General features: G+C 34.1%; 3 protein-coding genes across 11 annotated transcripts; 1 reads left to right on the top strand and 2 right to left on the bottom strand.

The window, feature by feature from the left end:
* Nucleotides 1-10176: 10176 nt before the first annotated feature.
* On the bottom strand, nucleotides 10177-15013 carry LOC131593171 (uncharacterized). 9 transcript variants are annotated; one of them, XR_009280769.1, is made up of 5 exons: nucleotides 13448-15013; nucleotides 12994-13179; nucleotides 12428-12907; nucleotides 11676-11762; nucleotides 10177-10809 (listed from the first exon to the last, which is right to left on the bottom strand). XR_009280769.1 is itself a non-coding variant. In XM_058865441.1 (5 exons), exons 2-5 carry the CDS (start codon nucleotides 13029-13031, stop codon nucleotides 11700-11702), a joined length of 387 nt encoding a protein of 128 aa, XP_058721424.1. In that variant the 5' UTR covers nucleotides 13032-13179; nucleotides 13448-15013; the 3' UTR covers nucleotides 11675-11699. The 9 variants fall into 9 exon arrangements, 1 of the variants encoding a protein (XP_058721424.1); XR_009280772.1 differs by having other exon boundaries at nucleotides 10177-10805; XR_009280771.1 differs by having other exon boundaries at nucleotides 11676-12551; nucleotides 12645-12907.
* Nucleotides 15014-28279: 13266 nt separating this feature from the next.
* Nucleotides 28280-44532, top strand: LOC131593173 (putative disease resistance RPP13-like protein 1). Its single transcript, XM_058865442.1, has 5 exons — nucleotides 28280-28451; nucleotides 28544-28597; nucleotides 35101-35154; nucleotides 36124-36177; nucleotides 41122-44532. The coding sequence occupies exon 5, from the start codon at nucleotides 41128-41130 to the stop codon at nucleotides 44134-44136; it is 3009 nt and encodes a 1002-aa protein (XP_058721425.1). The 5' UTR covers nucleotides 28280-28451; nucleotides 28544-28597; nucleotides 35101-35154; nucleotides 36124-36177; nucleotides 41122-41127; the 3' UTR covers nucleotides 44137-44532.
* LOC131659617 (uncharacterized) lies at nucleotides 29280-33413 on the bottom strand. The gene is made up of 4 exons (XM_058928783.1): nucleotides 32367-33413; nucleotides 31254-32273; nucleotides 30310-30476; nucleotides 29280-29967 (listed from the first exon to the last, which is right to left on the bottom strand). Exons 1-4 carry the CDS (start codon nucleotides 33411-33413, stop codon nucleotides 29280-29282), a joined length of 2922 nt encoding a protein of 973 aa, XP_058784766.1.
* Nucleotides 44533-72089: the final 27557 nt, after the last annotated feature.

Here is a 72089-nt window from a genome sequence, read left to right as displayed (position 1 = left end):
AGCATCATCCCACACATCAAAACATACAAGTCATCGTAAATCATTGTCATGCATTAACCATGTCGCTTCACGCCAACATCAAACCATGCATATCATCTGGTACATTCATATACTATAAAGGCCCAATTTTCATTTGCAAATCCAAATCCTTACAAAATCCAGTTCTCGTCCTTGAAAACCATCAAATCCAATTCTCGTTTGGTAGTTAATTCCCGTCTGACTATTACATCAAAATCAAAATCCCATTTCAAATCCTATTCCGATTCCTATTTCGAACTGATTTCCCAACTCCTATTTTTCAAATCCTATTCCAAATCCTATACCAATTCCAAACTAAGTTTCCAGTTCCTATTTCAAATCCTATTTTAAATCCTATTCCAATTCCCATTTCAAATCCCATTTCAATTTCTATTTCAATTTCAAACCAAATCGTTACCTTCGCGTTACGTCTTATCACGTTAGTTTTTAGCGATGATATGGCACCGAGTTCTTTTGTACGTAAGTAACCAAGACTTATTTCAATTTTAATTTCAAACCAAATCGTGACCTTCGCGTTACGTCTTATCACGTTAGTTTTTAGCGATGATATGGCACCGAGTTCCTTGGTACGTAAGTAACCAAGACTCATTTCAATTTCAATTTCAAACCAAATCGTGACCTTCGCGTTACGTCTTATCACGTTAGTTTTTAGCGATGATATGGCACCGAGTTCTTTGGTACGTAAGTAACTAAGACTCATTTCAATTTCAATTTCAATCCAAATTGTGACCTTCGCGTTACGTCTTATCACGTTAGTTTTTAGCGATGATATGGCACCGAGTTCTTTGGTACGTAAGTAACCAAGACTCATTTCAATTTCAATTTCAAACCAAATCGTGACCTTCGCGTTACGTCTTATCACGTTAGTTTTTAGCGATGATATGGCACCAAGTTCTTTGGTACGTAAGTAACTAAGACTCATTTCAATTTCAATTTCAACCCAAATCGTGACCTTCGCGTTACGTCTTATCACGTTAGTTTTTAGCGATGATATGGCATCGAGTTCTTGGTACGTAAGTAACCAAGACTCATTTCAATTTCAAGTTCAACCCAAATCGTGACCTTCGCGTTACGTCTTATCACGTTTGTTTTAGCGATGATATGGCACCGAGTCTTTGATACGCAAGTAACTAAGACTCATTCCAATTTCAATTTTAATTTCAATCCCAACCATGACTTATTGCGTTGGTCCCTGAGCGCAATAAGTTATGTCATATTACGTTAGTCCCTCGGCAGTGATCTTCTTCAAGATTTCAACAATAACAAACAAGGTTCTATTTTTCTTTTCCAAAGTTACTAACTTCAACTAACATAACTAACAATCATGCATCATTCAATTAACATACCTCATTCATACATAATGCATATGCATACATCGCTCTCATTTATTTTGAGAAGCTCACTGCATCATACATCGCATGCATCATAACATTACACAAAATTCAGGTTGCCTTTTTAGGCCGTGTTACAACCAAAACACAGGGGTCCCTTTCAAAAGTATCTGCTTCACATCCAAGAAAAAGAGGGGTATTTACCTCGGATGGCATCTCTAAGCCCATCTCCTGCAGAAAATCCTTCCCGACAAATGCAAATTTTAGGGTATTCTCAGTGTTCAATCATCTTTTACCTTTAGATCACGATAGGCAGATGTGCCTATCTGACTCTTCAGGTTTAAGAAGATTGAACAGGGGCAGCTGTCATACCCCAAAATTTGCCCTCTTATATTCAATAAAAGGTTCCTCTATGCATCTTCAATGGCTCAAGTTTCAAAGGCTTATTCAGGTCACTCTCTCATATATAAAAGTATCTCCATCAAACTTCAACCTCAAGGCTTTCCCATTCAAAGGCTCAGATGATCAATAATCGACTATGTTGACCTAAAAGTCAACTATAGTCAAAATACAGTCAAACTTCAAGATTTTTGGTCAACATCAAGTATGTGAGGTTATATCCATCATTTTATCAAAGGTTGATCATGATCCATCAATAAAAACTCAGAAATGAACAAATGCAAAGGTTCAAATTAGGGTTTTTATAGGAGAAAGTCAACTCAACTGTAACTGGTCATAACTTTCATATGGAGCATCAAAAATTTCCCAACCAAAGCCTATTTTGAAGGAAATTTGATTCTCTACAATTTTGTCTCTCACAAGCCAGGGCCAGAAATGCTTCATTTGGGAGATACAGCGCAAAAGATTATAGGTCCTCCAAAAAGTCAACAAAAGAACACCTTTTGGGTCAAAGCTCATAACTTGAGCATGGAAGCTCCAATTGAGGCGAAACCAAAATGAGGTTTTAAAGCACTCATCAGGCTTTCTAAAAAGTCTTAGAACTCTTCCATACCTTAAAAATTGAGGGAAATATGTCTTGTCAAAGTTAGGGAATTTTGGTTAAAATATGTGAAACAAATAAGGTTTAGAATGGATACTTTCACAAATGGGCCTAGCTTCTTATAATCCAAACTTGATTCCAAGGTTACTAAGGAACTCCAATCTCAAAGGCCATGCCCATTGAATTTTTATTTTATTTTTAGTGAATTATTTATTCATTAAAAATTCAATTTAAATCAAAATAAAAAGGAAATTTGTGAAAGGAATGATTTTGATTTTATTTTTCAAGCAAATCAAATCAATTAAACATCACATACTACATCCAAATTCGTGCAAGACAATATTGATAATATTGGATTGAGCTTGATCAAGTTTAGAAAGATTTCATGGAGATTTTCAAATCAAACACTAATCATGGAAATTACAAAGATTTTCTTCAAATTTCTTAACCTAATCTATTGCATTATAAGTACCTAAGATAATTGTACAGAAAAGGGGGTTGGGGGAAAACAAGGTTTGCAGCCAAGAGCACAAAGATAAAACTCAAGTTTTTCCATGAAAATTAGGATTCGATTTGGACTTCATGGCTATCTTCAGAGGATTTCGCAAGGTCCTTCATACTCCCAGAAGATCCCTGAAGCGATCCAGATGATCACCCAATCGCAGGTGAAGGATGTCGCGAAGAAGATGAAGATATGCAGCTGTTCGCGCTTCTGCAAATTTGAAACAGATCAATTGGTTTTTTATTTAATCCATAACGTGTGCTTCAATATCAGCAATTGAGTCATGGCCTAGTGGCAAAACGCGTCTTGGAGTCTCCTTGGGCAAGGGCAGGGGTTTGATCCCTGCCTCTTGCAACTCTCATATTTTTCCTTGTTAATATTCATGCGTAGATCCAGTGCGCCACATCTCTCAGGGTTCGCCATACGCCCTCACCAATCAGCCGTCAGATCAAGTCGACACGAGATCCAACATACACAGCATTGAAGGAACACCATAGGCACTCATCAATGCACCACATGGGATAACACGCCCAGGTTTTTCTATTTTTTTTTTTATTTTTACTTATTTATTTGCTTGTTTCTATATTATTGGTATAATGGTACAATTAAGTCAATATATTTTTATTACATGTAAGTGATTGTTGAATTAAAATAATTTAATTAAGGTTGTAATTATTTAGGACTATTTTTCCGAGTATTGTCCCGATTCTTCGATTTAATGAATTTTAATTAGTTCTAATCATTATAATCACAAAAAAACCCTAGAAAGGCTATCAAAGTAGTATTAGGGTTCGCTCCAATCCCATTAGTTTTTTAGCCAAAATAATATAATTTAATTTATTATTAGCTTCGATTAAATCAATTGATCGTGGTGGGTAATAATCAATTAATTGTTTAATTAATTAAAATTACATTAATTCAAATAAACTTATTTGGCTAAAGGGTTTCAACCATTTTTATTGGTTGCGATGATTAGCCTATTTTCCTCACCTTTAATCTTTATTATTTTTAATCGAATCAATCGATTACGAGGGGTAATGATACAAATTAAATCACTAAGATTCCTAAAAAAATACTTTTATTCGTTATCAGTGATAATTGAATCCATCAATTAAAATTGGTAACGATACCACTACCAATCTTTTAACTATGGTGATCGAATCTATTGATCATTGCGGTTAATAGTACAAATTAAAATCAGGGTTGTACGCCCAAATCCTAAAATACTTCCCAGATCTAAAACATTCAAAAACACTTCAAATCGAACTACGGATTTTCATCCTTATTCAAAACTACGATAGGCCGTTCAAAAAGCCTCTAAAACCATCTCAAATCAAATTTCAACCCTAAGGGCGTACAACCCTTCCCCGAACTACGTTGACTCTGATTCTCCATAAGGAGATACGTAGGCACTTGGCAACAAGGCGAGTCCCCTTCCCTCTAAATCTCATTTTTTCCCGATTTGTTTTCCCTTAATTATTAACCCTTGGAAGCATGAACCTTACCTTAACACTCTTAGCCATAAAACTGTTAACCTTAGATTCAAAGCCATAGGAAAGGGTTGAGGGTACCTAACACCTTCCCTCGACTTGAATATAGTATCTTACCGTGATCTCTTAACTGCGCGAGGTTTCCTATTCGCCTTGGTAGAATAGGTGGCGACTCTAAAACATTAATTTTTAGGGCAGGTTGCTACACCATGCAACAAGACCCTGCCCTCGTGAAAACTGTTGATAACAACATCCAATTATTCTCAGCAAAATGAAACCACCAGCCAAACATCACAGACATAAACTCCCAAACCTCATCATCTTCAAATGGCCTCAACCCTAAACCAGCAAAATTCAAAACCGAAAAATCCAACACCAACACTAGCAAACCTAGCCACAATAAATTGAGTCTGAACAAAACCACCCCTTACCATCATGTTGTGACCTTAAACCAGATACCCTTTACTGAGCTGCAGAGTGACCAAAATGAAAAGGAAGATGACCCGGTGGATAAAAAGAGAAAAAGAGAGGATATTGTTAATGGAGTCAACAAAGATAATAAAACGGAGCAGCATTTTTTATCGGCACGTCCTGGCAGCCAGGACTGCCGGGAGTCATGAAAATCCTCAGTTGGAATTGCCGGGGATTGAGCAACCCGAGAGCAGTTCCGAATTTACGCAAACTTGCTCAAAAACACCAGCCAGACTTTTTTTTTCTCTCTGAAACGCTTACTAAAACTCATAAGTTGGAAGCTATTCGGTTATCGTTGAGGTTCTCGGCTTGTTTGGGGATTGACGTTGAAGGAAGGAGCGGTGGCTTGGCGGTGTTCTGGAAGGATACTGATCGCTGTAGTGTGCAGAATTTTACTAGAAACTTTATTAATCTGACTATTAAAGATGAGGAGAAAGGGGATTGAAGATTGACGTGTTACTATGGTTATCCTGAGAGGAGTAGAAGAAGACTCGCTTGGACGACGTTGCGAGATATTCACGCTATGTCGGATCTTCCATGGTGCATAATAGGAGATTTCAATAATTTGTTATCTCAGCAAGATAAGAATGGCAGACATCCCCACCCTAATTGGTTATGTAATGGCTTTAGAGAAGCGGTGACGGATTGCGACCTGGTGGACATTCCTCTACAGCGCCACCAATTTACTTGGTTCAAGAGTAAAGGTACAGATCAGTTTGTCGAAGAGAGGTTGGATAGAGCATTAGCGACACCACAATGGCTGCATATGTTTCCTAACGCGATGCTGTCTAACCTCATTGCTTCTCATTCGGATCATAGTCCGATTTTGCTTTCTTGTGAACCGGTTCAATGGAGAAGAAAGAGGTATGCGTTCAGGTTCGAAAACTCTTGGTTAACAGATGAGGGGATTCTTGAGATTGTGACTAATGGGTGGCGTAGCGAAGATAATGTTGAAATGGAGTACCGAATTGAGAGATGTGCAAGGGAATTGTGTAGATGGAGTAATAAGGAGAAGAAGAAGAGAAAGGAGGAATTAGATAAATACCACTCAGTTATGGAGGCTTACCGAGATAGTTATGACCAAATCTCAACAAACCGTTATTTCGAGGCAAAGGCTGAATTTAATAAACTGCTGCTTCAGGAAGAAGAGTATTGGAAACAGAGAGCGAAGGTGCAATGGATGAACGAAGGAGACCGTAACACTCGTTTTTTTCACCAAACGGCGACGACTCATGAGGGGTTGTGCGCCGAAGCTAAAAAATACTTTGAAGATTTGTTCACAGCGACGCACAGTAATTATGAACCGGTTCTTTCACTTATTCAACCGGTGGTGACTCCTGAAGACAAAAGCAGATTAATGAGGAATATTTCAAAGGAGGAGCTCCATGTGGCCTTGTGTGAAATGCATCCCAACAAATCGCCAGGTCCCGACGGTTTCAATCCTGCATTCTACCAGCATTTTTGGGAGATATGCGGTGACGATATATGGAGAGCAGCCTCGGAATGGTTAAGAAGAGGCTATTTCCCGCCAACCATTACTGACACAAACATATGTTTGATTCCTAAAGGGAATAAGCCTCAAAGTATGAAGGAATATAGACCCATTTCTCTTTGCAATGTGGTATACAAGATTGTCTCGAAAGCCCTTGCGAATAGAATGAAGTTTTTGTTGGATAAATGTGTGGCGGAAGAACAGTCAGCTTTTGTCGAAAATCGATCAATTATTGATAATTCTATGATAGCCTTGGAAGTAATTCATGCATTGAAAAGAAAAACTAGAGGAACTACAGCTAGTTTGGCATTGAAAATTGACATCAGTAAGGCATATGACAAAGTAGATTGGAGTTTTTTAAGAGGTGTGTTATCTAGGTTGGGTTTCGCGAATGATTGGATACACTGGATTATGATGTGTGTTACTTCGGTACACTATACCATTCTTGTTAACTTGGACAATGTGGGACCAATTGAACCAGGAAGAGGGCTCAGGCAAGGAGACCCACTGTCTCCTTACCTTTTTATTCTCATTACGGAAGGACTATCCAAGCTTGTAAAGCATGCAACTGCTGGTGGAGAACTCCATGGGATCCAAATCTGTAGAGGGGCACCTCAGGTGTCCCATCTACTTTTTGCTGACAATTGTTTTTTATTTTGCAGGGCAAATTTATCTGAAGTCCAAGAGCTCATGAAGGTGATCAATATATATGGACAAGCATCAGGACAAGAAATCAATCTGGCAAAGTCAGAGGTTTTTTTCAGTAGCAATTTGTCTAAACCAGCCCAAGAGGATTTGTCGCGTCTTATGGGTGTTCGCCATGTTTTAGGAACTAGAAAGTATCTGGGTTTACCATCTATGATAGGCAGAAGTAAAAAGGCTACTTTTTCTTACATTAAGGATCGGATTTGGAACAGAATTAACTCCTGGAAAGGTAGGAGTTTTTCAAGAGCAGGTAAGGAAATTATGATCAAATCGGTTCTTCAGGCTATTCCATCCTATGTGATGAGCATTTTCATTCTTCCGGATACTTTTATTAAGGAGATTGAAATAATGCTAAACTCTTTTTGGTGGGGTGGAAGGAATACGAGGGGAGGTATTCGGTGGATGGCGTGGGTGAGACTTACAGCTTCTAAAAAGGAGGGAGGACTGGGTTTCTGGGATTTCACGGCATTTAATATGGCTATGGTGGCAAAGCAAGGATGGAATCTCCTTTCTAAACCACATGCTCTTGCCTCCCGAGTTATCAAAGCAAGGTATTTTCCTAATACTTCTTTTTTTCGAAGCAGAAATTGGGTATAATCCTAGTTTAGTGAGGCGAAGTATTTGGAAGTCCCGGGAGGTATTGAACTTGGGGTGTAGGTGTATGGTGGGTGATGGTCGTAGTATTGCGGTTATGACTGATTCATGGTGTCGGGGGAGCAATAATTCTAGATTGAGGGGACCTCAAAAACAAGAAGCGTATTCTACTACAGTTAATGATCTTATATTGCCTAATGAGAAACAGTGGAATTATGACGCTGTTAGTACTCTTTTTGATGAGGTAGATACTGCTTTGATTTTACAGGTGCCACTTTTAGAAGATGTTACGGAGGATAAGATAATTTGGAATGAGGAACAGGATGGGAGGTATAGTGTGAGATCTGGCTATCGGCTTTGGTACAATGCTTTTCGTCGACATGGTAATGGGAATAGTATGGAGGATTGGAATAGTATTTGTAACATTGTAGCACCACCGAAAGTGAAACATCTTTTATGGAGGATTTGTTCAGGGTGTCTCCCCACACGGTCTCGGCTTCGACAACGTTTTGTTGCGTGTCCTTTAGGATGCGCTTTGTGTGCTCATCATACGGAGGACGAGAGGCATCTTTTTTTGGGTTGCGATGCTACTAATCCTTGTTGGAGAACCTCAGGTTTGTCCAACCTTCTTGATTCTCGTCTTCACTTATTTAATGATTTTACGGCTTTTATCTTCGATATTTGTAAGAAAGAGGATAAAAAGTTAGCGGGAATGTTTGCGGTTATGATTGAATTATTGTGGAAGAACATGAATGATTTTATTTGGCACCAAGAACGTGAAGAAGTGTCTAAATTGGGTTTGTATGCGTTTCATAGGTGGAATGATTGGTTTCATGCTCAAGAGGGTAATGGTAATATTACTCAAGCAGATAATGAGTTGGAGTGGAGGCCCCCGCCAACGGGTCGAATCAAATGCAATGTTGACGCAGTCTTTTAACAAGATTAATGGTACTACTAATAGAGGTTGGTGTATGCGTGATCATTTTGGAAATTTCATTAGTGCGGGAACTACTTGGGATCCAGGGACACTTAGCGTTATTGAAGCGGAAGCCTTAGCACTTAAAGAAGCTATCTTTGGAGCTATCTCGATGAACCTGACTTTGGTTATTTTTGAAAGTGATTGCCAAAGAGTTACACAAGCCTTATACTCTAGTAATAAGGGTGCTTCTGAATTCAGCATTATTATTCACTCTATTTCTACTCTCCTTCAGTCTTTTCCCAACTTTGAGGTAAAGTTTGTAAAACGTCAAACGAATATGGTTGCTCATTCACTTGCAAGGGCGGCCAATTCTTGGACTAGACGTAGTGTGTTTAATTCGATTCCTCTTTGTATTGAACATATTTTATTAAATGAATTTCATTGAGTTGTTTGTGATAAAAAAAATATTTCAGTATTAATTATTACAGACTGTTTTCTTTGTCATGTTTAAATTGAGTTTTTTTTTATAGGATTAGTGTAAAAAAATATACAATATAAAAAACTATGAACATAATTTTATCACTTTTTCAGAATAACTATTGAAAATATTAAATATATCTTAAAATTATATATTAAAAAATCAATTCTAAAAAAAAATTATCTTAGAAATTATATATATTTAATTTTACAATAAATTTTTTATTTTTATATATTTTAACACTGGACTTAATAGTTGGATTTGGATCCTTTTGAAAAAAATTAAAGTGCAATGAACAAGATAGGAAATTATTGTGTAGAATGTAAGCAAGTCTTACACGTTGCTTGCTTTAGTCAAAATTATTGTGCAATTAACTTTAATAATTGCAATTAACTTTAATAATTACTACTTCAATAAGATTGGACACAATTAACTTGCATCGTGATTTGATTTCTATTAGTACATTTCTTTGAGCTTTCTTGGAATTACTATTACTGTACCCGACTAGTGAATGACAGATGCAATTAACGTTAATAATTTCAGTTAACTTTAATATCTAGTAATAAACCCGTGCGTTTGCACGGGTTCTGGTATGAGACGCGCATTTGTTTTAGATGTATTTTTTTTTAATAAAAAGATGCATGATTGTCCATAAAAAAATAATAATTGAATGTATAATTAATAAAAAAAATATTTTGATCAGTAACTACATGTCCCGTTAATAATTAATATTTTGATCAATAATTTCATGTTCTCATGTACAAATATTAGTTTGATCAATAACTTGATGTCTCCGTATACCTTAAAATATATTTTGATCAGTTACTTCATGTCCCGTTAATAATCAATATTTTGATCAATAACTACATGTCCCGTTAATAATCAATATTTTGATCAATAATTTCATGTTCTCATGTACAAATATTAGTTTGATCAATAACTTGATGTCTTCGTATACCTTAAAATATATTTTGATCAGTTACTTCATGTCCCGTTAATAATCAATATTTTGATCAATAACTACATGTCCCGTTAATAATCAATATTTTGATCAATAATTTCATGTTCTCATGTACAAATATTAGTTTGATCAATAACTTGATGTCTTCGTATACCTTAAAATATATTTTGATCAGTTACTTCATGTCCCGTTAATAATCAATATTTTGATCAATAACTACATGTCCCGTTAATAATCAATATTTTGATCAATGTTCCCGTGACTAAAGATAATTAAAAATATTAGTAAATGTATGACCAATTCATGTGACTAAAGATAATTAAAAATATTAGAGAATATATGATCAATTACAGATGCTACTCCCATTGAGACCGACCACCCAACCAAATACAAACTACATTGTTGTAGATCAAGTCTTTTGTGAAATAGATTGAGAATGGAGAACCACCAAACCATAAAAACAAATGTCACAATACTTAAATAATGAAAAAAAGAGAATGAAAGGAGACAGTTGGAGCCCAATATGGTCTACTGCTAAATATTTTGAGACAAAAAGAATTACAAATTTGAATGAGTGTGAGATATAGTAAAAAAAACACAGTAAGTAAACTATTGTGCACTCTCTTGTACTTTCAAACTTTGTGCTTCGCTACATATAGCTCCCATTTATAACAAAAACCAACACAAAACCCTCTTGCCTTTATCAAAACATGCACTACACACGCCTAACTCTTAATGTTGTCTGGACATAAATTTCTTAAATAACCGATTAGCATGTGGTCTTTAATCGGCGACGTCAATGTAATCCTTCAACTCCTCCTAACTGGCTATTTGTACACGGAAAACATGAAGTTATTGAATATATTTATATCATAATAATATTTTAGTACTAATCATATATACAATCATACATATTAATTACACTATAAATATTATTCAATATAGATACCTATTTAAGATTTAACAAATATTTAATTGATAATAAATAAATTTTTTTAATAAAAATAATATTAAAATGGCCAAAAAAAATAAGAATGAATTTAACACAATAATAAAATTTTTGAAATTCTGTCACTTGATTCAATCAAATTCTCACTTTTTTGTATTGTCCAATCCATAGCTTTCAAACACCATTTACTCCACAACAAAATCTAGTTTCACCACACCACCAAGATACGTTTATAAGTGGTTTACTGTTTTTTTTTCCTAATGAAAGAACAAAGAGTTATTTCATAAAATATTTGTACCATTTCCTAGAATTTAAACACAAGATGGTGCCAATGAAAATTATAATTCCAGCTCTCCTGGAGATGTTTTAGGCCTTGGAAATTACGGACAATGACCAGATCCATAGAAAATATGATGCTAAATCAAACAAAAATATGACGCTAAATCAGAAAAGTTCCAACCTCGATTTATATTTCTGATGCATGTCAATGTGAATTTGGATTAGACAGAAGTTAACTATGTCAATGATATAAAGGATTCATTTGCAAGACATTTAGAGTTCATTTGCAAGACATTTGTAATTGACATACAGTTATACACTAAGACAAATATATATATACCGAACTCTTCGAAAATTTAAAAGAGACGCATAAACAACACTTTTAGATATGAATGATTATAAGTTAGAATTAAAGAGACTAAGGAAAACAAAAACAGATAAATAACAGTAAGTATATTTTCAAACCTTCCAACTTCACTATTACATTCTTCATTGTAGGGTGGAGAAATTGATGATCTTGCACACACCACAACCCCGCCTTGATTGAATCACCTTAATCATGAAAAGATAGATAAACCATTTAACAAAATACACATAAAGGATGGCATAGGAAAATAGGCAATGTATATCCCAGTTACATAAGTGTTTGATAATTATGAGACATGAAATTATCAACATAAGTTAGCCCTCAAAGAGGTTTGCCAATACAAAAAATAAAAATTCCAGAACCACAGATGGAAGGCATTTTAGTCATGTTAGTGAAAGTTGATAGGCAGTTAGGGTAATCAACAGAAACTATTAAACCCCCTCCCAAAAAAATTGATATTGATTTGATCCTGAAAATCTATTGGTCCAAATTTACATGTACATGCATGTGATTGGGATAGAGGGTGTGATTTTTATTTTCAAGACTGGTGTGATGGTTGTATTAGCTTCTTACAGGCATGAGCATAACAACAATAATCTAGCAGGCTCTAAAGAATTATATCCCAAAAGAAAAATATTGGTAACAATGTTACCCAAGTTAGAGGAGTCCAACCATGAAAAAAGCCATGACGTATCATAGTTTCCCCATCTGGAGATTTCAAGATACTGGTAAGCAAGCATATACTTCCAACAATAGACATTTCTACAGTCATCAGGTATGATGAGTGTTTCTTAACATGTGACAGAAGAAATCAATTGGATAAATAAAAATATTAATCAATTCAGAAAACCTTTGTCCCCCAGTGATACCCCAACACAGCAGCCTTCCTGACAACCCCGCCTATAAGCATTCGCAAACCAATCTCGTTCGAATATGGCATAGGACGCACATACACTCCATAAGCAGCTAAAGAACTAAACAAAAAGAAAATCAGTTACAAACAACATGTCAAGCAAGGGTCCCAAATCCACTGCAATTTACAACAAAACATACACATATCCAATTACCTATTACATTACACAAACCACATTCAGTTTGAAAACCATTTTCGGGAAGAGAATTACCGCACCTCATTCAGTTTGAAAACCATTTATGGAAAGAGAATTACCGCATTGGCACCGAAAGCGGTATTGCGAACGATGTATGAACGATTTTGACTTTTGGGAAGCATCCTAAAGAGGGATTATCAAGAAAGTTTCGGTGATGATAGCTTGACTTCCAACCACAGCTTGAAGTATGGCTATGGCAAGAACAGGCCATGTAAGTTTTACTAAAAAAATGAGAAAAAGAAAAGTTAAGCTATATATCTAGATAAGCACTAATCATTCTTTGAAAAGTTAAAAGTCTCAATCTTACCTGAAGAAGGTCAACATAAGATTTCCCCTCGTGCTCATCTGACAGACTCCTCGACCAAATTTCAACTATTTTATCAATATTTCCAGCACATATGTAACAGAGAGCTGCAGCTAATGTATTGCCAGCCCCCGTGAGTTTTGAAGCAAGTGTGTCGCAAAGCATAGTCCATTCATCTCTATGAGAAAACTGTTAATATGTGATGACAAGAATTATACCAATGTACTATAAAATTATTTGATCATCAAAATTGATGTCCCATTGAGGCGTTCATAGCTTATGCTACAACAAATTCTAGTTTCGGAACTTTATCCAATCAAAATCAAAAACAGAAGATAAATCATCCACATAAAGCATCCATTTTAATCATTATAACAATTATATGAATATTAATAATGTCAGCAGACTTCTCACGGAATGAAAGTAGAATAATTATGGGAAAAGAAAAGGTAAATACCCGTCGCGATCTTTGTCAAGCTGAGAAAACATAAATTCAGCATAAGCATTCTTCGAAAAGAACAACTCCAAAAGAATATACATCTATTTTGCAATAAAAGTGACGTCGAACATACCACTATGCGTAAGACCGTCTGAACCAACTAATCCAGCCTTGTCCATTGCAAATCTTACAGGCAGCTTCTGTAAATCCACATCATGTAGCACCTGTGGTATAATTGAACATGCTTCTCAAAGAAAAATGATGGACTAATTGTTCAAAATTCAAATTGAAAGTGCAGATTAAATTTCAGATCAATGGATTTCCTAAAATTAAAATCACATCATGAGAACAAAGATTTCATATTTCACGCACTTCACTTAGGAAGTGAATTTGGACAGAAGTAACTTATATGAAGCATAGACTCAACACAGTTGCTGCTGTTATTAACAATGAAACAACAATAGTGTTTAGTCACAGGAATTATAAAATGTTTCTACACACATTCATGAGGCATACAATGTTCTCAACTTACAGTCGCTGCTGTGTAAATAATGCGACTTATCTTTGTCTTCGTGTTTTTAGCTGGTTGTTATTTCCCGGTGATCTGTCGAGGCATACTACATCTCTAGAAAGTTGGGTACATTGATTAGGAGTCTTGATAGCGAGGTTGTTGTGTTCACTTTGGCTATTAAGAGAACTTATTTGTTTAGGAACTTCTATTGGCCAATGTATCATAGTTTGCTCCATGTTGAAAATCAGATCCAATTGATTGTAGATATGGACTCAAAGGGAGGAGCTTCAGCAGGAAAACTTGCAAAAAATCCACCAGTATCTAAATTTGAATCCCCAAAGTTAAATATTTCTTTGAACTCACATTCACCATTACTCAAACCAACCAACAAAGTCAAAATGAACAACGACATCATATTCTTCAATGTCTATGAACTCATTTTTCCTTTGGAATGCTATAACAATAATAATTAGTTCAGATCTTGCACTTTCTACAATAAAATGAGTTAATAATGAAACATAAGTTGAAAATGTCATAGATAAACCTTTTTTATTTCGGCCACCACCACACTCGTCGGCGGAAACCCGTTTCCACCACCACCACCACACTAATCGCCGGTAACATGTTGTTGCCACCACAGATCTGAATGTTAAAAGCAACTGGTGAAAACATTATTCATATTTTTGATAGAAATATGAAAAGAACAACCTACCTCCATTTGGCCAATAGCAGCATCAAAACCCTAACCAAAAAATCATGATATCAACCACAATCACAAAAACCCTAACCACAAAATCATCATATAAACCATAAAAACACTAACCACAATATCTAAACAGTCACTTTAAACAGAAATCCAAAAAAACCTGATAACCGTGTCGATTTCGTTTTGGGAAATGAAGAAGATGATGAAGAAAAGGGGAAATGAAGAGGAAGAAAGCAGAAAGTAGAAGATGTCGCTCTGAGAGAGAAAGAAGACTCGGTGAGAGAAAGAAGAAGAAAGAGACAAAGAGGGGAAGAGGGGAAGGTTGAGGGAGAAGAAGAAGACACAGAGCGAGAGAGAGAAAATGAAAGAGATGTCACTCGTAGCATAGGAAGTAGTAAAGGAAAGGAAAAAGAAGTAATTAAAGGCAAGCAAATAAGGCAGCCACGTGGCTCATTAAGAAAACAAAGGGGCAGTTCGGTCTTTTCCAGAGCATTGAACTTTCTTATATTGTAGATTACTACTTCAATTAGTTGTTGATAAAGTAACAATGTAGAAAAGTTTTCAAAACTCATAAATGTGTCGGTCGGTGCTCTATTTCTTTGAGCTTTTTTTATATACGAACTTATTAATAAATAATCAGTACTTCATTCTTTTAGGAAATTTCTTTATTGACCCATATCTTCTTGGTCACCTGTGACGAAAAATCTAAAATGTCTCTTTATTTTGGAAATTCATTTTCGAAGTCACTATTTTATGAGAAAAAATGTGGTTTCGAAAATGCACTTCCGAAAACATGTTTTTTTTTTATGAAAAAAACCGATTTCGGAAATGTATATTCGAAATAATATTTTCTTCCAAAAAATAGGTGAATTCGGAAGTGTATCTCCGAATTCACCCACCCCCCTTGGAAGAATTCGGAAATGTACTTCCGAAATAAGGTTTGATACAGAAGAAAAATAAGAAACAACAACGATTTGATTTATTTAAAGGATGAAGATTACAAAGATCACATTACATAAAATTAAAGTTACATATTGTTAAACACGGGTAGGTGAGGATGAGTCAACATTTTGATAACGTCGGACCCTTCGAAGAAAATCGGTCGAAAGTTGTTCACAAAACCGCTAAATCTTCGTCGTTCTTGACTTCAAATGGGGTGAATTTGAACGTCTCCCTCGTCGTTTAGCGATGACGAGCAGTACTCAAGCTTGACAACCTTTCAATTTTCTGGATATTGGAACGGCATAGGGTAACCACTGGTGAAGTAGACGAATGCTAGGTGGGGGTAGGTTTGTGTCATTGGTGTTTTGTGGTGTGATGAGGATGAAAAAGATTGTGTTGTATTTATAGACTTATTGGAGTAATAATGGCCCAACAAACCTTATCTTACATTTAGTGGATGTTTCGGAAATGAACTTCCGAAATAAGTATAACACATGTATATTTTGGAAATGAATTTCCGAATTATGCAGAAACAGAGATGAAAAATCATATTTTGTGCATTGCATTCTGTTTTGATATAACAATAACAAATACGTACAAAATAGGCACAACATAAACAATGACAACATTAAACATACTTATATTATATATGTATTGAATCAGTTTGATTTACATGGTAAACGACAATACATACAAAAAATGACACACACCGGTCATTAATACAAAAACGGTCCGGTTAAAACAAAAACGGTTGGAAATGTGTTGAACAATTTGATACTTTCGGGATGAGTCAAAAAAATGTCTCGCACTGTAACTTTGTCCTCGCACGTTCGGAAGCTTGACACGTATTGGTTATCACCTAATAGTTTCAAAAGTTATTACATTAATTAATTAACATATAATTATACAAACAATTATACACATAATTTAAACTTAAAGAGAAAAATATTCTAAATATGTGCAAAATTAGCTTATAATATATAAACTTAATTTAATAAAAAGAAAATATTTTTTTCTGTTTTTTGATAGGTTAGAAATAATTAAAAGATAAATATAACAATATTATCTAATTAATTAAACAAAATATTTTAATTATGAAGAAAAATAAAATATTTTTGTGTCAAAAAATAATATATTATTTTATCAACCTGAAAATATTTTTATTATATTTTTCTGATTTTTAAAACTATTTTTGAATAATTTTGCAAAGAAAATAAAATAGAATAGAAAAGAAATTAAAGATATGATCTGGTGTGGTTGGCTGGAAGGTCTATGGTAAGGATGAGTATTCAGGCGCGTTGGATCTTGAATTAATGAGATCTGATAGATGTAATCATAAGGCACATGATATGATAGTGGAACACAAAGCATGTGATTGGTCTGAAACTTAAAACACACGCGCGCGCAAACCGGCCAACCAGAAGACGCCACGTCTTCGTCTTCTTCATTTCAAATACCTGCAACCGTAGGTAAAGGCTTTACCAACGGTTTTTTCCGTCACTAAAGCTCCTGCAAATTCAAAAATCTTATACAAGCATGATAAATCAAATATGAGACCATGGTTGAACTCGTATGGACCTCACAAACTCACTAGAACCATTAGTTTCCTGAAATTTTGCCTAAAACGAAGATCCCTCTTTTTGAACTCAAAAACCCTAAAATGGTATATGCTTCGTTTTGCACTCAAACTTTAATTAAACTACCCAGAAAGCATCTATGCTTCATCATAAACACAAATACAAGGTTAAACTCAATTGAATAAGCATGTAAGTATGTGTTAGAACTTGGTTTAGTTCTTGACAAACCGTGGCTTGTATGGCTCGATTTATGAGGCTTTGAGACTTGAAATTGAGTTGGATAGGTTCAGTGATACTTGAGGAAGATGTTTGAATGTTTAGTTTGGATTGAAATTAGCTTAAACTAAAAATTCGAAATTCAAACTTCTTTGAAAATTTCAAGTTGATTCAAGAGTGATACGAGCATATGTTGGGTTCTGAATTTGTGTCTCTTCTCTTACTGAAGTATTCTAAGCTATTTATGAGCAATAAGAGTGCTTCAATCTTAAGCTAACAATTATTGATGGCTTTTGAACTTTTGAATTTTTTAATATATAAAGCTTTGAATTCTTTGGCCATGGCTTCATTTTTCTTTAACCTCTTGCTCTAGGCCTGCTGTACAATCTCTATGTTGCAGAAGTTAAGCCATCTTGGTGACTCAAGCTAAAGACAAAAGCTTTGGATAATTGTCTTGAACCATTTCTTTTTTAATTTAATTTTAAATGTAATAAAATCAAATTAAAAAAGAAACAAAAATGTCATGGTCCTAATGTTGGTCATGGGAGCCCTTTAACATAATTAGAAACATGTTTGGATCATGAATGCTTGGCCTCTTTTGGAAAAAAAACATTTTTGATCAATGTTGGTTTCATGCATTTTCCCAAAAAATAGCCAACTTCAACAAGGCATAACTCCCTCAATTTTGATCATATGAAGGAGTTCTTGTACTTTTTAGAAACCTCAAGATGTCTCTACAAGCTACTTTGGAAACTTTTTTGCATTTGGAGAAGTTATCTTGATGTTATGGGCTTTCACAAAAAACCACTTTTTGTTGACTTTGCAAATGACCTGTAATGTCTGAGCTCATATTTTTCAAATGGTAAATCCAATGACCATGGGATCAATTTCATTTGAAAGATAATTGAATTTCCTTCAAAACATTGGAGAGAGTTATGGCCGGTCAAAGTTTAGTTGACTTTTTAGGAGAAAACCCTAATTTTGAAACTTAGGGTTTTGTTGATTTCTGGACTTTTCTTGATGAATTATGAACAACCATTGATCAAATGATGAATCTTTTGACAAAATTTCGATGTTGACAAAAAATTTCATTTTTAACTGTCTGTTGACTTTTCGGTCAAACTGGTCGTCTGTTGATTGTTTGAGTTGCTGACTGTGCGTCTGAGCGAATTGAAGTTTGAAAATTTGTCTGGTGGTACTTTGAGACATATGGAGGTCCATGAAATCCATTTGAGGTCTCAAAAAACTTGTTCTTCTGAAAAAAGCAAAAACCCTAATTAGGGATTGTTTGTGTAGGATACAGTTAAGCGTACCTGATTTTTGTGCAGTGTTGAGTCTCTGCTGATCATGTGATTATCATAAGACTTCTAGAACAAAAATCTTGGAATTTTGAAATGCAAAAGATTGATTTGAATGGTGATACAAAACACGGAGAATCCTGCTTTCAGCGGGTTTGACTGTTAACTGGCTGTCCGGGAATTAACATAACAGTTAAAGTGAAAACTTAACAGTTAAGGTTAATTTTTTTCTTTTTGTTTTTTTTGTTGTGTTAATGGTGAAAATTTATTTACCTGAGTTCTTAGAAAAACACAAAACATAATAAATAAATAAAATATACCGTATGCGAATGAAATTACCGATAATAATCTTGAAAGATATTTAATGCACAGAAAAATAAATATTTAACTAGCAGAAAACACACATAATATTATCTTGATAATTAAACTACAGTACGACAGATAGTACAACATTTAATAATGACAGTACAAATATTACACAATATAACGAACAGTACGACAAATATAATGAACGGTACATTATTTGAAAGCGAAAGATACGACAAACTTTAAAAATGAAGATTAAAAATCCATGCTATAAATAAAAACATATAGATGCATGGGAGTGTAAGCATTCCAGGTCCGCATTTTTCAGGACTATGCAGACAGAAAAAAGACATGATCACCACCAAAACAGTGATGACCATAAGAAAAACGTATCCATCCACTTAGCCATTTTTGCCGGGGAAGAAGAGAAAATAATTATGAGATAGAAATTTGGGAAATGAGTGAAATTTGATGTGAGAATTTATGGAAAAAATGAGGGGTATTTATAGAGTGAAAAGAAGGATGGAGACGTTGGGGAATGAAGTGATACCGTACAAAAAAGGAAAATTTGAGTGGTAGTAGGATTTGAAAGAAAGTGTATGGTAGGGTTTGAAAAGAGAGATGTATGGAATAACGTTAGGATTTGATTTGAAAGAAAGAGATTTGAAAACAATAGTATAGTACAAAATTAGTGGGAAACAAAAAATAATAATAATTTAATTGTTACCAGTACAGTCTGAACTCGCGGACTCTGCGCCTGCAAAAATTTAATTCTGTACCAATTACGTCAGTACTATTTATCTGCAAATAAATCTCAAATAAACAGCGTGTGTGAAGTGATAAACAGTACTTGGCGTTTGTGTAAGAATAAATTCAACAGCGAACCAAAATACCGTATAAGAAATATTCTAAAAACTGAGTATTCATAAAATCAGGATATTTATGAAATAAAATCCAAGATTATATGAAACTCCCAATTTTTAGACAGAAATTTGTTGCCTTCTTTCTGAAAAAGATGCGGGCAAATTTTGGGGTATAACAGGGTGCCCACCCTTCCTACAGGGAGCCCCCGCCCCATAAGGGCCACGTCACCAGCTAGAAAAAAAGAGACGTTCGTCCCTTGTGCTTGTGGCCCCCGCCACAAGCGTAATTATTTACATGCTTTGCAATTTTAATTTTATATCTGAGAATATGTCTGAAATTTTGTCTGCTATTTATCGCTTTGAATCTGTTATAAATACCATGTCTGGCTAAATATATTAACTCCGGTATGTAACATTAAATCGAAGGGATTCGGTAACAAATTGGCACAATTTATTATATATTCAAATCTCTTTTCTGGTTCGATTCTTATTATTAATATTGAAATTATTTTATTACGAGAGTAAATGACAGTATAGAGGTTTAAATTAATATGAACGAGAGTTTCAGATTTTAACTGGACAGTAAGAATGAAACGTTAATTTTGAATACAGCGAAAGCGCTTTAAGATTAATTGAACTCTATTTGTTTTCAAAAAGTATTTTTGGATATTTAAATGACACAACGAGAGCGATCATCTAGGTCCAAATATATAGTCGGAATCAATAAACACGAGAGTGTGAGACAAAGATTTTTAAACTAATAGTTTTCACTGAAAGAAGTTTTGTGACATTTGAAACAATGCCAATAAATTACCTAACTCCTGAAGTTAGATAAATTAAATACCGGCATTTGCTTATAATTAATTTTAGACTCTTTTTAATTACTTCGCCCCTGTTTATTCGTCAACTGAATATTATTAGCCTTAGATTTACACCGTAACATTAGATAACGGTAGATTGATTTTTGGTCCTTTGGGTTCGATAATCTTTAAATCTACACGATACGACTGTGCACTTGCAGTCACAAATCTATAGACATACTAAATCGTGATCAATAATAAACACAAAAGTCAATAAAACATCAAAAACACTTAATAAAGGTTGAAAATAATAAAAAGGTAATGGAAGCTCTCGTCTCGCTTTCTTAAGGGAGTCACTTGAGTGGAAGTTCCCAACCCTAAAAAAACACCAACCAAGAGTCGCTCGAGTCTCACTTGCTTAAGGGAGTCACTTGAAATGCTCGACATACTTGTCTTTCGCTTTTAAGAGCATATTACTTCCACTTCATTCCAAGCTTAAGTCTCCAAAGGTCGAGCAGTGGAGTGTGATGTAACTGTTCACTAAAAAATACACAACAAATAATAAAAAACAGAGAAAATATTGAGCAGAACTAGGGCGCTCTGATTCTTCATAAGAGGATACATAGGCATAAAGGCAACTCTAGAGAGCACAATAATTATTAAAAAAAATTCTAAATTAATCATGCATTGCATTCCCTTTTAGTAGAAAATAAGTAGTAATAGACACCCTTTATATAGAAATAAACATAGGTGGATACCGTCGAGTACGACGGATGTGAGGGGTGCTAACACCTCCCCCTTGCATAACTAACTCCCGTACCCCGTTCTTTGGTCGTAAGACCTTGTTCTTGGTCTTGTTAGGTTTTCTAATATTCCTTTCCCTCGATGGGATAAATATATTAGTGGCAACTCTAGTTCATTTTTCGCGGTAGCGACAATCGTCACTCAAGAAAAATCAAAACAAGATATGTGAAATTCTGGTATCAGATATGTGATGTTGAAGGAGATGTCATGACACAATTATCTGAGAACTGAACATTATAAAAATAGTAAACAACGTAACAGAAAATAAAGGACACCAAAAAGTGTTAATCTAGTTCGGTGTGCAACAACCCCTACTATAGGGGCTACCAAGCCAGGGATAAGTCCACTAAATAGTATCAATTCATAGACCCTCATCAAACAACCAATTTACGATCTAATCACTTAATCACTATCCGTGATAAACTTCTACCTAATACTCACCTAGGTATGAGGCCCTCCTCAAATCCCTTTCAATCACAACCAGTGATAAATGACAGAAATAATCAAATATAGAAGACACTCTTCAAAGACACATAACCATCTTTTGCTTAAAAGCTTATAGATGATTAACAAATTACAATTCACCTAAAATACTCCAACTCTAATATTAAAACAATATAAGAGAGAATTACAATTAACAACAGACTCAAGACTAAACACGATAAACACACAGTCTTCAAAACTTGAGTTACGCAGTCTTTATAAAGTAGCTGCAGCGGCAAACTTGGGCTTTGGCCAAGAGCAAATTAGGTTTTAAGGTTTCCCATAATCCAATATTATTGGTACAGCTCGTGACAAGAGTCCTCCTGAGTTTGCGCAGAAATTTCCTCCAAACGAACACCTGATAAAAAAATAACCTAAAACACAAACTACTAAAACACAGACTGTAACACAATAAAATTTTAACTTACAATATTAAGACATCTGCTTTGACATCTTTTAAAATCTGCTATGATATTTTTGTCACACGTCACAACCTTCTTCATAACATTTCTTGATCAGAATGTTTTACCAAAATTGCTGCCAACACAGAAATAACATGTTTTCAACATGTAAGAATAAAATGGATCAAATGAACTTGAGAATTCATGTATGTCAAAAATTGAGCAAAATTAATTTTATTTTTAATTATATATATATATATATATATATATATATATATATATATATATATATATATATATATATATATAAACTTTTTTATTTTATTAAATAAATTATTTAATAGATGAATTGAATAAATAATGAGTTAATGGATACAATTGTCACTGTTCGAAAATAATGAAATTTAAAATATTACTATAAAAAGATAGTTTTTTAAAGAATTAGGTGTAAAAAATAAATATTATATAAAAAACTATGAACATAATTTAATCACTTTTTGCATAGTAACTAAAGAAAATAGTGTAGAAAGTAGGGATGGCAAACAGACCCGAACCCAACGGGTGTGGGTGTGGGTGTTATTTTGTCACCCGAATAACTTTTGGATTTGGGTTCGGGTTCGGGTGGTAATTTCGGGTGCGGGTTTGGGTAGTATAAAACCCGCACCCGCGGGCACCCGTTGCCATCCCTAGTAGAAAGTAGCAAGTCTTACAAGTTGCTTGCTTAAGTCAAAAGACAATACTATTTTATGGCACATGCAATTAACTTTAATAATTGCAATTAACTTTAATAATTACTACTTCAATAGGACTTGCATTATGATTTGATTTCTATTACATTTCTTTGAGCTATCTTGGAATTACTATTATTGTACCCGACTAGTGAATGACAGATGCAATTACTTGTTCATAAAGTAACAACTTATATGTGTCGGTTAGTGCATTTCGTCTCTAAGGGTAATTTTTTGGAAATTTTTTTACCCACCTCCCTCTTTTCTTGGCCACCTCTGTGAAAAACCTAAAATACCCCCACTTCAGAAATGCATTTCTGAAACGCTTATTTTTTTTCAAAATTTGTCTTATTTCGGAAATGCACTTCCGAAAATACGAAAAAAATGTATTTTCGGAGATGCATTTCCGAAAACACCCCCTTTTTTGGGTTTTTGGAAATGCATTTCCCAAAACACTTTTTTTTTGGGAGGGGGTGTATTCGCATATACACTTCCGAAATATTCCAAGACCAAATTGGTCTTGGAATATTTCGGATATACACTTCCGAAAGAATTCAATAATTATTAAAAAAAATTAAAATCAAGGTGAATCAATACAATTAATAGGTATACAATCAAGGTGAATCAATAAAATGAAGGTGAATCAATAAAATCAAGGTGAATCAAAATTTCCTAAACAATTTTAAAGTTAAAAATTATTTTACTAACTTATATAAATCAAAAACATCTTAATTTCATAAGTAAATTTTGAATTATTTAAAATTAAATATAATATAATATATAAATATAATATATATATATATTATAAATTAAAACACCTATTGTTTAAATTTTTATAATTATTATATAAATGTATAAATATATTTATAATTAATATATAATAATTATTATATAAATATGTAATAATTTTTATAAATATATATTAATTATTATAATTATTATATAAATATATAAATTAAAACACTCATTTTTTTAATTATTTTTGTAAATATATAAATATATAATAATTATTATAAATATATAAATATATAAATAAAAAATTATAACTCATTTTGTAAGTGAAATTATTTTAATTTTTTTAATTAAAATTATTTTAAATTTTAAAATATGAATCGAAATAGAAATATATAATATTTATTATTCATAACTCATAAATTATATCAAAATATATAATTATTATTATTCATTACTCATAAATTATATCAAATTTATGATATGTGAATTAATTAATATCCTAAAATTAATTTTTGGGATTTTTTTAGATTTTTTTTGTTGTTTCGGAGATGCATCTCCGAATTAGTCAAAATCCCAATTTTTGGGATTTTTTCGGAAATGCACTTCCGAAGTCTGGAAAAATTTAGAAAAAAAAATATTTCGGAAATGCATTTCCGAAGCAGGGTAAAATGGGATTTTCGCTGGGGTGACCCCATAGGGAGGTGGGTAAAGAAAAATCAATTTTTTTTTGTAATAGTGAATAATTGTTTAGAGTGCATTTATTAAAAGAATTTAAAAAATATAAAATTTTAATAACTCTTTTTTTTCTCTTCAAAAAGAGATAGATTTTTTTAAAAAAATTTGGTATAAATTTTTTATATTAATTTAAATTAATTGTATTTTTAATTATATATATATATATATATATATATATATATATATATATATATATATATAATTTTATTAAATAAATTATTTAATAGATGAATTGAGTAGATAATGAGTTAGGGGATAAAATTGTGACTAGAGTTTTGAATATACTGAAATTTTAAAGACTATTTTAAAAATATATTTTTTATAGGATTAGTGTAAAAAATAAATAGAATATAAAAATCTATGAACATAATTTGGAATTTTTTTTTAATAACTAAGTTTTAAAAAAAATACATATCTAACCCATATATTAAGAAAATTACCCCAATAATTATGTTTGGGGTGTTTCACACGTATGCGCCATTTTATATGATGCCTCTTATTTTTTTTAAATCTTTTCAATTACTTGCGGATTTAGTGTTACCTACGGAAATATACCTGCAGAATATTTATATATTTGGTCTGCATATAAATCCGCAGGTAAATACGCATGTAAATCCGTAGGTAAAACCGCAGGTAACTAAAAAAATTTGAAAAAAAATAGGAGGCGCCATATAGAATGGCGCTTACGTGGAAAACACCCCCAAACATGTCTATTGGGTTAATTATCTTGAAATATGGATTAGTTATGTATATATTTTTTAAAACTTGATTATTAAAAAAAATAGCTTATAGTAGATCATAAGTCAGACTTAGACTTTGTTAGTTTATCATAGGTTAGACACAGACCTTTTAAAGTCTAGTCTAGCCTAGTCTATTTCCACCCCTAATTTTGAGAAAATAAAATGCAATGAACAAGGTAGGAAGTTATTGAGTAACTATCCTCTCCATTTCTCAAAAGAAATGAAAGTGTCAATTACTACTCCCTTTGTTTTTTATTATAAGTCGTTTTAGACTATTCACACAGGTTAAGAAAAATAATAATTGTTGTATGAAAATAAGAAATTATGAAGGTTTTTACAAAATTATCCTTAATTAATGACATGTGGAAGATAAATTTATATAATTTAAAGGAGAGAGAATAATAAATATTTAAGGATATAATAGGAAAAATAGCATTAATTATTCATTGGAATTATAAAACGACTTATATTTAAATACAAATTTTTTTCTAAAACGACTTATATTTAAATACAATTTTTTTTTTCTAAAACGACTTATGATAAAAAACAGAGGGAGTATAGTTTTGATTTATAAATGTATAATTAATGTCACTATTTTTTGAAATGTGTGCAAATATATCATTTATTTACATCAAAACTATAGTAATGAAGAACTCTATTTCTTTTGAGGTGAAGGTTAACATGGTGAACTGAATTTTTTGGTTCATCTTGGTAAACTATTAAAATACATACTATAATATATTAACAAGTTTTCTAACAAATTATACAATTAATCAATGGATTCTTTAATTACATTTGTATTTTTTATAATTTACATAAAAAAGTTTATAAAATTTGTCCATTATAAAATTAATAATTTTTTAAGATAAATAATAAATTATTAAAATATAAAAGTAAAAATGCTAGAAATCACTATCATTTCTCACTTGAAAAAAATATATTATCACTATGAAACCATCTTAACCCATCTATAGAACAATAAAGATGCATTTAATTTCAGTTGAGAATCAACGAACAATCACTCATCAGTAAATTTTTTTAGTTCATTTGCAACAAATTACTTCGGTGAAATAAACTTGTTGATTTATTAATAATAATGAATGTGACCATATAGATTATAAAAACAACAATAAAGGTGGTCATATGAATTATGACAACAACGTGAAGATGTCAAACATTTTTTAATCTTGTTTGCTAAAACAAACTTATATTTTTAACACTACTTATTTTACTCCTATATCTAAAATACAGTCCGCTTTAAATGATAATGTGTAAGAAAATTATAATATTTAAAATTATTAATTAAATATTCAATATATAAATTATGGTTAATTATTATAAAAAAAGTTTAAGAAAATTATTATTTTTAATTTTTCATTCAACTTTATACTTTAATTGATGTTCATACATTTAATATAAATAACTTTTTAACTTTTACAAATATTAAATTTATAATAAAATTATAGTTATAATTTATAATAAATATTGGGGTCAAGTTAAAAATATCTATTAGGGTAAAAGTATAAATACTTGGTTTTATATAAATTACCTTATTAGTAGGTCATCCACCATCAATCATAACTATTAAATTTATTTATTATTAAATCAATAGTTATTATAGTAATTTACTATGGTGGGGATATAATTTACCATGCTATAAAGAGGATTCTTACTCGAAATTATTGTGTGGAAAGTAAGCGAAGGCTTACACGTTGTTTGCTTTAGTCAAAAGATTATACTACTTTATGGCAAATGCAATTAACTTTAATAATTACAATTAACTTTAATAATTACTACTTCAATAGGACTTGCATCGTGATTTGATTTCTATTACATTTCCTTGAGCTTTCTTGGAATAATGGAATTATACTATTGTTCATGACAGATGCAACTATTTGTTTATGGGTGGGGTTGTTGATAAAGTAACAACCTAGAAAAGATGTTCATAACTCATAAATGCATCGGTTAGTGCTCTATTTCTTTGAGTTCTTTTTTAAACAATACTTCCTCCTCCGTTTTATAATAAGTGTTTCATTTATACTTTTTTATGTCTCAAAATAAATGTTTCTTTAGAATATTAATATAATATTTATTAATTTTTTTCATTATCATAACCCTATTTATTAACTTTCACGTTTTTCAAACACTCCACTTCTTATAATAAATAGAGATATTTTAGTAAATTATAGGGTTAAATAAGTTTTTAGCCCCTATAAATATTGCACTTTTCACTTTTAGTCCTTACAAAAATTTCGTTGAATTTTGATCCTCATAAAATTACATTCATAACTCATAAATGTATCGGATAGTGCTATGTTTCTTCGAGTTCTTTTTTAAATGGCACTAGTTAATAATTATATATACGAACTTATTAATAAATAAAATTACTAACTTCGTTATTTTATATAAGTGACAATTCATCTTTTTAGATTTATTGAATAATTAATATATCTGATATATATTGATTAAATACATTATTCCCTTCGTCTCACAATAAGTGTCATTTTTTCAATTTTTATTTGTCTCAAATTATTTGTCCATTTAGAATATCAATGTAATATTTATTATTTCTTTCCACTAACTTATCTTTATTTATTGTATTTTAATTCATTTAAGTACTCCACTACTTATTAATACTTTAATAAATGAGACTCATTTTATCATTGAAATCAATATAATTAATTATTTTCTTATAAAGTATGAAAATCTCATAGGACACCTGTTATGAAATGGAGAGAATAATTATTGAGTTTAAAGATAGTGCACTGTCAGTGTAAATCAGTTTTACACATACAACCAATCAAAATGCTTTAATTTGCCATGTAATTATAGTTTTTTAAAATTAAAAATGGGCTTTATTCTGATGCATGTCTCTCATTGGTTGACAGTGTAAAAATACTTTACACTATCAGTGCATTTCCTTTTTTCCCATAATTATTTAATATATCTAATATATAATACAATAGTTATTCTTTTAAAATATTAAAGTTCATGGGTGGGTTGTTATTCTAGTATATAGAACGTACCTCCCTTGCCACGACATATTTACATTTTCATTTGCATTCCTTTCTCAAATAACAAACAGAAGTTATAACTCCTTCTCCGTTCCTAACAGAAAAACCAACACCGTCCTCTTCTTCTCTCACTGCGGGAAGGCGTTTTCCGGTCACCTCATATGTATGTTTGTAAACTCTAATTTTTATTGGCAAATTTTGTGTTGCCTCTAATTTTATGAATTTAATTACATGTTTATATATTCATTCTCATAGGTTCTTTTTCATTGGAAGATTCTAGTCTCAGCTAGTTTATTCACACACTTTCAGGTAATAAATATATTTCTCTCCCTGTAAATATATTTTTATTTCTTATAGCAATTTATTTTTGTATTTATTTCTGCAGTTAAATTTGAATATAAGTTAATTTATTCTAATTGCTTTATTTTTTACTTCTTTAATTTTCCTGGGCATAATTTTTTTTGGGAATAATTTTGTATTCCCTTGTAACAAAACTACTTCTATTTTCAACCTTAAGTTCTCATAAATATATTTTGTATATTCTCTTTCAATTTACACACTTAAATATTTCATTTAATACTTTACAGCAATATTTATTGAATTTTACAAAAAATATTTTTCTTAAATAATTTTTTTAACACATGGTCTTAGGAGTTAGGTAGATAGTGATATTGTAAAGACAAAAATTAATTTAAAATTTAAAATTATTTTAAAATAAAAGGATATAACAAATAAATAAAAAATACACATATCAACTTTATTGTTAGTCTTGGCCAAATTTATTTTACTCTCTTCTTATTTCCTTTCAAGTGGTGGGAAACTTTCTCTTTTCATCCATTCTTAAATATTACTCTATTTTTATATTTAACTTCAATTTTTTTCATCAATCTAAGTTACAAAATTAGAGTAAGATTATTTTTTTTTATATAAAGTTAAATCTCATTAAAGAAAAAAGAATTACAAAAAGAGGGGACTAAACCAAATCCTCACTCTAGACAAAAGAAATTCTAAAGTTAGGCCGTCCTAACTTGTTGGAAATTACGCTAGATAATATACTTTGCGGAATAGAAATAAAGGACTGGTAATCATCTACCGAAAGTCCTTCATTTGCCAACAAGTTGGCACATGGATTGGCCTCTCTATACACATGTGTAACCAAAAAAAGAATCTGTCTAGTATACGCCTGGCAGTTATGCCATCTATTCCTAAGATACCAAGGAATAGATGCTTGGTTTTTGAAAGCCTTTACCACAAGAGAAGAGTCTGTTTCTAACCATAAATGTTGCCATTGGTGTTGTTGCGCCACTTCAATAGCTCGCATAGCTCCAAAAATTTCAGCGTAAAACGTATTATGAGGTCCTAAGTTTTCAGAGAAGTCGACGATGAAATCACCTGTACTATTACGAAAGATACCACCGCAAGCTGAAGTGACGTTATTGGCCGCTCCATCAGTATTAGCCTTCACCCAATTTTCGAGCGGAGGCACCCAAAAAATTTCTTTGGTCACAAGAGGACGAGGAGGGTGAACCGGGATATCAAACAATTTCAGAATCCGGAAATTCTCCAAAGAATTCCGGAAAGTATGAGTAGTCCAAGTGCCGGCGAGCGTCACATGAGCTTTGATGTAGGTTATCTCATTTCTCCAAGATGTTGACATATTCTGAAATCTTAGCAGGTTTCTACAGTTCCAAATTGAATGAATGATATTGATAATGAGTGCCTGAACCACTATCCTGCATCGCGGACTCCAATTTTGATCGCATAGCTTCCAAATATCTGTTGGCTGAGAGATAACAATTCTGCGATCGAGAACTTCAGATAACCACGTCCAAATATTGACTGCAAAAGAACATTAAAAAAATAGATGGAAAGTATTCTCTTCCTTGAGACTGCACAGACTGCATATCGGTGGCATGGCGCAACCTCGCAACTTAAGATTTTCATCTGTGGGAAGTTTATTGTGCATAAATCTCCAGGATAAAAAAGATCTAGCAGGAGGAATATCCTTGCACCACACAAACCTGGGCCAGTGAAGCTGAATGTTAGTCTTGCACTTGAAGTCGTAGGCTTGCTTTAATGACATATCTCCCGTATCAGACAGCTTCCACACCAGACAGTCCTCTCTGTTCTCAGTCGGGAGCACTACTTTATTTACAATAGATAGTATATTTGGACAGTAATCTATCACCTGTTGGGGAATGTTCCAATAGTGATTATGGATGAAATTAGAAACTGTGTGTTTTAAGAGATCATGCCAAGCTGCAGGTATATGGAAAGTGTCAGCCAGAGTAGCATTCCCGCACCAAAGGTCGAACCAGAAACTAGTCTTGCGACCGTTACCAATCAAAATAGTGGAGTTCTCTTTGATAACCTGAAATTCAGCCTTGATTCCGCTCCATAAAGTTGAAGAAATGTGATGATTAATACATCTATTTCCTCGTAAAACCCGAGCTCTGAGAATTGTCGCCCAAGATTCGTTTGAAGTCATCATCTCCCAACAGATTTTCAAGTTTGACACTTCATTTAAAGTTGTTAATGAGCTGATGTTTAACTTGCCTTCAAGTATCGGTCTGCAAATTTTGTGCCATGCTACCGTAACTAATTTCCTTTTGTTAATGTCTCCCGACCACAAAAAATTCCTGAAACAACTTTCCAATTCCCTGATTAGCAAATAAGGCCAACAATAAGTGGTGATGGAATAGACCATCATACTCTGGATAACCGATCTAATTAGTTGTGCTCTTCCTGCCTTCGACAGTAAAACCGCTTTCCAAGAGGCCAATCTGCTATTGATCTTATAAACCAAATATTGAAAATGAAACCTCCTAGGTTTTCCCTTAAAAATCGGGATGCCTAGATATGTAAAAGGCATCGTACCTGATGAAAATCCAATATATTGTGCAAGGCTGATTTTTCTGGACTGAGTCATCGCGCTGCAAAAAATTGTTGATTAATTAGGACTAACAGATTGCCCTGGACAATTAGCATAACGGGAAAAGAGATTCCGGAGCCACTGAAGATTACTTTTCTTGCCCGTGCAGTATATCATTATGTCGTCTGCGTATAAACAATGTGACGAAATTGTTACTCCTCTAGAGGCCTGTATTAATTTTAATTTCTTCTCTTCCACCAATTTAGATATATGTCTACTAAGTACGTCTTCCGCGAGACAGAACAACAAGGGTGATAGAGGATCACCTTGTCGAACCCCACGCGAACACTTGAAATATCCATGTAAGGAACCGTTAACAGATATAGACAAAGTTGCAGACCCAAGAATAGCCTCAATCCAATGACAGAATTTTTGACAAAAACCATAAGCTTTAAGCACCTTGAGAAGAAAAGGCCATTCCAAAGTATCAAATCCATTTGCCACATTAATCTTCAAAGCAATATTCCCACCAAACGTCCTTATGTGCAGAGAGTTTGCCGCCTCTGAAGCCATACAAATACAGTCCTTAATTTGCCTTCCATGTATAAATCCCCGCTGCTCCGAAGAAATTAATTCAGGCATCATAGCAGCTAACCTATCTGCCAATATTTTTGTAATCACCTTGAATTTAAAATTTGCCATAGCTATTGGCCTGAATTTCCCCAAGGAATTAGCACCATTTACTTTAGGCAAAAGGGCCAAGATATTGGCGTTGAAATTGGGCAACAACCAGCCTGTTTTGAAAAATTCTAAAGTTGCTAGTTCCACATCTTTATGAATAATATCCCAAAAAGTTTGATAGAAAAATGCTCCATAACCGTCAGGCCCCCGCGCTCCATCTTTGTTCAAAGCAAATACCGCATTTTTTATCTCCAAAGATGAAGGTAGCATAGTCAAAATGACATTGGATCCTTCATCAACCAAATTTGGAATTACATCATCTACAAATTCTTGATCCTGTACAATTCCGCTGTTGGAGGTAAACAAATTTTTGAAATAATTCGTAATGTATTCCGTGATTTCTTTGTTGTCAGTAAGCAAAAAGTCTCTCACCTGTAAAGATGAAATAGCCTTGGAAGCATGTCTAATTTTAGCCATTTTGTGGAAATATGCTGTATTCCGGTCTCCATCTTTATGCTAATTTACCTTTGCCTTCTCTTGCCAAAACCAATTTTGCCTAAGAAGAGCCTCATCCAAATTAATTTGAGATTTTCTCTCTAAGTTTCTCAATTGGTCATTAAATCCAGTATCATGTATCTCTTCTTGGATTTCCTGCAGCCTTTTTTCAGCAACCACAACTTGTTCATGTACATTGCCAAAGATTTCCTTGTTCCAAATTTTGAGCTTTTCTTTGAGCCGTTTTAATTTAGTAGATAAAATGAACATGGGACATCCTATAACCTCTTCTTTCCAAGAATTAGCTACTACTTCTTTGCAAGATGAGTTCAAAGACCACATTTTAAGGAACTTAAAATTAGCTCTATGCATAGCTTCATTCATGTCAAAATCCATCAAGAGAGGATGATGATCAGATCTGTTCCTAATGAGACTAGTAAGTGCAAGCTTGCTGCAAACCTCTAACCATTTCTGATTACACACTGCCCTATCAAGTCTCTTTTCAGTATGAGCCTTCCCCTGCCTACCATTATTCCAGGTGAACCATGGACCATTAGTGGGAATACGGAGCATATTATAAGAGTCAGTCCATATTTGAAATTCTGCCATGAGACCTTTGGCAGGAAAGAAATTTCCTTTATGTTCATGACACCCCAAGATGACATTAAAGTCTCCAATGAAGCACCAAGGGGTGTCCCCAACCATAAGAGAAGCCAAACTACACCATAGTTGCCTTCTATTAACATGACAGGTTGATGCATATACAGCTGCAATTCCAAAAGTATGATTCAAATAGTTGATTGTAAAAGCGACATGTTGACTATCACAATTGAGAACTAACGGATTTATATCCTTCTTGCAGATACACCACAAGTTGGGATTAAGTTGATTTCTATTATTAAATACAAACAACTTCATATCCAGTCTGTCCAACCAGGAAGCTGGAAATTTGTCATACTGCATCCATGGTTCAACTAATAGAATAATATCAGGCTTTAGAGTTTGAATAACTCTTTTCAAAGCCAGCCTAGAGGGGGTGTTAGCCACACCCCTAATATTCCAGAAAAAGCATTTCATTGAACCTCTTGGCAGGACCAACCTTAGATCTGGTTATATATGGAGTTTTCTTTTTACCTGTTTTCGGAGTGACAAACTTGAATTCAGAAGGGCCTTTACCTTTAGTTGTAGCATCTAAAAGCCTCTATTCCACATCTTCATCCTCGGCCATGTTTGCCCAAGATTCCCTGAGGAATTGCATGTTCTTCTGCGTCTGCACCTGATTTACAATGCTGTTTGTATCCCTATCACCAGGTTGAATCTGCGCCTGATTTACAATGTTGTTTGTATCCCTATCTTCAAGATGAAACTGAGTTGCATCTACGAACTCAGAACCTTGAGAGCTAGAATCACTATGGTTTCCTTCCACATCTTCATTCTCATTTGCATTTAGTGCATCAAACATATTATCCGTTCTTACTTGGAGAGCCTGATCCTCAATTGTACCATTGTTACTTAAGCTTTGACCGCATGAATGATGTTCCTGAGTTTCTGGAGTGTCTTGTGTTGGAGAATTATCCACCATAGTCTGCTTATCTAAACTCAGCCTCTTTTCTTTATTTGTTTCAGTATCCTTTGAAGTCTGGTCCTTTGGTTGTTGTTCTTGTTGTTTTGAACTATCCTGTGTTGGGGATTTGTCTACTCTATTTTCATTGTCATTGTTCAGCATGTCATCCTGCCTTGTATGTGATGTTTCAACATCATTTCTCCCATGTCTAACCTGAACAAAGGTTGCATTTGTTGTGTGGTTGAAATTTCTCTTTTCCTTGACATTTTCCCCTTTATCCTCCTTTCCCAAATTGCTACTTTGAAGCTGCCGACATTTAGTAGCATGATGGCCTATAATGTTGCAGTGATTACAAAAGTCTGGAAGATTATCATAACTGACTTCCACAAAGAAGGCATACGCCTACCTTTCAACCAAAATCTTATGCCTTAATGATTGAGTTAAGTCCATATCCACCAAAACTCGAACGTAATGTCCAAATATTCTATCAAACATCGGCTTGGTTGCAATAGCATCAGTACATATAGGAATTCCAATACTACTAGCAATAGCAAACAAAATTTTGGACATTACATTAGAGTAAGATTTAAAAAATTAGAGACAACACAAAATCTAAGTTGAATATAAAAATTAGAGGCAACACAAAATATAAAATATAATATTAAAAGTTGTATTGATTAAGGTCTTTCAATAATATTTATCTCCCTTTATAAATGTATATTTCACTTTCGTTTTTGTGAAAAATTCTCAATTTTTATTTGGATCCATATATAAATTTAATTTTAAATTAATTGATTTTTATTATTTTATTTTTTTGGCTTTGTTAAATTTGACATGATTTATGTTCTCTAAATTTTTAAATACAATCATTTAAAAACCTTTTTTTGTTAATGGTATTTAAAATATTCAATAATATTTTTTTAGACTTTGTAAAAAAAAAAAATAGTTTTTGGACATGCACCTATTTTTAATGTTATTACTAATATCTCCTCTGTATGTTTGTAAACTCTATCTTGCATTTTTTTTTATTGGCAAATTTTGTGTTACCGCTAATTTTATGAATTTTACATGTATATATATTCACTCCCATAGGTTCTAATTTTATGAATATATATTCACTCTCATATATTCACTCTCATAACTTCGTATCTTGTATTACCTCTAATTTTTTAAATTGTACTCATATATTCAATCTTACAGGTTCTTTTTTATTGGAAGATTCTAGTCTCAGCTTGTTTTCTCACACACTTTCAGGTAATATATTTCTCTCTTTGTAAATGTATTTTTCTTTTTGCAATTTTTTTGTACTTATGTAGATTTACAATCAAATTTGATTTTAAACTAAGTGAGTTTTATTGCTTTATTTTTGGTCTCATTAGACACAATATTTCAAATTCTTACTCTAATTTTTATATTCACTCACGAGTAAAGAGAGATTTTTAAAAGATTTTATTATTATAAATTTTTAAAAAATAATTTTATAATTAGATTAATAAATTTTTATTGTTATAGTGATTCATTAAATTTATATTAATCATTAGACTTTTAAAATATATTAGATTATCCATAATTATATTTTTAGGTAATGAATTGAATCAAATAAAAAAACTAATTTATTATGTTAAAATGTATTAATTAATTTCTTTATAATAAATGAATTATTTTATGGCTTAAATGACCACCAACATAATGTTGCTACTTTTTTACATAATAACTAAAGAAAATATTAACAATGTTAAAAAATGTAGGTTAAAATTCATGTCCAAAAATATTATCTCAACACAATTTAAAAAAAAATTAATTTACAATACATTGTAATTAGATATTATGTCAACACAATTTAAAGAAAATTAATTTAAAAATCATGTCCAAAAATTAAGACTTAGTTATTAGATATTGATATTTTAAAGACAAAAATTTATTTAAATTTTAAAATAAAATAATATAACAATTAATTGATAAATAACCGTGGCTAATGAGCAGATTTTCGGTAGTGTGGCCGAAATTATTTTCTCCATTTTTTTAAATTTTTTTCTTTTCCATTTTAAACTTCATTTTTGCAATACATTGTGGTGTCTCTGACCCTGATTTTATTTCGATTTCTTTGTTTCAAGTAATCTATTTTTTATTGAAAAATCTCAATATCAATTTTTAATGTTGTACTTTATATATGTGTTGCCTCTAATATTTTAAATCTTACTCTAATTTTTATATTCAACTTAGATTCTCTTTCATTAGAAGATCAAAAGTTCAGTTTGCTTGTCCACACATTTTCAGGTAATATTTGTCTTCCTTTTCTTTTGTAAATGTATCTTTGAGAAAAAGTTTTCAATTATTTGAATCTATAATTAAATTTAATTTCTTTTATTATTTTATTTTTGACTTCTTAAACTTATGGAAACAACACAAGTTTAGAAAATAAAGGAAATATATTCAAAATACAATTTAATTCTTGCACCCCCACAAGACCAAGGTAGTTTAAACCTACATTGATCTTGTCCTTCAATGCAAGAAATCTAGTTGTAGGGTAGGGTCTTGGTGAAAACATCAATTTTTTGTCGATCACCATGAATATGAGCAACTCCAAGCTGCTTGCTCATGACCTTTTCTCTAACAAAGAAGAGATCAATATTCATATTTTTAGCGTGCCCGTGGATGACGAGATTATGTGCCATTACAATTGTGTTTTGGTTATCATTGTAGATAATTGGTGAATGAAAAGAAACTTTTATCTTAGCTAGTTAGTAAGGTTTGAAGCCACAAAAGTATAGAGTTTATTAGAGCAAGATTTGATACTCAGCCTCATCACTTAAACAAGCAACTATTGTTTGTTTCTCGGACCACCATGTGTGAAGATTGGGACCTAAGTAGACAGCTTCCCCAGAGGTGGACATACGATCATCAACATTAGCTTCCCAATTAACATCGCAAAAGTCATGTAGAGGGAGAAGTTTGAGGCCACAAGCTAGGTAGAGATGCAAACTCAAATGTACAATACCAACAAGATATCTTAAGATGCACTTAACTGCTTGTCAATGCATATCAAGGGGATGAGCCTTGAATTGGTACACCTTATTGACTGAGTAACTTAATTATGGTTTAGTTATGGTTGCATGCTAAAGTGCTCCCACCATTGCCCTATGGAGTGTAGAATTGTGAAAGCTAGCGGAGCTACTTTTGGTAAGTTTTGTAGTGAACATAATAAGTGTAAAAATTGGTGTTGCTTTTATCATATCAATTTAATGAAGTAGGTCACAAATGTATTTGTATTGACACAACAATAAAGAACCACTAGTAGAAGGTTTGACTTTAATCCCCTCAAAAAATCAAACATATCAATTGTTTCAAAGCAAAAACATTATGCAGTTTAGAGGTGATAGATGCAAGGAGAGATGTGGAATTACCAGTGATGGTTATATCATTAACATATACAAGAACTACACCACACAACCATTAAGATTGTAGGTGAATAGAGAGAAGTCACACTTGTTGAGCACAAAGCTATAATCAATCAGAGTTCCTTTTAGCCATTTAAACTATTGCATATGAGCGTGTTTTAGGTCATAGAAAGCCTTATGAAGATGAGATGCCATAGTGATATCACCTTTTGAGAAGCTAGTGGGCCGCTCCATGAACACTTACTTGTCTATAAATCCATTTAGAAAGGAATTGTATATATCCAGTTATTGGATTGACAACTTATTGGTAAGAGCAATGGTGAAAATAAGCCTTATAATGACTAGTTTAATATAATTAGGGAGAAAGATTCATGAAAGTCAAATCCATGGAATACCCTCTTAAAACCAATAAATTTATTGTCAGATTGTAGTGGTACAAGAGACCAAGTCTTATTTCTCTCAAGAGCATAATACTGTTCCTTCATGGAAGCCAAACACATAAGATTTTTCAAAGATTGTTTCACAATTTTAGGTTAATAATGGACAAGAAAAATGGCAGAAGAAAGTTTATGAAGAGGAATACCACTTTTAATTTAGGATTTCATTAGATGGGTGTTGAATGGATTGGTTTCTAAGATAGGGACAATAGGGATAACATTAATATGTGATACATGGTTAAGTGGAGGATGTGCTGGTGGAAGAATTGTTATTGGAAGAGTTAGGTGAGGTTATTTATGTATTAGGATTTCATTTGATATGCACATGTTAAGGATTTATTTCCTTATGTGTACTATCTTGTGATTGTTGGAGTTGCACTTTTTGAAATTAGGACCAAATTAGAGTGGTTGAGATTTAATTTATTTCCTTATATGTTAGGTTGGAAATCGAATTAAATCACAATTTGAATATGCATTTTTGGGAGTTTTCTTCAGCTACAAGTTTTCCAAATCCTATTCATGAGGTGCAACAGCTTGTCTCACTATTTAAGAAGTTCCATTCTATATCAGAAGACTTAGAGCTTTAGAGAAAATATTTACTCTTTAGGAGAGTTTAGTTGAAGTCTTGTTTTTGTAGGTTGTAATACTCTTTTCCTAGATATTAATTCTATAAGTTTGAGAACAAAGTATTTGTGTGTGTGTGTGTCATTTTTCTATCTTTCAATCATTCTTTAACTCAATAAACACTTGGGAGAGTGCTCGAGAGAAAGTGAGAGGTGTCTTTGATTCAGGAGGGGGGCTGATAGAATTTTCACGGGTATTATTAGGACGGCGGCACTGAACAAAGAGAGTTCAAATAAGACCACATGTACTTCTAACTATTTGGAGTGGAGCTCTTTCTATAGGGAGTTATGAATAGAATTTCACAAGTAGTATTAGGAAAGCGGCATTGAACCATGATGGTTCAGCTACCCAATTGTACTTCTTACTATTAAGAGTAAATTTTCTACCATTGGGTCAACGCCCTCCAAACATAAGTGATTTTGCACCGAACTGGGTTACTAATTCTTGTGTTATTTATTTTTGTTTTCATTTTGTATGCTGCGTAAGTATATTGTCATACACATTGTGGCAAGCAATATGTTTGACATCTTTCCGCCCGAAGAATAGAATTACAAAAAGTATTATATAGAAGTCATTAGAGCTAATAGTAGGTATATCGAAGGATGGGGAAGGATTAATAAGATTAGTGTTAATTGGTTTAGGTGATAAGGCGGAATGAGGTAAATGAGATGGGGCTGGTGGTGCGAGTGAAGAGTTGGTTTGATTGGGAATGATAGTGAAATTTGTAGAGTGTAGGTTGACCAAAGGTATAGATCCAACAGACATGGACTTAGGAACATTTTGGGATGAGGAAAGATTATGACCAAACAATTAAGCATAAAGAAAACTAGATTCATTAAATATGACATCTTTAGAAATATAAAGTTTGTCAGTTAGGGACAAACATTTCTATCATTTATGGGAGGTGGAATAAACCAAGAAAAGACACTCATGAGAGTGAAATGACATTTGTGTGTGTTAAAAGTTCTTAATAGAGGAAATCATGCACAACCAAACACTTTGAGAAACTAGTAATAAGGAGTTTTATGGAAAAGTGACATAAGAGATATAATTATTTATAGAGATAGAGGGTAATATGTTAATGAGATACACAACAGTGAGAAAAGGACACATTAATCTTTTAACTATACCTGACTCGTTGAGAAAAGAGGTTAAAGATCTAAATTATTCTCCCGAGTTAGTTTGAACGGGTTTAACTTTTAAGACCTAATTGATGTTCTATCATAGTTTTGAACTGATTAAAAATGGCTATGGCATCAGATTTGTTTATCAACTAATAAATAGAGGTATACCTGGTGTGGGATGTGCATGACCTTGTGGAGTGTAATATGTGAGTTTTGCCCATACAACAAAAGAGATGCAATATTTGAATTGTTTTGTAGACATATTAGGTGAGGGTCCCCAAAGGTCAGTAAATATCAGTTCAAAGAGGAGTAGTGCAGGATGTGCATGAGGCTATGGAGTGTAATATGTGGGATTTTCCCATACCACAAGCAATACAAAAAGTTGTATTGTATTTATGAGTAAAAGGCATATTACATTATTTTGACAGAATTTGCATATAATGTGGGGGATAAGGGTGTCCTAACCTATAAGATGATGCCGGTAAAACTTAGCATTGTTAAGATTAAGACTTATTACATTGGGGTAACTAGTATCACAAGCTTAAGACTAGAATCAACAACTCTAAATTGACTAACTAGACAAGAGGCGGGAAAGAGATGGTTGGAACTTAAGTATTGTGGTTGGAACTTGAGACTAGGAAACACATAGAGTTCATTAATATCAACACTTCCATGTAAAAGCACTTGGTTAGTAATTTGAGATTTCACAACACAATAGTCAAAGTGAAACTCAAAGAAAATAGTTATCTCTAGCAACCTTAATAACACTTATGAGATTCTTAGTGATTGAAGGAACATGAAGTAAATTATGTAAAACAAGACACTTATTGAAGACAAAAAAATTATGAAGAAATATATATAGGAGATGATTTGCAGACTTTGGTTATTTCGTATAAAGATTTGATCAGGACCTTCATAAGGGACACGTTGTTGGATATTCCGAGAGTTGTTTGTGACATGATAACTAGCTCAAGAGTCAAGAAATTAAGTGGAATTGTATTAGGGAAGGTATCGGCGGTGTTGATTACCATTGCATTAGGTTGCATAGCGAGAAAGGTCTGAATGAAGGTAATGTTTGAGGACGATTCCATGGTACTTGGAAACCGTAAGATGTAGTACCAGATTTAGAGAAATTGTTTTAGTTATAATTTAAATTTAAATTCTCTAAAGTTGTTCGTATTTAACTAAATTTTATTTGCGTGTATATTTGAGTCCAATCTTATGACGTTGAGTTATTATTATATTAGATACTGTGAAATAAAAGTACTCCCTCCGTCCCAAATTATAAGAGAAAAAAGTATTTAGGGACGGAGGGAGTATATAACATATTAGCAAAAAAGTATTAAATGTAATAAATTTTTATGATTAAAAAATTCTAATATTATATGAAGCTGAATTGGTTGGTCTAATGAAACCTGAGAAATCACTCATACTCCATAGAGTAAAAATATTGATTTCTAAAAATAGAAGTGATGAAGAAATATAAAAGCCACAAATGATTTTGTTGTTTGCAATGAAGATAGTCTTCATATATATAGTTGTTATCGTAGCAGCATGATGTGCCATTAATGAAACAATCCATCATTTTTAATTTATGTTTCAACAATGTGCAGAAGCTAACATATTACCAATTTACAGGTAGCCATGGCAGGACTGATGGTTGCAGGAGCATTTCTTACACCTGTCATTCAAGTCATTGTTGAAAGAGTTGCCAAAAGAGATTACAAAAGCCTCTTCAATAAACGGTTGGTGAATAAACTTCAAATTAAATTGAATTCAATACAGAAAGTGTTGGATGATGCAGAGACAAAGCAGTACCATGACGACAGGGTGAGGTTTTGGCTTGATAATCTAAAGCATGTGGTATATGAAGTAGAACAACTGTTGGATGAGATTGCTACAAGTGCACAAAGGAATTCCAAGGTTCACCACTTTCGTTTAGTTGGCCGATTTAAATCTAAGATCAAGGTTTCTTTCTTTCTTTTAGCTGGTCGATTTCGATCTAGGATCAACGATTTGCTAGACAAACTAAAAGATCTTTTAGACGAAAAGGATTTGCTGAATTTGAATGAAGGAATATTTGCTCGTAATGAACTTTCAGAAACAGTGCCAACGACGTCTTTGGTGGATGAATCTAGCAAATATGGTAGACAGGGTGAAACGGAGGAAATTATCAGTTTCATACTTTCAGACAATGGTAGTAGTAGCAGCAACCAAGCACCAATAATCAGCATAGTTGGTCTTGGTGGGATGGGTAAGACCACCCTTGCTCAACTTGTCTACAAAGACCACAGGGTGCATAAGAACTTTGATCTTAAAGCTTGGGTCTATGTTTCAGAATCATTTGATATTATTAGACTCACTAAAGCAATTCTCGAGTCATTTGGTTCTTCACCAAACACTGAAAACCTAGATCTACTCCAATGTCAACTGCATGAAAAGATATCAGGAAAGAAATGTTTGCTTGTTCTAGATGATATTTGGAAAGTAGACTGGGAAAGTTGTGAGAGGTTACTAAGTTTCTTTAATGAAGGATCTTCTGGAAGTAAGATTATTGTGACAACACGAAATAAGAAGAACACATCAGCCATGGAATCTAAGTTTTTTGAATTATTTCAATTGGGAGAGATTGATTCTTGGAGTTTATTTGAGAGGCATGCTTTTTCAAACAAAAAAGGGAGTGAATATCCAGATCTTGAACCAATTGGAAAGAGGATTGTACGCAAGTGTGGAGGGTTGCCATTAGCCGTGATAACAATGGGGAAACTCTTGAGAGCAAAATTCTCTCAAAGTGAATGGATTGAAATATTGGAGAATGATATGTGGCGTGTATCAGAGAAAGACACTGGCATAAATCCAGTATTGAGATTGGGTTACCATAACCTTCCTTCCAATTTGAAGCCTTGTTTTGCATACTGTTCCATATTTCCCAAGGGTTATGAGTTTGACAAGAACACGTTAATCAAAATGTGGATGGCAAATGGTTTGTTGAATTCCTACAAAAGTGACAAAAGTAAAGAAGAGTGGGGTAATGAATTATTCAATGTTCTTGAGTCAATTTCATTTTTTCAAAGATCACTAGATTTTGATGGTGGTTTTATCATGCATGATCTTGTCAATGACTTGGCAAAATCAGTGTCTCGAGAGTTTTGCTTACAATTAGATGACGATAAGAAGGTAAATCACATATCTAAATGGACACGTCACATTTGGTTCTCTTTTGATTCGGAAGATGTGAATAGAATATTAAAGCACATTTATAGAAGTAAGGGATTACACAGCTTGTTGGTAGAACCCGAAAGATTCAATTGGACTAAGATAAGCAACAGTGTCCAATGTGATATATTTTCAAAACTAAAATATTTGCGGATGTTGTCATTTCCTGGTAGTCGGTTGTATTCACTCAAAAAGCTAGAGCTAGCAGATGAGATAGCCAATTTAAAGTTTTTGCGCTATCTAGACGTGTCTTGGACAACGATTGAAAGGTTGCCTAATTCTATTTGTAAGCTTTACAATTTAGAGACACTGATATTGGAAGGGTGTTCTAATTTGACTGAATTTCCTTTAGATTTTTTCAAACTTGACCGTTTAAGCCATCTTAATCTGGAAGGAACTGCAATAAAGAAGATTCCAAAGAACATGAGAAAACTAAATCATCTACAAACTTTGAATAACTTTGTTGTGGGGGAGCCTAGTGGGTCTGATATTGAGGAGTTAGAAAGTCTCAATCTTCTTCAAGGAAAACTTTGTCTTTCAGGATTGAACAATGTCACTGATGCAACACATGCCGTAAAGAGCCGTTTGCAAGATAAGAAGTTTTTAGAAGAAATACATATGATATTTGATGGTTCAGTAGTGGAAAGCAATGTGTCTGTCTTGGATGCCCTTCAACCAAATAACAATCTGAAGAGGCTCACCATTAAGAACTACAATGGCAATTTGTGTCCAAATTGGCTAAGTGGTTGTGATTTACCCAACTTAATATCTCTTAAATTGCAGAACTGTAAAGGAATAAAGATCTTTGGCAACAACTCAACAAATGTTCGGTTCAAGCTCCTTGAAGTTTTGAAATTTGACTGTATGTTTGAATGGGAGGAATGGTTATGTAACGAAGGATTTCCTATGCTTAAAGAGCTTTATATAAGAGATTGTCCTAATCTGAAAAGGGCACTTCCTTCACACCTTCCTTCATTACAGAAATTGGTGATTAAGGGTTGCAAAATGCTGGAGGTATCAATTCCCAATTGTGATAATATCATAGAGTTAGATATATGGAGATGTGATCGAATTTTGATAAATAAGTTGTCATCCAGCTTGAAAAGGTTTGTCCTTTGTGAAAATCAGTATGTTGAGTTCTCCATGGATCATTTAATCAACAATCCTAGTCTGAAAGAGTTGGAGTTGGATTTCAAGGACTTTGTAGAATGTCCCTCTTTGAATTTGTGTTGTTATAATTCTCTTAATCGTCTTTCAATAAGAGGATGGAGGTCCTCCTCCTTGCCTATTCCACTATACTTGTTCAGCAAACTTGATTCTCTCATATTGTTAGATTGTCCAAGGCTGGAGTCTTTTCCTATGGGAGGTTTGCCTTCCTACTTGAACAACCTTGAAATACACAATTGCCGAAAATTAATTGCTTCCAGAGAGGAGTGAGGTTTATGCCAACTCAATTTTCTAATAGAATTTACAGTTAGTGATGATTTTGAAAACGTGGAGTCGTTCCCCGAGCAGAATCTACTGCCCCCAACTCTGGAGTCTCTTAAATTGGATAAATGTTCAAAGCTAAGAATATTGAACTACAATGGATTTCTCCACCTCAAATATCTTGGTTGTATTTGGATTGACAACTGCCCTATTCTTGAGAGCTTGCCAGAGGAGGGTCTACCAAACTCTCTTGTTGCTTTGATCATTCATAATTGTCCGTTACTGAAGGAGAAGTACAAGAAGGAGGGAGGAGAGCGTTGGCATACAATTCGTCACATGTCTGTGGTGATGATTGACGATATTGGGCAGCAATAGTTTGAGCGGTAGAAATGAGGTGTTTGTCACAGGCAAGTACAATCCACGTGTTCATTTTTTCTGAACTTTTTATTTGGCACAATAATAACAATCTGTGTTTCATTTTGAACAGTGGCAAGTGGCAAGTCTACCTGAAGCTCAAAGATCTTACCGACCAAGACACGCCATTGCGATCAACATGAAGGGGCAATTCAAAAGTATGTGTAAATAAATAAAAATATGGATTTCAACTGTTTTCGATTATTGTGTGGTTAATAAGAGTTTGTATTTAACTTTGTTAATTGTCTAGTTTCCCTTTTCTGTAGTGTATATTGTGTCTATCTACAAAACATTAAGACTGGTTATTGTAATATTCTTATTTTGCTATGGATCATAATCACAAGTTCTGCAAAACCTATTTATATACAAAGTCTCTGTCTACAATTCATTCGCAGTGCTGCAGTTTTAGGAACTCTTTATGTTTAGCAAGTTTAAACTATAACAACATGCTGCTACATCTGATATGTGTGATTAAATAGAAAAAGATCGTCATAGCATGCGATTTATGTGAACATTCATAAAGAGACACAATAAATATAAGTATTTATGAATGAGGATGTCTTCTGAAAACACTGATTTTTTTGAGGAATTTAGAGCTACATGTACAAAGTAGGACAGTAAACTAGCAACAAAAATACTATAAATTTGTATGAATTTTAAAAGCTACAAGAAAATAGTAATAGTGTCATTTTTTTCAACAGCAATTATATAATAGAGTTTTAATTTTATTATAATATAGTCCTGATAGTTCATGGCAATAGAGCTTGGCGGATAGACTTGTACTGGCAGCTGCTGCAGGGCATGTGCAGAATGTATTTTCTGAGTGTTTCTGAACTGAGTACTAATACAGAAGCTGGTTTTTGGTTAGGCTATGTGTGGTCTCATTTTAAACAGGTTACCATACAATTCATACACGGTATCGGTAATTTTAGGTTGCACGATCTTTGTAAAAATTTGAAGGCTTCAATTCCAAAGGTGAAAACAATAACATTTTTGAGAAATAATATAAGAGAGTAAAAGCTATTTTCATGTAATAGCATTTGTCATTGTTCATAGGTGAAAACAATAACGATTTTGAGAAATTGAGAGCTTTATGGGAAAAGGTAATAGGCAACATAAAATACTCACAGTACCATATTTGATTTTACAGAATACTTTGTGTTTAACAAGTTAAGCTATAACAACATGCTAGCTGCTACATCTGATATGTATGTTTAAATAAAAAAAGATCTTAACAGCATGCTGCTATTATCACATTTTTACATTCCAATGATTCAACAAGATTTTTTATCTCTTGTTATGAGTAAAAAGTTTAAAAGCAAGATTAATCTATTTATAATGTGTCACCTTGGGATTTAAACTTTTTACTATTCTTTTTCTAGATTATTGGTTAGCATAATGTAGGTTGTTTTTCATTTTTTGAAATTGTATCTAGTTACCGCGTGCACTTCCTCGTGCATGCAACACACTGGCTTATAAGGCCAACACACATAATATAGGAGAACTGTGAAATTTACTAAGTAACTTTTGCACTATCTCTTCTTCTGATGGTATCACTAATCTAATCTTCCAATAAAGCAATCCTTCCCTAACAGGGTATTGAGTTGGTTCAGTGGCTTGTGTGTATGTATCAATTAATTACTTGTAATGCAGATCAATAACTAAATTAGCAGTTAATTCTTCTAGAAACAAGGAGTGCAGCTCAGACCATGCACATATAAAAATTCATGATATGCATCCGCAACTTTTATTATCCTTTCCAGGCGTGTATTCAATTTGAAAGCCATACCCCAAAAAACTTATGTAGCCACTTGTTGTGCGGGTGTTTGAAGGGATTGATCCATCAGGTTTTTCAAACTTCGATGGTCAGTTCAGATGATAGACTGGTTGCCTAACAAATAGTGCCTGAATTTGGCCAACGCTTCGGTAATAGCCAATAATTCCCTTGTGTAGGAGGATTGCTTTTGCTTACGAGGTGACACTTTCTTGGAGAAGTAGGCAATAAGAGGGCCTTTTTGTCCCAGTACAACTCCCACCCCTATGCCCGAGGCTTTAGTTTCTATAATAAATAGATGTGAGAAGTCCGGTAAACCTAACACTGGTGCTTCCGTCATGGCTGTTTTTAGTTTTCGTAAGGCTATGTCTGCATCAGGGGTCCATCTGAAGCTGCCCTTCTTCAAAAGATCCATTAATGGAGCAGAAATGTTGGCATAGGCTTTGATAAACCTTCAACAGTTTGATATTGCTTGGTGTGAGCCATTCCAAAACTACTTGCACTTTGCTCATTTCTATCGGAACTCCTCTACCTGAAACCTTGTGCCGTAAGTAATCCACTTCAGTAGTGCCAAAAGAGAATTTGGAAAGCCTGGCATATAGCTGATGTTGTTACAATGTTTGTAAGACTGATTCTAAGTGCCATAAATGATCCCTCCATGATGCACTGTATATCGGTATATCATCAAAAAAACGAGAACAAACTTTTGGAGTGTACTTTGAAATATTTTATTCATTAAGCATTGGAATATTGCTGGTGCATTTGTAAGGGCCTCATTGGAAGGTAACTCTCTTCTGGGATATCTTGTGGTATTATTTGTATTGCAAAACACTCATCAATTGCCTTTGTGTTATGCAACCTCTTGAAGTGATTCAATTGAGCTTGTGTTTCTTCCCTATTGTCTTCATCTTGCAGTGTGATAAACTGATTCTTCAGGAAGAATTTTAATGTCAGCGGCGCTGCATAATCCGCTACATGAGGTCCTAGAGTGGCTAGCCAAGTGGAGTCTAAAATCACATCTGCACCCGAAATTTGCTGCTATAACCACATTTTCACATTCCAATGATTCAACAAGATTTGTTCCAGGTTACCATTTAAAGAAAGGTAGTTATTTTCTACAACATATTAGAAATGTAACTTTTGGTTAAAAGTTAAATTATGAAAATTTTGGAAGGCATGCAGGTCAGAGATAGCCATGTGTCACTATTCTATCTTTCTTTGTAGTCAAGTTTTATGTACAAAATGTCACATGAAAGACTATTGTCAGTGATTTATGTATATATCTAACCTCTTATTCCTTTTAAAGGTAATTTGGTCTTCAAACTGCATGCCATCATAACCTGCTCATAATCTGTTGATCATGCAATCATGTATTTAGCAGCATTGCCTCTTGAAGTACCTGCTGCCATCGAATAACATTGTTCTCTGCCACCATGAGTTCTCTCACAAGTATTCAATCATAAAATGTTTGTCTTGAAGTAATCCATTCGTTTTCACTCATGAGATGGTGTTTCTTTACATATCTGCTGTAGTGTTGTAGGGGTGGCTGAGACATAAGGATAATGTGATGCTTATTTTTTTGGTTTCAAGTTATCCACTTTATGGTTTCAATTGCAAATATGTTGCTTAATTGAATAGTGATGAAAAAAGAACAAATTGAATATATTCTTGTTGAAAAAGAAGTTCTCAAAATGCTCATAAAAGTTCTTCCACTTTTGCTTTTGTTTTCTACTTTTCGGTGTATGTTGGTTCTCTAATTTAGTACATGTTCTCATGGATATGTCATGATTCTGTATGTAAGCAAATATAGCAGAAACAATGATGAACAATTCCACCGACGATTGGACCCGGCGAGACATATTATTAATCAGGCAAGAGAGTATGCTTCATTTTTCTTCAACCTCTATTTTTGCTGAATAAGTTGTCATCCAGCTTGGAAAAGTTAGTCCTTTATAAAAATCAGTACGTCGAGTTTTCTATTTAATAAAAAATCGAGTTTTCCATTTAATAAAAAATCCTATTCTGGAAGTGTTAGAGTTGGAATTTAAGGACTTTGTAGAATGTCCCTCATTGAATTTCAACTATTTTCGATTATTGTGTAGTTAATAAGAGTCTGTATGTATTTCCCTTTTATGCAGTGTGTCTTGTCTTTATCTACAAAACTTAACATGGTTTTATCAAATTCCTTGTGGTTCATGCTTGATAACATTCTGCATAGTTCTCCCTAATGACAATAAATTGTGTCTTCCTGAAAAATATATCATCATCATCATCATCATCATCATCATCATCATCATCATCATCATCATCATCATCATCATCATCAATTTTGCATAGAAGCAATTTTTACAATCTCTAATTTCAGTGTTACATTAACACAAATTATTCAAAACCATTTCATGTCATTCTTCATTTTCAATTTGGAATCAATCTACACTAAGTTTCATGGATAATCATGTCATTGTCTCATAGTTCATAGGTGAATTAGTTCATATAAATGCATCTAGCATTGATGGCACTTTTTTAATTCTTAATTTAATTATCAATTTATTTAAAGAATTTAATGTTAGTAATTTAAAATTTACCGTCTGACTTGACGGATACATGATTGTCATTGATTGATAGTATAAAAATAAGAGAATTTCTTAGTCCACTTCATACATCTCTCATGCACCACCGAATTAGCAAAAATGCCCTCCAACTTCCGTCGATGCATCTCAGGAAACACCTTTTTTTTTGTTTAATGTTGATTTGTTATGTAGATGCATATACGGAAGTTTTCGTCGATGCATCTACGGGAGCATTTGACGTTATAACTCGCGCCATACCCTTTCCCTCTCTCATTCTTCACATTTCAAACACTCAAACACTCAAACTCTCTTAACCCCAAATATCAAACTTCCCCGATAGTGCATTTTTTTCTCCCGAGTTCGGCCGATATTGTCAACATCAAGTATCAACACATTCCATCAGGTTCAAAACTCTACTTAATCAGTAAGTTTTCGACTTTTTGAATTATTTTAGAGCATTTGTAAAATCAAGTTAGATTTTGATATTTAGGTGCGGAAATGATTGAATAGGTTTAGAAATATAGTTTAGAGACAATGTAAGTGCTGTTTGATGTTTAAAACGTATGATCAAGCCACAAAAATCAAATTTTTGAGTGATTAAACAGTGGACTTCCGCCATTGTTGAGTTTCTAAGTTTCAGAACATTTCGTAGATGCATCTACAGAAGAGATGAACGTCAGGACATTTCGTAGATGCATCTACGGAAGCACCACCATTTTTTGAAACTAAGGAACTTTCTAGATGCATCTACGGAAGAGTAATTTTTTGTTTTTCTTTTCTTGTTTATTTATAAATACACAGTATCTAACTCGAGGTTATTTGTATTACAATGCAGACATTATGGCCCACAGTCCGGATAGGGATATACATGGGAGGACTAAACAGCACACATCTGTGCGGCGTGAACGAGTGTGTGTAGTATCTCAGGTAACTAATGGAGCTGTTGTTGCAGCAGATGCAGCTCCAGTCGGACCTTCTCCATCTGATACACCCGCTCCAGCCGGTCCTTGTCCATCCGTTAGACCCGCTCCAACCAGACCTTCTCCATCCGTTACACCCGCTCCAGTCGGGCCTTCTCCATCCGTTCCACTTGATTTTCCTTTCCCATCTACTACTACACCATAGAGGCCCGAGATGATGTTGATGCTGAGGGTTCCTCACAGATGCTACCTCCCCCGTAGACATCGTCGGAGCAATTCTTCTACTTCTACTTCTATGCCACCTCTGGAGCTGCACGAGGACCGCCCGATGTCGAAGCCTGTTTGGTACCCGAGGGGCCCTGTAGACGCATCCCTCTTGAGTATGTATAAAGATCGTGCAACTAGAGTATCTGGGAGGGAGATGTAATTTTTCTTTGTTAATTACTTATTCATTTATTTTCTTCTATTTGTGACTTTGCTTATTAATAACCATTTTTACTTTTTAAAAACTTCAAGAGAGGGATCCCTAGAGGATTTACAACCACGCCCAGAAGATTGTCAGTCTCGAGTAGCTTGACCGGCCGTGGTTCCAGGATGTACTATCAGCTTCTGGCCCGAGGGTACTCTGTCAAGTCGGCTACATGACGATACATAACAGGATGTTGATGGAATTTGCGAAGAGATGGCATCCGGAGAATTCCTCACTTCATCTTCCTCACGGTGGGATTACCATCTGTTACCCTGGAATTTCGACTTAATATTTAAAGAATAATGTTGAAAGCATGCTGATCCAAACAAGGGAGTTTAGATAACTTTTAAGTCGAAAAGCACTCGACCTCAGATGGGATATACGGTCGAAAGTAAGGTTGTACTAGTATTATGCTTAGAAGATGGGACTTAGGAATGTTCACATATTTTCCCGCCAAAAAGGGTAGTCGAAGTCGTAATGAAATTGATAAGATCAATAAGTCGTTATGGGACATGTGGAAGTTTCATAGACAAAGGCTGCATGGTCGAGACACGTGTTGGCAGATGCTTAGTCGACCGTTAGGATAGTTATTATTTCAGAAATCTATATAAGTAGTGTTGTTGTTAGGTTTTAGGGTCCACATTTTTATGTTAGAAAAGAATACTCTAAATCTCTGCGCTAAAATGAGAAACGAGTGTTACTTTCTGGAAATGTATGTTTGCGTACCATTTTAATTCTCATGCAATGGATTCCTTTTATTTTCACAAATCCATATTGCTTTTGGTAATTTTATTTTGCGTCATTTCTCTTTTGACTTTTCTCTCTTATCATTTCCTTAAATTTTGTATGTTGTTATTTTCAATATTTCCTTTTTTATGCATTAAACACAAGTCAAACAATATTAGAAACATATAGCACAATGAAGATATGGGATTTACTAGTTGATCCTGCAAAGTAAACTTTAATAAGAAACTAACGGTTGTTTCCCAAAATTATAGGTAAACACCATCACAATTGATGATGTGGCATTCCTCTTGAGTCTACCTATCAGGGGAAACCTCCTTGATCACAGTAGGCCAACGAAGGAGGAAGCGGTGGAGATGCTGATTGTGGAGCTGGGGGATGATCCTGCTGAAGCGCTTGATGAGGGGGAGAGGAGCCGTAGGGAGCACATGAGGTTTTCCTTCTTGAAGCGGACGTATGATGAGGCGTTGAGTGCGGAACATGAGGATTCTAGTGATGAGGTAGAGGCGAATATACACAGAGAGCAGGCGCTGAGATGATACTTCCTATATTTGATAGGCACCAAGCTCTTTGTGGACATGAGCTCGACGTACACAAACATCGTCTACCACTGGTACATATCGGATAAAACACGTATCCGAGAGTATAATTGGGGAGCGGATGTACTGGCGTAAATCTACTACAGACTCGAAGAGGAAGCTTGTGGAAGGCAAGGACAATGGCAGACAGCCATGGGAGGATCCACGTATACTAGAACGGGGGCTCAAGCCCCAACAAAAAGTTTTCAATTTCATTTAAAGTATTATATAATTAAGTCATATTATAGCTCTTTAATTAAAATCTCCGCAGATTTATACTCCTTAATTTGTAGGCATTTTCTCCTTTAACTTTCAATTAGTTGTTTTACTTTAACCTATAAAATTTTGATTTTTAATGCTAAAATTATATATTTTTTCTTTTATTGCTTTAATTATTTTATTTTAATACATTTAAGTTTACCCTTTTATTTCTGCTACAAAAGTAAGTTTGGAAGAATTATTAATTTTTTTATAAGTTTTATTCAAAATGATTTATGTTTGTAGCATGTGTTATTGTTGAAAAGAAATTATTCATTAGATATTTTGTGAAAAATAGAATGCACAACCGTATGAAAGATGAATTGTTAAATGATTATTGAGTTACTAGTTATATATATATATATATATATATATATATATATATATATATATATATATATATATATATATAAACTAATATATTTGATAGTATTGTTGGCGATGAAAGCAAGTCATAAAAGATTGTTAGAATATGAAAACTAGTATATTTGATGGTGTTGTGTTAATAATGAAAAAAAATTATATGATTTTTTTTGTATTTTAAAAAATTATAAAAATTCTTTAATCAAATATATAAGGGTTAAATATGTTTTTAGTCCCTATAAAATTACCTAAAATAGCTTTTAGTCCCTATAAAAAAAAATTGACTTTTAGTCCCTATAAAATTACTTTTGCACTCAGTTTTAGTCCATGTAGAGAGACCAAAAGTGAGTGCAAAAGTAATTTTATAGAGAGTAAAAGTCAATATATTTTTTATAAGGACTAAAAGCCAAAATTGAGATTTTTATAGGGACCAAAAACATATTTAACCCAATATATAAAATATTTTTTTGCTCCCACTAAAGAAAATTTCTAAATCCGCCACTGAGGCAGCTGTACCCTTTTGGTGGTAACAATCTTATACCCTTCTACTTATTATATATTTGTGATAATACATTAAAATAACCATGTTTTTTTCAGGCTTGGATACTACAACACTTCCAAGATATTATTGGCTGAGGAGAGGTGCCTACCTACATTGAGCTCATGCCGCGTGCCAATGCATTCAGCCCCCTCAGAGGAAACCAAGTGTTGGATCCTTACAAGCGCGGACTTGTTCGCATGTCTGCCGAGGACGTCAAATATGACTGTTATGTTGACCACCGTGAGACGGTTCCGTTTAATGAGATAGCACTATACTCTTGATGATTTGCCGCCAACTCGACCATTATTGTATGTTATCCTCCGGAGTGCTCATGCATTAGTTTGGCTACACATAGACGATACCTCGCGAACCTATTGTCTTCGCTCCTATTGCCATGATCCGTTGGCAGTTAGTTGAGGTCTTTGTGATGATAACAGAGCACGACTGGAGCTTTGTTGAGGGGTACATCACCTGGTACTACAGAGTGTCACACTTGTACATGCTTCCCACTTCACCTGGAGATCCCCTAAAACCAGCCCACGAGGAGATTCTGCGGTCTCATCAGGCCGAGTTAGACCACACTCAGGATCTTCTTCCGCGGTGTCGTCAGATAGCTGACACGGGCCTGGGAGCCATTGTAGATGATTTATTTCCTAAGGGGTCTAACTAGAGGTGTAACACCCCGAAAATTATTTCTTATTTAATTTAAATAGGATAATTATTTTATTAGAATAATTGATGTTATGAGAATTATTGAGAAATATTAGAAATATAGCTATTGGGCTCGTGTGGTGGTTAATGAAAAGGGAGGTGTTAACTTATTAAGCCCATTAACCAAAGTTATTCTATTTTTAATAAAATAGAAGGAAGTTGTGGAATAGAGAAGGTTACAACATTTGGGAAAAGAGAAAACACGTGAAAGACTTGAATGAAGGATAGAAAAACACTTAGAAAGGGGGGGGGGATTGAATAAGTGTGACTTAAAAACTTGAGTGATAAAAATAAAATGCACAATTATTTTTATCCTGGTTCGCTGTTAACGAAGCTACTCCAGTCCACCCCCGCAGAGATGATTTACCTCAACTGAGGATTTAATCCACTAATCGCACGGATTACAATGGTTTTCCACTTAGCCGCAACTAAGTCTTCCAGAGTCTTCTGATCACAACCTGATCACTCCAGGAACAACTGCTTAGTTTACTCCTAAGACTTTTCTAGAGTCTACTGATCAACACGATCACTCTAGGCTTAGTTCACTCCTAAGACTTTCTGCTCAGCCAACTGCCAAGACTTCCTGCTCAGCCAACTGCCAAGACTTCCTGCTCAGCTAACTGCCAAGACTTCCTGCTCAGCCAACAGCTAAGACTTCCTAGAGTATACTGATCAACTGATCACTCTAGTTCCTTACAACTTAATGTAATCTATTCAAGAGTTTACAAATGCTTCTTAAAAGCGATAATCACAACTGTGATATTTCTCTTACAATTTAAGCTTAATCTCACTAAGATATTACAACAGCAATGTAGTGAGCTTTGATGAAGATGAAGATTCTGAGTTTAGATTTGAACAGAGTTTCAGCAAGTTAATTTGAATTGTATTGGTGCGAAATCGTTAACCTTGCTTCTCATCAGAACTTCATATTTATAGGCGTTGAGAAGATGACCGTTGAATGCATTTAATGCTTTGCGTGTTCCGTACAGCTTTGCATTTAATGTTATACGCTTTTGTCAACTACCTCGAGCCTTGTTCACGCTGTGTCTACTGACGTAGCCTTTAGTAGCTTTAACGTTCCTTTTGTCAGTCAGCGTAGTCTGCCACGTGTACTTCCTTCTGATCTGATGTTTGTGAATATGACGTTTGAATATCATCAGAGTCAAACAGCTTGGTGCACAGCATCTTCTGATCTTCTGACCTTGAAGTGCTTCTGAGCGTGATACCATCTTCTGATCTTCAGTGCTTCTGATCTCATGTTCTTCTGATGCTTTCATAGACCCATGTTCTGATTCTGCTTCGACCATCTTCTGATGTCTTGCCAGACCATGTTCTGATGTTGCATGCTGAACCATTTGAGATACATCTTCTGAGCGCTGAATTATGCGTACTCTTTATATATTTCCTGAAAGGGAAATTGCATTGGATTAGAGTACCATATTATCTTAAGCAAAATTCATATTATTGTTATCATCAAAACTAAGATAATTGATAAGAACAAATCTTGTTCTAACAATCTCCCCCTTTTTGATGATGACAAAAACATATATAAATGATATGAATTTGCGATCAGAAAGAGTAGACGGCAAAAGACAAATTACACAGCTATAGCATAAGCATATGAATATGTCTCCCCCTGAGATTAACAATCTCCCCCTGAGATAAATAATCTCCCCCTGAAATAAATACTCGAAGAACTTTGATAAAAGACTTCCCTGATTATTTCGGTAGAGACGATCATATGAGCTTCTGCCTTCAGAGAATTCATAGCTTCTGACTTCTGCTTCCATTGGACAGCTTCAGAACTTGAATTTCTTTGATCTTCAGAACATTCACAGCTTCTGACTTCTGCTTCCATTCAGGACAGCTTCAGAACTTGAATTTCTTTGATCTTCAGAACATTCACAGCTTCTGACTTCTGCTTCCATTCAGGATAGCTTCAGAACTTGAATTACTGGATCTTTTAGAACATTCACATCTTCTGATTTCTGCTTCCCTCGGATAGCTTCAGAACTTTGAATGTCTACCAACATCACTTCATGCTAGATTTGTATCAGAACATTGTTGAATGTACCAGAGCATCATCTGAGCATCTCTACATCCTGAAAATGTTACAGAACAAAAACTAAACAACAAAAGTCAGCATGAACGAGTTAGAACATAAAATGTATATTCAAATACATGATATGTATCAGAGCCAAATGTATCAGAGCATTTTAGGCTAAAAACATGTATCAGAGCAAATAATGTATCAGAGCCATGACATTATATGTATCAGGGCAAATAGAATTTTGTCATAACAGGATAGACAATGATATTCAAATTCTATTATCAGTGCTTCTGATTCATTCTTCTTTCTTGCTTCTGATCTCTGAAGCTTGATAGCACTCAGCTTGCTTCAGTTTCCATGGTTTTGCTTCTAGTGTTTGCTTCTGAAGATTCACTTCACTTCTTTGTACCTGCAAAACACTTAAACCATATAGAACTTGCAGTTCTTGTTAGTGAATGTGTGGGAGCCTTTACCCAGCAACTGATAGATTTAATCAAATCATTTATCATTTATCTTTCTCCCCCTTTTTGTCATAACATCAAAAAGAATATTTAAAAAGATTCAGATGTAAAAAAAAAACGACAAAAGAAAATCATTTACTGGAATGTAAAACACAAAGAAACTTTTTCATTGATCATCAAAAGATATTACAAAAAGTTGTGCAACAAAGAAAAAGAAGACTACTAAGACCAAAACCTAGGACCCTAGCTAAGACCACGTCTGTGCCAGCATGCCATGAAGGAATGAGACGCCTCATTGACTGCTTCTAGGGCTTTCAGGCGAGGGATCAGGGAGACTTGGTCCTGCAGCAGATCTTCCACCACCTTTACCAGAGACAACATCCTCAGCGGGTGAAGATGAAGAGATGTCTTTAGAAGAGATTAAAGGAGAGGAAAAATCAGAGGAAGCTGAGTCTTGAAGGTCGAGAGATGAAGAAGGAGATGGAGATGATGGAGGGCTTTCACCAGGAGGATGAAACACACGTCTAGAATAATTTCCAGACAGCATTGCTTCGAAAGGATTCACCTTGAGAGGATCATAGGTGATTTTGATCTTTTTGGGTTTGGAAGGAGATGTTTCAACAGCTTTTCGTTTATTGTTTTTATCACTATCATTATTTCCTGGGGTTGATGAAGAGTTCATGATGAGTTTGCAAAAAAAAATGAACAGGTAGGGTTTGATAAGGAAGAGAGGGAGAGACAAACTTTAGGAGGGAAACAAGGAGATAGGAAACCGAAAACCATTTTGAAGAGTATTTAAAGGAAAATAAAATGAAACGAATGATGAAAAGCATTTAATGTTACGTGACGTGAGGAGAGATAATAAAGACGAATGAGGTGACTAGCACAGTTACCTATGGTCGGCGTCCCTTCAACTGCACGCGCGCTTATCCATGAATAGTAACGACAGGTTTACCATCCCGAGATAAAGCGTAACAGCTGTTTTGCTTTAAAAGAGGTTCTGAATCAACTTAGACAATGAAACGTTAGTAATAACTGAATCATAATTTCTAAACGAATTCAATCAGAACTTCTGATTAAAAAAATGTTCCACATTCATTTCAGAAGATACTCATATATGAGAAATTCTCATCTTCTCATTCTGGGCATAAATCCATACTGATGTTCTTCAGAATGAACTTAAACCTATCTTCAGCCAGGGGTTTTGTAAAGATATCAGCCCATTGATGGTCTGTATCAACAAAGTTTAAAGATATAACACCCTTCTGAACATAGTCCCTTATGAAATGATGTTTTATCTCAATATGTTTAGCTTTTGAATGAAGAATAGGATTCTTAGATAAACATATAGCAGAAGTATTATCACAGAATATAGGAATGTTACTCTCAAATATCTGATAATCTTCTAACTGACTTTTCATCCAGAGCATCTGTGTGCTACAACCAGCAGCTGCGACATATTCTGCTTCTGTGGTTGATAGAGCAATGGTTGCTTGCTTCTTGCTGTACCAGGAGATTAAGTGACTTCCAAGAAATTGGCAACTTCCTGAAGTACTTTTTCTTTCAATTCTGTCTCCAGCATAATCAGCATCGCAGAATCCTACTAAGTTGTATTCTTTAGATTTTCTGTAAACTAAACCAACATTAGTAGTACCTTTCAGATACCTTAGAATCCTCTTAACAGCAGTTAAGTGAGATTCTCTAGGATCCGATTGGAATCTAGCACACAAACAAACACTGAACAGAATGTCAGGTCTAGAAGCAGTCAGATATAGAAGAGATCCAATCATACCTCTGTATAGCTTCTGATCTACCTTCTTACTTACCTCATCCTTACCTAGGATGCATGTTGGATGCATAGGAGTTTTGGCTTCTTTGCAGTCTAGAAGATTAAACTTCTTCAGAAGTTCCTTCACATACTTGGTTTGGTGAACATACGTTCCTTCTGATGTTTGATTTATTTGTATTCCAAGGAAATACTTGAGTTCTCCCATCATGCTCATTTCAAACTCAGCCTGCATAGACTTAGCAAACTCCTTTCCAAGTGTAGCATTAGATGTTCCAAAAATAATATCATCTACATATATTTGACAAATTAAAATATCCTTTTCAAAGGTTTTACAAAAGAGAGTAGTGTCCACTTTTCCTCTAGTGAAACCATTATCTAGAAGGAAAGAACTTAAGCGTTCATACCAAGCTCTGGGAGCCTGTTTCAATCCATACAATGATTTCTTAAGTTTAAAAACATGATTAGGAGACATAGAGTCTTCAAAACCAGGAGGTTGATGGACATAAACTTCTTCATCTATATAACCATTTAAGAAGGCACTCTTAACATCCATCTGATAGAGAGTGATGTTATGTTGAGTGGCAAAAGAAATTAATAGACGAATAGACTCTAACCTGGCCACTGGTGCAAAGGTTTCTGTGTAGTCAATCCCTTCTTGCTGACTATAACCCTGAGCCACCAGTCTGGCTTTGTTCCTTACCACTTCACCTTTCTCACTAAGCTTGTTTCTGAAGACCCATTTTGTACCAATTATATTGAATCCATCTGGTCTAGGAACAAGATCCCAAACATCATTCCTTGTGAACTGATTTAGTTCTTCTTGCATAGCAATTATCCAGTCTGGATCTTCTAGAGCATGATCAACATAAGTTGGCTCGATCAAAGATACAAGACCTAATTGACAGTCTGCATTGTTCCTAAGGAATGCTCTTGTTCTGATTGGATCATCCTTCTTTCCAAGAATGACATCTTCTGAATGACCAGAGATGAGTCTGGATGATCTTCTGACAGATGGTTCTTCAGAAATACTTAGATCCTCCAGAGAAGCTGATACTTGATCTTCAGATTCTTTGCTTCTGAGAAGCTCTGCTTCTGATGCGTTGCTTCTTGGCTCAACAACTTCTGATATGTCAATATCACAACCTGCAAAATTATCAACTTGCTTTGGTTTTTCAGAACCAAGCTTATCATCAAACTTGATATTGATTGATTCTTCTACAACCAATGTTTCAGTATTGTATACTCTGTAGCCTTTTGAGCGTTCAGAATATCCAAGAAGGAAACATCTTTGTGCTTTGGAATCAAACTTACCAAGATGATCTTTAGTGTTCAGAATAAAGCATACACATCCAAAAGGATGGAAATATGAAATGTTGGGCTTTTTATTCTTCCACAATTCATAGGGAGTCTTATTAAGAATAGGTCTGATAGAGATTCTATTCTGAATATAACATGCAGTGTTTATTGCTTCTGCCCAGAAATGCTTAGCCATATTGGTTTCATTGATCATGGTTCTGGCCATTTCTTGAAGAGTCCTATTCTTTCGTTCTACAACCCCATTTTGCTGTGGAGTTCTAGGACAAGAGAAATCATGGGCAATACCATTTTCTTTGAAGAATTCTTCAAAGGATCTGTTCTCAAATTCACCACCATGATCACTTCTGACCTTTATGATTTTACACTCTTTTTCAGATTGAATCTGAATGCAGAAATCAAAGAACACTGAATGAGTCTCATCCTTGTGTTTCAAGAATTTTACCCATGTCCAGCGGCTATAATCATCTACGATGACTAATCCATATTTCTTTCCTCTGACAGATGCTGTTTTGACTGGGCCAAACAGATCAATGTGCAAGAGTTCTAATGGCCTTGAGGTAGAAACAACATTCTTAGACTTGAATGCAGGTTTGGAGAACTTGCCCTTCTGACATGCTTCACAAAGAGCATCTGATTGGAATTTCAGATTAGGGAGTCCTCTGACAAGATTCAGTTTGTTAATCTGAGAGATCTTTCTCAAACTAGCATGACCTAATCTCCTGTGCCAGACCCACTGCTCTTCAGAAACAGACATAAGACAAGTCACTTTCTGACTCATAAGATCTTGCAGATCTGTCTTATAAATGTTGTTCTTCCTCTTGCCTGTAAATAGGATTGAGCCATCCTTCTGATTTACAGCCTTGCAAGACTCTTGATTAAAGATTATATCATAACCATTGTCACTTAATTGACTGATAGATAAAAGGTTATGTGTTAATCCTTCTACAAGAAGTACATTAGAGATGGAAGGAGAGTTACCAGATTTTATAGTTCCAGAGCCAATTATCTTGCCCTTCTGATCTCCTCCGAACTTGACTTCTCCTCCAGACTTAAGCACCAGGTCTTGGAACATAGACCTTCTTCCTGTCATGTGTCGCGAGCATCCAGAGTCCAGGTACCATGACATGTTGTGCTTTGTCCTTCTTGCAGCCAAGGATATCTGCAATAGGAATAATCTTATCCTTAGGTACCCACATCTTTTTGGGTCCTTTCTTGTTAGATTTTCTCAAGTTCTGTTTGAACTTGGATTTAACATTGTAAGCAATAGGAGGAACAGCATGATAATTCTTAATGTGAGTTTCATGATATTTCCTAGGTTGTGTCACATGCTTCTTAGTGTGTGTTATGTGAAAACTTTGTGCATGTGAGGTGTGCCTAATATCATGAGAGTGGCCATACTTGAACTGATCATACAATGGCTTGTATGTAATTTTCATTTCATCAACAGGTTCAAGTTTGTATGGGGTTTCACCCTCATAACCAATGCCAACTCTTTTGTTTCCAGACACAGCATATATCATAGAAGCTAGCTGACTTCTGCCAATACTTCTAGATAAGAACTTTCTGAAACTTAAATCATATTCTTTCAGAATATGGTTTAGACTGGGAGTGGATTTTTCTGAATCAGAAGGAGATCCAACATTATTGGATAATTTTAAAAGTTTTTCTTTTAATTCAGAATTTTCCAACTCAAGCTTCTTTTTTTCAAATTCAAATTGCTTTTTCAGCTTTTTGTATTTGAGACTAATCTGAGACTTGAGTTCCAGAAGTTCAGTTAGACCGGAAACTAACTCATCTCTAGTAAGTTCAGAAAATACCTCTTCAGAATCTGATTCTGATGTAGATTCTGATCCGTCATCTTCTGTCGCCATCAGCGCACAGTTGGCCTGCTCATCTTCTGAATCATCTTCTGACTCATCCCAGGTTGCCATAAGACCTTTCTTCTTATGAAACTTTTTCTTGGGACTTTCCTTCTGAAGATTTGGACATTCATTCTTGTAGTGTCCAGGCTCATTGCATTCATAGCACATGACCTTCTTCTTGTCAAATCTTCTTTCATCAGAAGATTCTCCACGTTCAAATTTCCTTGAACTTCTGAAGCCTCTGAACTTCCTTTGCTTGGTCTTCCAGAGTTGATTTAGCCTTCTGGAAATCATGGACAGTTCATCTTCTTCTTCAGATTCTGATTCTTCAGGATCTTCTTCTCTAGCCTGAAAAGCGTTAGTGCATTTCTTGATATTAGATTTTAATGCAATAGACTTACCTTTCTTTTGAGGCTCATTTGCGTCCAGCTCAATCTCATGGCTTCTCAAGGCACTGATAAGCTCTTCCAGAGAAACTTCATTCAGATTCTTCGCAATCTTGAATGCAGTCACCATCGGACCCCATCTTCTGGGTAAGCTTCTGATGATCTTCTTTACATGATCAGCCTTGGTGTATCCTTTGTCAAGAACTCTCAATCCAGCAGTCAGAGTTTGAAATCTCGAAAACATCTTTTCAATGTCTTCATCATCCTCCATCTTGAAGGCTTCATACTTCTGGATTAAGGCAAGAGCTTTTGTCTCCTTGACTTGAGCATTTCCTTCATGAGTCATTTTCAAGGACTCATATATGTCATAGGCCGTTTCCCTGTTAGATATCTTCTCATACTCAGCATGAGAGATAGCATTCAGCAAAACAGTTCTACATTTATGATGATTCCTGAAAAGCTTCTTTTGATCATCATTCATTTCTTGCCTTGACAGCTTTACGCCTCTGGCATTTACAGGATGTTTGTAACCATCCATCAGAAGATCCCATAGATCACCATCTAGACCCAGAAAGTAACTTTCCAGTTTATCTTTCCAGTATTCAAAGTTTTCACCATCAAATACCGGCGGTCTAGTATAACCATTGTTACCGTTGTATTGCTCAGCAGAGCCAGATGTAGATGCAGGTGTAGGTATAGTCCTTTCACTTTCATCAACCATCTTTTAAATGAAGCGTTTTTCTCTTCCTGAATCTTTTCTAAACACGGTTAAGTGCTTGCACCTTAGAACCGGCGCTCTGATGCCAATTGAAGGATAGAAAAACACTTAGAAAGGGGGGGGGATTGAATAAGTGTGACTTAAAAACTTGAGTGATAAAAATAAAATGCACAATTATTTTTATCCTGGTTCGCTGTTAACGAAGCTACTCCAGTCCACCCCCGCAGAGATGATTTACCTCAACTGAGGATTTAATCCACTAATCGCACGGATTACAATGGTTTTCCACTTAGCCGCAACTAAGTCTTCCAGAGTCTTCTGATCACAACCTGATCACTCCAGGAACAACTGCTTAGTTTACTCCTAAGACTTTTCTAGAGTCTACTGATCAACACGATCACTCTAGGCTTAGTTCACTCCTAAGACTTTCTGCTCAGCCAACTGCCAAGACTTCCTGCTCAGCCAACTGCCAAGACTTCCTGCTCAGCTAACTGCCAAGACTTCCTGCTCAGCCAACAGCTAAGACTTCCTAGAGTATACTGATCAACTGATCACTCTAGTTCCTTACAACTTAATGTAATCTATTCAAGAGTTTACAAATGCTTCTTAAAAGCGATAATCACAACTGTGATATTTCTCTTACAATTTAAGCTTAATCTCACTAAGATATTACAACAGCAATGTAGTGAGCTTTGATGAAGATGAAGATTCTGAGTTTAGATTTGAACAGAGTTTCAGCAAGTTAATTTGAATTGTATTGGTGCGAAATCGTTAACCTTGCTTCTCATCAGAACTTCATATTTATAGGCGTTGAGAAGATGACCGTTGAATGCATTTAATGCTTTGCGTGTTCCGTACAGCTTTGCATTTAATGTTATACGCTTTTGTCAACTACCTCGAGCCTTGTTCACGCTGTGTCTACTGACGTAGCCTTTAGTAGCTTTAACGTTCCTTTTGTCAGTCAGCGTAGTCTGCCACGTGTACTTCCTTCTGATCTGATGTTTGTGAATATGACGTTTGAATATCATCAGAGTCAAACAGCTTGGTGCACAGCATCTTCTGATCTTCTGACCTTGAAGTGCTTCTGAGCGTGATACCATCTTCTGATCTTCAGTGCTTCTGATCTCATGTTCTTCTGATGCTTTCATAGACCCATGTTCTGATTCTGCTTCGACCATCTTCTGATGTCTTGCCAGACCATGTTCTGATGTTGCATGCTGAACCATTTGAGATACATCTTCTGAGCGCTGAATTATGCGTACTCTTTATATATTTCCTGAAAGGGAAATTGCATTGGATTAGAGTACCATATTATCTTAAGCAAAATTCATATTATTGTTATCATCAAAACTAAGATAATTGATAAGAACAAATCTTGTTCTAACATTGAAGAGCTTTGGAAAGGGGAAGACGAAGATCAAACCTAAGGTAAGGGGGGATTCTTCTCGGTTAATGAATATTATGTAATAAATAGTGATGGAATGGTTAGGATTATTAGTTATGTCAATTAGGAGTATGATGAATGAATAGAGATGTTAGGTTTTGGTGAATTTGATGAATTTGATGAAATTGACGAATGTTTTGATGTTAGATGACCTATAAAATGTGTTAAAATTGTAGTATATTATGCTACTTGATGTTGTTTTGATGTGAGAGTGATTATGGTGTGAATGGATTGGAATTGGGAGTAGAAGGATGTTAGAATCGCAGCAAAATTCTGCATAAGACGCCGAATGCATCGACCTAAGCGTCAGTTGCATCGACACATTCAGCAAATTTGCGTCAACCTGTAGTGTCGACAAGCGCTTACCCGAGAGTGGTGGAAATTCTTTGCGTCGACCTGAAGGGGTCCATGCGTCGACGCACATCATGCAGTTTTTGAAAAGTATTCTGAAGGTCGTAACTTTTGATCCGTTTGTCCGATTTATGTGTTGTTTTGGGCATTGAAAAGCTAATTATATGTTTTACATGATAAAGTGATAAAATGGGCAGTGTCCGACTTTATTTAAAAACTCGATTTAATTAATTTGATGATAATTAAACATTTTGTGCATATAATGTGATGTGTGAAAATGTGATTGATGTGTAGAAGGATTTGACTGTGATTATTATTATTATTGTTATGATGATGGATGCATGATTATTTGAATGATGTTGAAAACATGTACATACTTATTCGGTGATGTGGTGATGAAATGAATTGTTCATCGTTATTGGTGATGTTTTAAGTATGATATGTGTGTACATTCATTCATATGCATTCGATGACGGATTACGGTGATGTTTGGATCAATTGGCGGACATAATTCCCATTGTGCGGAATTGGTGCCGATGGACCGTATCTCAATGAGGAGTAGGTCAATTGGTGAATGTGTTTAGCCCATGGTTTGGTACCACATGCATTCGTGTCAGTTCATTCATATAGTTTATAACATGTTATGACTTGCAATGAATTGTATTATGAATGATGATGTATTTTGAGTATGTTGATGGATGTGAATTGTGGGATGTTTGTATACATGTAGGATTGAGTGATTGATAATTCATTAAAGATTTATTGCTTACGACTATATAATACTCGTTAATTGTGAATGAAACTCACCCTTACATGCTGTTTTTCAGATTGAGGAGTAGAGGCTTAGCTGATTCGGTGAGGATAGCTCCTAGAGTTCATCCATGAGTTATGTCGGTCATGCTCTGATTGTAACACGGCGGAACGCTAGTTTAGAGATGAATTACTCAAATTGGTTTTGTTGTTTTATAATTGTATTAGATTAACTTGCATGGATGATGAATATGCAATGTTACGAATTATAATCCGCTGTGTTGAACATGAATTGTGCTTTATGTTAAATTGTTCCTCGTGTGGCATGACAATTGATTAAAATAATTGTGATACCCTTGTATTTCATGTTTACTCTAAATTATTTGATTATTTTCACGGGGTTTAGAAGGGTGTTACAAGAGGCGTGTGGTGGATGTTATGATTAGGCTGGCCGAGAGGAATTTTTGTACCGTAGACATCGTGCTAGGATTGGTGGGGAACTTGACGCCAGAGGGAGAGCCAATAGAGGGCATGGTGGACGTAGAGGCGGAGGCGGGGCCAGAGACAAAGGAGAGGCGCATGATGATGTCCGACATACACAGTAGTGATGCCTATTATTTTTTTAATGTCTATATTTTTATTTCATTTATGTATGCTACTTTGATGATGTATTCGATATTATGACCAGCATTATTTATACGATGTATTTTTTTGGTCTACCTACTATTATTTTTAAAATGCATTACTTTAATTTTACATTTTTGCAATAAAAATTGAGTTTTTGAGTGAAATGAACTTGATTTGGAAATATAGCAGACTGTTCCGTAGGTGTATCTATGGAATACTCTATTTTCACCATGTTCCGTAGGTGAATCTACGGAAGGATTGTTGAAATGAAATAAGTTGAATTTAACTATGTTATATATTGTTTTTTAACAGTTCAGTAGATGCATCAACGGAAGGAGTCATTTTTTTTGCAAAATAAGAAGACTTTCGAATGTGCATCTACGGAAGGAAGCAGAGTGAAATTTAGAAATTCACAAAAATAATTTACTCTTCCATTGTACCATCAATTTTATCTCATTTAAATTACCAACAATATTAATGCCAAAAGTATTGAATCACAATGTTTATTTTAACAATTTACATAAATAATTCACAAAAATAATTTACTCTTCCATTGTACCATCAATTTTATCTCATTTAAATTACCAACAATATTAATGCCAAAAGTATTGAATCACAATGTTTATTTTAACAATTTACATAAATAAAAAATATATATAAATAAAGAGAAAAATACTTTTTTACAGTCTCTTTTTATGTATTGGTGTGTAAATAGAATATTATTGTTTAAAAAACGAAAATTAATTCATTATTATAGATTTTTTACTTAAGAGATAGTTGTTTTGGACTGATAAAAATAATAAATTATCGTTTATATATATGTGTGATTTTGAAAATCAACTTACAACATCCCTATATGAGAAAATCAAAAAAGTATTTACACCATTTATAAAAATTACTTTTAATTCTAACTTTGGACCCTATTGTAAGTCACCACCATACTACAAAAAAGTCGTGATAATTACGGCAGTTAAATTAGGCAGATTATGGGGTTACAAAAAGGTGTTTTATAAAACATCGTAAATTTGGTGCTCTAGGAAAATAGTGGCGCTTTGTAATTAAACGCCGTGCTAACTGCCGTTTTAAACAAAGGTAAAAATGAAGGTTTCTTATTGAAAGTAGTGGCATTTTGAACTGACATAATCGTCATTTTGAAGAAACAAAATAAAACCTAATCAGAATCTTTAGTTTATTCAACAGAAAAGGATATATTACAACGCATGTAGTTTCAGAAAATACAAAAATATATCTTAATTTTAACTTATGCATATCTCCATTTTCTACTTTTCTCAACTAAACAACTCTTAGCCTTATCCCCTCAGTTCTTTTCATAACAATTTTTATACCTTTTGTACTGCATGCAATCCAGTCTTTACTGTCAACTTCAGCCAACATCATGCTTATCTAGAAAGCTCACAACCTAAATATCAAATTCAAGGTGTAAATGACTTTTGTAGAATTCATGTAATAAGACTAAAATAATTGAAACCCAACAAGTCCTTTTAAAAAGCAACAAGAGAAAAGATGATTGAACTCGCCAAATAATAGAGAAACCAACTAAGACAATTAATAGAGAAACTAATCAAGACAATGGTATAAAGAACTATTCAAACTTGTGGGATTTTTTTAACCTATGAACTTTAAACAAAAATAATTGCAAAGTATTTGCTATCAATCTGTGTTTATAAATAGTATGTAGAACTCTATCACTACGTCAAAAAGACTTTTAGACAACGCACCTTAGACAATGCTTTTATACAAAAGTGCTACTATAAGTAAAATAAAAAATAAAACACGAAAACTGTATACGAAAATGAATAAAAGCGCTGCTAAAATGCCTACCTTAGACAACGCTTCTGAAAAATGCTGCTAAAAGTGTTGCATCAGAAAGCGCATTTTAAAAAGCGCTGGTAAAGGACCACATTAGAAAGCGCTTTCTGAAAAGCGTTGCCTTAGGCAGATGAAAATGGAAATAAAAAAATAGATTCTCACAGACGAAAAACCCTATCGTTCTTTCTATTCTCCTAAACGAAAAACCCTATCGTTCTGCTTCTTCTCCCAAACCAAAAATCTACTGAATCCACGAACAAACTATCTCAATCCATGAACAAACCTTTTGAATTTGAAGAACCCTAAGTGAACCCACAGTTGCGAATTCCCTCTTTCTTCTCTCACGAAATTCCCTTCAGCGAATTCGAAAAAACCTAATCTAAGCCACGGTTGTGCTTTTCTTCTTCTCTAAAGAGAAATCGCTTTCAGCTGGGTTTATATCGTTCTTCTTTGGCATTAGAGGTATGAATTTACTTTGGCATTGTTTATAGAATTTCAATACAAGCTCATAGCATAAGTGTTAAATGTAACGCCCTGAATTTAATTAAATTGGTTAATTAAATTATTAAAGAATTTAAATATTGGATTTAGTCGAATTTGGATTGTTGGTATTACTTTAAGAGGCGTATTTGGATTTATTAAGTTAAAGTCGGATTTTAGTCGGATAGTCGGAAGATTAATATTAAGAATAATATTTTTTATTTATTGGAATATTTCATTTCAATTTGATTAAGTTGGATTGTTGAGTAGTGAACAATAATATTATAGTATGTATAGTAAGCCCAATGGATCAATTAGAAATAATAGTAATTATATTATTATTATTTGATTTATTGGATTAAAAGGAAAAATATATTATGTTTTGTTGAACACAAAGAAATAAGGGTTTTGGAAGTCGTTGGAAACAGATTGTGAAACGAAGTTGCCGACAAAGAGGAACGAGATTTTGAGCAGAAGAGGAATCGATCGAGGATTGCTGGAAAAAGGCAAAGAGGGAAAAAGCTTGCAATCGATCGGATATTAGAGGCAATCTCCAATCCAAGATAAGGTTGGGGTTCGATTCTTATAGCTGGGTATATGATAGTTGATATGTAGGGTTAGACTCTGTATAATTTTATGCTATGCTGCTTTGAATTCTACGGGTGAATTTTGATATAAAGATTTGATCCGTTATTGATGAAACTGTGTTGATGAATTGGTGTTGTTACGGTTATTGATAAGTGTGGCTGGTTGTACCTTAGATTCTTGAGTCACTGACGTTAGGAAAATTTTGCATTGGAATGTGAAGTAAGAGGTTCGATCGAGACTGGAAATCAGCACCAAAGGTTTTGGGAAGGATACGAAGGAGTTGAAGGGATGGCACCCCTGGTGATTGGGACGTCCGTCCCTTGTGGTGATGGGAAATGGGGCGCCCGCCTTGTTGTTTTGGGGGGGGGGGGGGTGAGGTGGGACGAGCGTCCCCTTGGATTGGTGGGGACCACTTGGTGATTTTGGGTCACCGGAACGTGATCTGGGTGTTTGCATCATAGAATGAAATGTGATACTATACTTTTAGGTACCTTATTCATTAGTCTAGTGTATGGAAACATAATACATATATAATAATACTTTTTATAATATGAGTCACTAGATTAATAGAATCAGAACATAGTGTATTTTAGCAGGACATAGTAAACCAACGTAACTGGTATTTTGATAACAGGTAGTAATTGGAATAGCGGAAGGCAACTGATGATAGACAGAAACATTGGTTGTAACAGGGTAATATATCAGTAGGAATAAATTTACAATATAGTATTAATTAACTAGTAGAGATAGAAGAATGGTAAAACAAAGCCAATTTTAGTCGAATAGGAAATTAAGAAGTATAATTATTTAACTGAAATTAAATGAAATTTGCTGGGGAGGTTCGTATGTACTAGTAGGTATACTTAACAGAAGTAGCAGAGTTGTTAACTGGCTGAAAAAATTGAAAGCACATAATATTGTATCAGTAAGCTAATTCTTAGCAGAACATAAATTAATATTAGTAATAACTGAAGTTGGTAACAGCCCCGTTTGGTCGAATTAGCCGAATTATGCGGTATACTAAGCTGTCCAGAATTTAGTTAAAACAGATGGGGTAACAAAGATAAATTAGTAGATAATTGTGGTTGTGTTGCTTTGTTGAAATTATGTGGAATATACTGACTTGCAGTACAGCTGGGTAAGTCAATTCGTCCGGTTTATGCACATTGTTGATTATAGGTCCTATGACCAATGTTGTGTTGTTTATGTTGATTGTTTTTTTGGGTAGCCTTATGGCGTGAATCCTAGCGAATATATGGTGAATATGTCGTTGCTATGAATTGTTGTTGAATTTCATGGAGATGTTGTTGTTATGTAGTAGTTGTTGTGTTGTTGTTGATTAGGTTGTAGGCCTCTGGCTAGTGTTGATGCGATGTTGAGTGCCCTTTTATTGGTAAAGTGTTGATAGGTTGTTGTCTAGTGATGTTGATTGTTGTCGTTGTTATGATTATTGAATTCATTGCATTTGCATACTTAGTTGTCCTGGATTGGCAATTTTAAGTTTGAGCTAATGCTCACCATGTTGGTCTGGACTGGCAAAATTAAGTTGAAGGCTTATGCCTTGTCGATGCCTCGATAACCTGGCATGTTTTAAGTTGGGAGTTCTGCTCCAATGGTACCACATGCATATGAACAGTTGAGTCGCATTCAAGTTGTATATGTGTAGTTGTTGTTATCGTGTTGTTGATTGAAATCAGTTATTGTTATTAATTTTGTTGTTGTTGCTATGTTGTTGGGATTATCAACTTGTTGCTTGTTGTCGTTACTAAGTTGATGTAACTATTCAGTTGTTATTTTGTTGTTGTTGTTGTGAAGAGGTGGATAATTGTATGATTCTTATCTAATATATTGATTTTCATACTTCTGTTTATATTTCTTTATATCTCACCCCTTTTGTTGATGTTTCCCCTACCATGGGAAATGGACAGGTACTCAAGTATAGTTGTGGATGCTGAAGTATTTTTATGAAGTCATTAAGTTGCCTTTTGATAAGTCAAGAGGGTCTTGCTCTGATACGTAGCACTCGGGGGGAAATGTTTGGTCCATGTCGTTTTAGTTGTTGTTATTAATGTTTTATTTTTAAGTTGAATAATATTAAAAGTACCATGATGTTTCAAGTTGTTTCAGTAGAGATAATCAGTTGTTTTAAGTTGTATAACAATGAATTTCACTGCTTAGTAATAAAAAGGCTATTTTGTTTGAAAGTTGTTGTAAGTTGTTAGGTGATCCTCCGAAATTAAAAGTGTTATGTATTTGATCTGGTTGTGTTGTTAATGTTGAAATGTGACATCCCATGATCTGTATGAAATTTTAAAAATACTCTGATTTTTCATTATATTTTCCGGGTAGAATTTGGGTGTTACACTTAACAAACAAAGAACTATTATGAACGTTAGTTAACATCCAGTTAAAACTGTTAGTATGTTAGAAAATTAGTGCTAGACTGTTAGTAGTTCACTTTTCAATTGCTTATGTTTTCTCTGAATTTGTGTTGAAGTGTTAAATGAACTAAGTTTTTGATGTTGGTTCTGTACAGGGTTGTATATTAGAACTTGTTAGGGGTGTTGAACTGTTTTGATTCTATTTCTTTTTATGTTGTTTGTATGCGATAGCTTCTGAACGGAATTCCTGTAATCGTACTCCGTTGCTCGTTTGATGAATAAATGTCATTGTTTTGGATATGGTATGGTTCTACTGAGTCTGCCTTAAGTGTTTAATGTGAATGAGAAAATTTGTCGCAGGTTTGTATCTTGAATTTGGCCCGGTACCTGGCTTAACTGCTAGTGTTTCAAAACTGTTAGTAGCTTAGTTAGTTGGAGTTTTTTGAGAGTTAGTTAGGACTAGAAAATTCTGTTTTTGAAATTTGTTGGCTGTTAATCATTGTTAGACATTAAGTTGGAATTTAAGTTTGAAAACAAGTTGAATACAAAACTGTTAGTGAGACTTGATTTCATGTCAGCTTCGCTTCGAATGGCTTTTGAATTGATTTTGAATGAAATATGAATGTATGTATTGAATGGTTTTTATATATGATTGAGGTATTATATTTTTATGAGTATGTTTTATAAAGGGTTTGATAAGTCCGGGTGTCTCATGAGTGGGGATTGTGTACTGATATGTTCATATTTCGGATTGGTCGAAAGCAATTGTAACAAGGGCGCACAGTGCCTTTGTGCACCTATTGAACATATTTTACAGGGTTTAATGAATGTATCAAGCTATATCTTAGGAAAATCGGATGTGATTATGTGAATGTTTAATTTGAGCTGATGTCACTGAAATAATGGTCATCACTCAGCATTATGTTGCATATAGTTAATTACTTTAAATTTGAAGCTCCATATAAGGGAATAATGGGCCTTTTCGTTCAATTCTATTTTGTTTTCTACATTGGTCTGAATTTTATGACATTTATTAAACAACACTTTGTATAGTTGGTATCTGATTTAAGAATGAACTTCAAATGATTCAATATTTATGTGACTTGTTTCGAACTTTCATGTTTCTGTATTTTTGTTTTGGTCGATAGTGGTTGAGGAATTCTTAGAAAAGGGGATGTGATTATATGAATGTTTTAATTTGAGCTGCTGCCACTGATATAGTGGTCATCACTCCATCAGTCTGCTACATATAGTTGACCACTTTAAGTTTGAATGTTTGAGATGAAAGATATCTTTGCGTACATCTATTCCATTAATATGAACTGTACCTTGCTTGAAGTTATATGTGGCTTAAGTTCATTGGAAATGGCTTGAAGATTTCTATTATTTTGGGAACTGGAATTGAATGTGATGGTTTTAATATGGACCGAATCTGATTCGTTAATAAATGTTCAGGGTTATAGCTTTCTCGGTGGCGATGGTTGCTCAGAATTGGAGGTGAAGCTTCCTGAAACATGGAAAGACTTAATATTGAAACTTCAAGTGTAAGCTTGGTGCAGGTTCTTCTTTGTTGTGCAAGTTGGTGG

The sequence above is a fragment of the Vicia villosa genome, linkage group LG3 (genome assembly GCF_029867415.1).
Source record: "Vicia villosa cultivar HV-30 ecotype Madison, WI linkage group LG3, Vvil1.0, whole genome shotgun sequence".
Taxonomy (NCBI): domain Eukaryota; kingdom Viridiplantae; phylum Streptophyta; class Magnoliopsida; order Fabales; family Fabaceae; genus Vicia; species Vicia villosa.
The sequence above is the reverse complement of the archived record's forward strand: the minus strand, read 5'-3'. Positions and strand labels throughout refer to the sequence as shown.

Excerpts from the sequence above, each read along its gene's own strand:
- LOC131593171 (XM_058865441.1), bottom strand. The coding sequence starts at position 13,031 with ATGAGCACGAGGGGAAATCTTATGTTGACCTTCTTCAG. Across the intron at positions 12,552-12,745 it reads CCGCTTTCGGTGCCAATGCG|TTCTTTAGCTGCTTATGGAG; the intron begins GTAATTCTCTTT and ends CTTTTTGTTTAG. Across the intron at positions 11,763-12,427 it reads GGTATCACTGGGGGACAAAG|GTGATTCAATCAAGGCGGGG; the intron begins GTTTTCTGAATT and ends TTCATGATTAAG.
- LOC131659617 (XM_058928783.1), bottom strand. The coding sequence starts at position 33,413 with ATGAAATGCTTTTTCTGGAATATTAGGGGTGTGGCTAACACCCCCTCT. Across the intron at positions 32,274-32,366 it reads TTTGGCAAGAGAAGGCAAAG|GTGAGAGACTTTTTGCTTAC; the intron begins GTAAATTAGCAT and ends TCATCTTTACAG. Across the intron at positions 29,968-30,309 it reads ATTCAGCTTCACTGGCCCAG|AAACCTGCTAAGATTTCAGA; the intron begins GTTTGTGTGGTG and ends TTGGAACTGTAG.
- LOC131593173 (XM_058865442.1), top strand. The coding sequence starts at position 41,128 with ATGGCAGGACTGATGGTTGCAGGAGCATTTCTTACACCTGTCATTCAA.